Raw genomic sequence first — 59,591 nt, 5'->3', positions numbered from 1 at the left:
ACGGCAGTACTAAGCCTGCTGTCACACACTTCAAGTTTTTTTAAGATCAAAATGATACCTGCACTGTTACACAACACATGATAAAGTCAGATCTGACGCCAGCCGAGAGCAACACTATAGAAGTTCCAGCGGGCAGTCGAGTGCATCCGCAGCACTTCGCTTTCAAAAAGCAATAGCTTTCAAACCGCGCTGAGGACAGTAAATGTATTTATTGAGCGGTGTCATTAGCTCCATTCGCGGGTGTTACATGTGAGGGACCATTGTGAACCTTTCACCACCTGTGAGAGATGATCTCAAGCCATAACTCATATTCTCGAAGCCCATCATCTTCTAAAGCAGCAGAAAATCCAGCTCTGTCTCTTCTAACCCCAGCTTTATAAGCGCCTGTGCTTCGCTGTTGATCAAGCTCAGTAAGAATGCAGAGAATGCAGATACCATTTCACAGTCAGTGAGGGTCTCCATGTTACTGTATCCCCACATTATAAGAACAGAGCTTACCATGGTATCTTGGCACTTGGTCGAATTGAACTGAGAAGAAACAGCAGCTTGCCCATTTCACAAAAAAAAAAAAAAAACCTCACAAGGCGGCTGATAAGAGCCTTCAGACTCTTCAATAAAAAAGTAAAGTTTGAGTGAGTGAGGAAGCGAGGAGGAGTGATCTAGCGACAGATTCATGCAAAAAAGGGTGTGTTGTGTCGTTTTGCAGCTCTTCAGTTTCCTCTTCCGAACAGGAACAGCACAACACCCCCCCCCCCTCCCCCCCCGGAGAGGAATCCGGTTCCATTCATCGGCTCACGTTTCTATAATCAATGCAAAAACATCACGCAATCCCTATTGATCATCACAGGCCTATTGATGTGCAGCAATGGTGCCTCTAAGGTGGCATCACATCACACAGCATCTGCTCCCTTTTTTGTGACAAAACAAAATGACTAAATAAATAAAAATCCAATCAAGGTCGATGCCAAATCAAACACCTGTCAGTTTAATTTACCTAATTCAGGAATAAAATCAAAATTACAGTTCTTGGGCTTCAATACGAGCTGAATATTGAATAATAAGGAAGACAAGGCATGGGTATAGATTCAGCCAATTTCAGGTTGTTGGTTGTTGTTCAAGTTGTCTGGTAAATGATGTAAAATATTTTTAAATAGTGCAACAGCTACAAAAAAATTATTGTTTTGTGTTAAATGCGCTGAACAGGGCATACGTTACAGTAGCAGTGATGTTAGGAGATCATATTATCACCAAACAGTCTCATGACAGACTGGTTTCTAACTTTTTAACAGTGATAACTGCCGTCATTTGACGAATCACATTTCTGCATATTTCCTATAGGCCTCCCGGGACTTGACATCATACATACTTTTGTCATGCAGTGTGAGCCATGAAAGCCATGCTGCTGTTATCGCTGCTTCTTATCAGCTCTGTTATGAAAAAAAAAAAATCACAGCTTGTGGCAGCTGTTTGACAGAAAGGGATCTGATTCAAATAAATAATAGACCTGTTGTAGGCAAACACTCAATCACACTTGAACGGGGCTGAAGTTGAGAGACTAAAATTTTTCTTTTCCCTTTTTCGGGTTCTTTTTTGTTTTTTAAATTGAGATTCCTGTTTGCATTCTTCAAGCCTGCTCACCTCACACCTGCCTGTTTGTTGGTTCACATGTACTACATGTATGCAAGTAAAACAGTAATTAAGGTGTGTTGAAAGTCACTTCAGGTGAGAAAGGCAAAGAACCTCTACACAACCATTAAAGACTTGGTACTATTTGCATTGAAAGTCTCGACACTGACAAAATTACACCTGTTTGTGTCATAAAACGCCACACACAAACACACATACACTAATAGCACTGAAAGCAAATTACAAAGTTCTGACAACACTGAGGCAACCTGAAGAATCAGTGTGCTTCAACAAGTATGGCATTAACTCTCTAAATGTCAAGTTAATTTTATTATTAAAAAATAAATGATATTAAAGTCTGTTTATGTAAACAAGTGTGGGATAATGAGCAGAAAAGCTTTAAAACAACTTAATGTCCTTAAAAAGACTGCTATAAAGTCGTATTTTTTCCTTCCTCGGAAACTAAACCTGATAATAGGCCTCACTAGTTTTTACCCTATGGCAGGCATACAGAATTAATCACGTAAATATCGTAATTGATATGATTTATATGACCAGTGAAAAAGGTGGTGTTGCACGTGCACTGCGCATGCTTTAATAGTAAGAGCTAAACTGCCCGCACGCTGACGTTATTCAAGCTAAAAGATAAGTAAACTAGTATAAAAATTTTAAACCTATTAAATCAAACTCTTAAAATCACGTGTGTTGGATGTGTAATTGGAAGATAAATACGGTTGATGAACGTGCCGTGTACCTTACTCGGACAAGTCATGTCACATCCCCGGGCTGAGCACCGCGCACTGTAGAGGTGGTGTCTCCAGGTTGTAGTGGTGTTGGTGGTGGTAGTGTGGCTCTGTGTGTCTGAGCGCCGCGTTTAACTGTCACACAACGGCAGCCGCACTATCCACTCCTCCTCCGGCGCGCGCCCTGTGGCAAAACCAAACACCTCCACCGGCAGGCAGCAGGACCCGGCGAGCGGGGTCAAATGTGAATCAAACGCGGGGGGGAGGGAGTAGAGAGGGGGGGGGGGGGCTCTGCTGTGCTACGAAGAAAAACAAAACTTGCAGCTGATTCACCCACTTTTTCTTTTAGGTCTTGTATAAAAAAAATAACACATTTTATTCATACTGTTTTTTAATATATTTTTTATTTTAAGACTGTGAATTCCTATACCCCCCCCCCCCCCCAAAAAAAAAAAAGGTAAGACACCTCAGTGCTCAGTTTCGGAAACAGATGCTTCCTATGTACCTCTGTATGCTTGTACAGCTGTTTCGAGCTAACTAGGTTTTTAGAGGCTCTAATTTAAGTTAATTTTGCCTATCTGGTCAACCTTAGCCCTCCTTCGGAATTCGGTGGGTAGCCTAGCAGAAAAAACTCCAGGTGAAAAGGCTGCACGCCGTGGCAGTCGGTTGGTTTCCACTGGTAATGAATAAATAACGGGACAAAAGCAGCGTCGCGTCTGTCGCACATATCACAGCTGCTGTATCAGGTAACCCAGGCGTCCACAAATTACACAAACTTGATTTGGCTTTTCAGCAGAATTACACACTTATTAGTGTGAACGCGCTTATTGTAATTTGTTATGGAGCTTTGTGCAGGTGAATCAGCTGCACACCACAGCACTGAATGAACCCACGTGGACATATTTGGCCTTATTTTGACATTCACTGTAAGCCTTCTTCAAAAATTCGTTTTCCCTGGCGTTACACCTGACTTTTCACCCCTTCTGTCCTGACACGTGTGCTACATGTAATACAGAGATTTCCATTTCCCTTCTATATTTTCTGTCAATTGTTTTCCTCCTCTCATTTTGCATTCTCCATCGCTGACTGACTGCCTCAGCAGCAGACGAGAGGAGAAAGCTATCTGACAGCAGCAACCAACTCTATCATCTCCACTAGAGGGAGGGCTATCTCACAACAAGGCCACCAAGGAGCTGCATCTGAGGTACCCTTATTTATTTATTTATTTCTCCCAGGTTGATAGTGTAATTCATAAACTGAATGAATGACAGTCAGGACAGTGCCAGCAACTGGGAGCACAATGGAGACTCGAGTGCATTTGCCTCTGAGTACAAAAACCTATCCATTACAAACGTGTAATTATTGTCCCTAATAGATTAATTCATGCTGAAAGATAGAAATGGGTTCCAGGCTATTGATGTAATCATTTCACTGAGGAAATTAAGTGACATTAAAAGAATGATATTGTCACCGTGAAAGTATCATTGATTCTTTTCGAATGCAATTAACTGTATTTGAAAATGAGACCTGCACATTGAGCTGTGCAAGGAGCACTGAGGATCACTTCATTTGTGAGAGATATAAAGACCAAATTATCCCATCAAAGAGAAAATCTATAAATGTAATGGCACTGCGCTTCAGCACTAAGGAATGACAACAGCGGTCCTGTTCAGTTCCCAGTGTGTTAACTAGAGGTGAACGGCTCACAGATAGATTATCCACACTGTGCAGTAAAGGGAAATATCAGGCAACGGGTCACATGCAACTTAATATTATTATTTTTGTCCGACTAACATAAACAGTCGCTGGCTAACAGTTGGAGCTTCATCTTGTATCACAGGACGGTGGTTTTGTTAGATGAAACAACCATGAAAAATATAGTGAAAATTGCTATTTTAAATATCATGCGGGGAAAATAATTGGAGGATTAATCAGGAATGAAAAGCTGCAGCCAGAGTTCAAACGGACCCTGAAACCAGCGCTGGTGGTCTGTGCAGTGCTTTCTCTTGTATCCTCGCTCGCCTGTTTCTTTGATGGCTAAATGACCAGAGCACTGGAGTTGATCCACGGCACGGCTCGAGCTCAAACACTTTTTATATTTGAAAGAATGAAAGCTCACACGCATCTTTCCTCATTCCCGTTTTTGATGCCACAGGTTTGGAGTCAATGTCACCACTTATGACCTCATTCCCAGAAAAGTTTGAACTGTGAATAAAATGCAGAACAGAATAATATACAGACCTTACAGTTGATTGTAAGGTCTGTATACTACACTTGTAGTTTTTTAAAATAAAATATGGGGTTTTTTTTATCAGCAATCCATTTTAAAATAAATAAAAAATTGAGAGAGGGGCACGTCTGGCCCTGTGTTCCCCTGTTGTAACACCTATTTTGAATGTACACTGTAAGCACTGACATGTACCAAATGCTTTCAATGGCTGACACGTCTCCACTGAATGCCTCTGAATGCAGAAGAGAACCGTGCTGCTGTAATACATAACATTGAGATTATGGTTAGACATTATTTTGCTGAAATCAGCAAGAAAAAGATGCCGTCGGGATGGCAGCTGATAGCTCAGATTTAATGGTGCCCTCTCATATGTGCAACTTAGTCATGCAGTGTACACTTTGTTTGTTTTTTTTGGCTTTCATCAGACCACAAAGCTCTCCGCTACACCTCAGGCCCATCTGAAATGAGCCTGGTAGCATTTTAACTTGCATTTGTGTATGCAGTGATGGATTGGTTTTTGGAAGTGTTCCATTCAGTGATTTCCACTAAAGAGAGCACAGCCGCTGTGTATTCGTTTTGATTTCTTCTTCGGATTTCTTTAGATTCTGCGAATCTTTTATGATATTATGTGCAGAAGATAATGTAATCCTCAGAAATGTTAATCTTAAATTGTTGAACTATTTGACCACACAGTATTTCACAGTATTGTCCTATCTTTACTTCTGAAAGACTCAGAATTGCAAATCCGTGGGTTTTGTTTTTATTTATGTTTTACACAGTTGATCAGCTTTTCTTTTTCTTTTTTCCTTTTTTTTGAGGGGGGGGGGGGCAGTTATGCATACAGTTGGCTTTCAGTGTATGATTTTTGTGACACCAGTTTTGCGTGTGTTGTTTTCGTTGTGGAGGGAGTTTTGATGAATTCCAACAAAAGCATGTTTGTGCAGCGGTTGCTGGTCCACACAGCTCGCTAACTCAATTACACTGTTGGTAATCCAGTGAGAAGACAGAGAGGCAGACAGCAGAGAGAGAGAAAAACATGAACCGTATCAGACACAAGCACTGATATGATGTCCAAGCATCAGAGGAATCACGCATCAATCTCCAGTCCCGGTCAAAAATGCTGCATAATTCAAGTCCAAACATTTTTCTTTGCGAGATTCAAACCAAATCAGGGGGGTCCTGAGCTGCTCTCCCTCCACCTGCTGTCAGCCACCCTCCATCCTACCCTTCCCTAAATTTCATTTAGAAGACATCTTTCTCCCTTTCCCCCCTCGCTCTCATGCTCTACACATTGCTGCCTCTCCTCTCTCTTTGAATTCAGTGTGCTGTAGCCCTTAGACTTACTTGCTTAACAAATATGGACAGGGGACCTAAGTGGTTTTAGAAATCTTCGAATGGACTTTGGAGTGCCTGTGCTGTGTTGGGTGGCAACAGTTTCTCTCTCTCTCTGCCTCATCCATATGTGTGTGAGTGTGTGCAATTGTTTATCTGTCTGTGTGTTTATGTTTTTTCTGCGTGTGTGTGTGTGTGTATGCATGTATATAGCTTCCCCAAGCTCTCACTGACTCCCAGGCTGGGAGATGGTAGCGCTGGGTGGAGCGGCAGTCTGGAAATGAGATAAGGATGTCTGATTCATAGGATCTGACAGGAAATCTATATTCTGCAATGTTTATAATCCAGCCATTACTACACAGCCGAATGAAAGAACAATAATCCAATCATTTACTCCATATTTACCTGAGGCAGATTCTCGGCTTTAAAGGCAAAGTGCATCACGCGGTGGCGGAGGCTGTAAAACGACTGATATGGGTGATGTTGCGAGGAGAGCGTTTCTAGCTCGCAGAGAAGGACACCGAGGTAGGCGAGGATGGACCGTCCCCCGGGGAGATGTATGTCTACAGGAGACACGATGGCTCACCTGTGTGCACTCTGCAGGGTTAAAGGTCACCCATTACTCATCATTAAGACTCCATTGATTTATGAGTAAGTTACAGAAACGGGAGTAAGTACAGTTTATGAAACATGAGGTGAAGGGTTATAGAAATTTCCATAAATAAGACTGTGGAAAAACACAAGCGCTCGCTGGAAAACATCCTTCCACTATTCCAAAAGTTTGAAAGGGGAAGTATAATTTGGCTCCCTGACGGTGATCCTGTGGCAGGAAGGAGCCGGTATGGGTGAGAGAGGAATTTTCTGGTGGGGGTTTACTTATCATAGAGTCTTTCATGGACAGTATGAGCTGCTCTTCATTGTGTACAAGGGGGGAGGTTTATCTTATTTGGAAAAGTGAAGGGGGCCTGCCCTTATCTGTCAATAAACAGTAATTAGATTTTGTGGCCGATAGCGTCGATTGGTTTCTAATCTAGCTGTCGCCCTAGACGTGTGTAATTAAAATCCTGATTGATAAAGGGGCAGAAGCCCGCCCACGCCACCACTTTACCAGGCCCTACCCCCGACCCCTTCAAAACACAAACAAGAGAGATTTGAAAAAAAGGCCTGCGGAGAAAACTGCACTTCATATTGATCAGCTCTATCTGCCTTCCTATCAATGCCCTTTTCACACAATGGAGGAGCTAGTACAAAGGTTTCCCCCACGTAAAACTTAACAGCTAAGCTTCCTTCAGCAGATGTTATCGTCATACAATAATAAAAACAAAAACAACCGTCGAATTTGCTTAAAATTTGGCCACTTGTGATCATGCGTTTGTGCACAGACGCACACAAAAAAATGAGAAATTAATCAGGGAAATCAGGGAAAAGCTTCCTGTGACTGTAATGCAATCAAGGAAAAACACCCCTTAGGCAGTAGAGACATGAAAAGGGAGCAGTGCATTTTATCTATTTAGCAAATGGGACTGTGAACAGAATAAGAACCAGACAAACAGACAGGCGTGCACACAGGTGAATGTCAAATGTACGTCGTGCATTAGACAAATAAGGTAGTACCTTTAAGCCAGAGGACTCCCACAGAGCGGCTGGGGTAAAAGATGTTCAAAAACACTGCCTCCAGATTTCACTGTCATCGGGGTCCACGCAGACGAACGAGCTAGGAAGAAAGGCTACGTGCTGTTGAAATTCTAGAAAAAAGGGGGACAGCGAGGGAAGTGAAACAGTGAGAGAGAGACAGCAGGACAAGACAGAGAAAACGCATCAGCCAAAGAGGCATCCGGCCATAAAAGCTGGCATGTTTACCTGCACCAGCTAGTAAATATCTCATCCTGACCCAAACCTTAGAATGGTACCATGACAGCACGAGAGGAAGCTAATCTGTCTCACAGAGTCAGATTTTAACCTGCTTGTCTGCAGGATTTTTTTAAGCTCTATAAACTGCGAGAGACCGCACATTGCAGGCCTGTGACCTTCCCTGTCTTGACACTGGTCATCTGCTGATACGTGTGAGGGCTGACCCACAGCAGTGAATGATAGCTGCATACTCTGCTTCACCCCCCTCTGTGATTCAGGGACACACTGGCAAATCCACATGCATCCAAACATACATACTACAGTGGAAAGACTAAACCACTTCCTCTCACTCAACAACACACCAGTGCTTCTTCCATATTAAGTACACGTAAATTAGGAGTATGCGAGTCGGTGTGTTTTGAGGCGGTGGGCACTGGTCCGGTGCTTAATTTGATTCTTAATGGAAGGTAAAATTTCCAAAGGAAAACTTTCATTGGGCACAAAATGACCTTCCTCAGTTTTCACTTTCTTACGCTGGGAGAGAGATTGAGATTGATAAATGCTGGCAGTGCAGTGCCAGCCCATGCATGGTGTAGCTCATTTAACTGATTTGTGCAATTTCCTCACTAAACAGTGATTAATAATTGGCTACCTTAACAAAAGAAAAATAGACCACAGAATAAATATTGCTGAGCACGTTTTGATGAAATTCTTAACAGCATTTCAGAAAAATCGCTCGTCTTATAAACACGCCCTTGAAATCGGCACTGAATAGACTCATACTCTAACAGTGAGTGCATCAGACAAGAAAAAAAAACCTTTGGCCATGACTCGTTAGACATTTGTAAGATGCAGTATAATTATCTCATATACATTTCTGCAGTTTAACATGTGACATCATCATCTGCAGAGGCTGATCTGATTTGTGTGTTATTCACTCCATCACATTACAACCTAATAAGGGGTATGGTTCAGTTTAAAGGCATTCATTTGCCCTGGTCCAGGTGTCCCCTGAACGGTGAGATATAGGCTATGCACCTACCAAGCAAATGTTTTGTTGCTTGGTATCAGTCAGAGGTGTCACGTGTATAAATCACGCCACAATAGAAAAGCATTACAAAGTTAGCATAATGTAACAGGGTCCTTAGCCCACCACAGTTTCTATATCAAGGGCACATTTGTTACATTTATTTGGGGCTTAAAATAAACATATTTTTTTATGAATGAGTTTTTATTTAAACTGAACGTAAGCCTAAAGTGAGGCTGCTTTAATGGATTATGAGCTGTTATTTTCCTGCTATTGAATTCAAGCATAAACATAGGTATAGATTTATAAAACGCACATGGATCCGTGGTGATATCTTTATCACAGTGCCTTTAGTAATTTAACTAAACTCTTACCCTTGACAAAGTTAGAAGTAAAGCTCCTGGATATAGAAAACCTTGTGGTCTCATGTGGATAATATGTGATTGGAGATCAGATTCTCCTTTTGATTCTTCTTAAGATTGTCCTCTCTCCTGATAATAAGTCCAACTCTCCCTGTGGTGCCACAACAGTAGAGTGACCTTGTTACCAGGGTGCAGTGTGTCACAGTAGGGGAGCCCCAGAGGGAGAGGACGAGGTGAACAGATCATCTCCCTGCACGCTTGGTACCGGTGCCCTACCCTTAGTGCTCTCACCACAGGCCCAGCACCAGAGAGGCCAGTGTGGAGAAAGGAGCAGCTCCAAGCTCTAGAGAACATGACTCCAATTAAGCTGTAGAAGCCTCGCTCATGCTCCATTGCCTCTGCAGCCCAATTGTCCTAGGTGTGGAGACATAGTCAACCCAAGGAAATGAACTCTGTCAGCACAGTTGAGATAGGCACATTATGCTTTTCAAATAAATTTCATTGAATAAGCACTCGTGAGATTCATCTACTAAGTGTAGAATGAAACAGAGTATAAATGCATGATTGTTGCACAGCTCATAAATGCTCCGAGCATGTTTTCTTTTTCTGAGCAGCCCGGAGGAAAAAAAATGCTGCGAGTTAAGCACACAGTAATAGATGAGAGCGATTGAGAGGCCTCGTTTTCCCCTATGATTAAAAATGTATGTTGCCACATGCAGCCTTTGGTGTGGAACTCTCCTGGAAAAGGAGCTGGTTAATATTCAGGCCCATGTCTGGCTAATGTCTTAAAGTGATAAATAGGAGGGGGTTGCTGCCATTTGATTGTTCTTCACAGGCAGTCTGGGAGCAGCAGCACAGGGGGATTTAAGGTGGAGGAATCCTCTCAAAGCTCCTCATTCATTCACTCTCAGACGCCCCATCATTAATTGGGCCTGTCGACATGACTCCTCTGTACCGAGGGCCACTGGCAGCTACTATGGTGGATGAGCTTTTTAAGACAGTTCAAAAGAGTCCTTGCCTCATGAAAGGCATTCAAATGACATGAAATTGCATTCATGTCAAGCCTTGCAGGCATATTCATACAGTACACTGGCATAATGTCTTGTTTCATGCACTTCATATCAGTGTGACTATATAATCGTTCTCTTGGGAAAAAATTGCACAATGAAGACTGTGGTTTACTAACTATAATGTATACATTTTCAAATGACGACATGCATATGTATAGTAAAAGCAGCAATGTAGTATCAATGGAAGGACAAGTCACTTGCCTGTAATGTAAATATGGCAATTGTTTCAATTTATATTAGTTGCGTATTGAGCATAAAAGCAACTGATATTACTGAAGGAAAAAACATTTCCATTATAAATACGTTCAAAAATACAATGTCCTTCATTAAAACATAAACATGGACAGGGTGTGATTCGCATTATCAGTGCAAAGAAAGATTTCTGTTGTGTCTTGATCCATATATGTATTTATCCCAAGATAAGTAACTCTGTCACAATTTTGAGCTTAAATACATATTAGACGAAATAATAATGGGTAGCTGGACTGGTATGTAACAGCTATCCCTTTGGCACAGTTTCCACTTTCACTGCTATGTCCCTGCTCTGTGTAAGTATAGCTATGCAGGACAAGGTGAGTCCAGCCTTCAAAACTTTATGATTTCTACTGATATGGAGTTGGAAGGTGATAGCAGAAGGTGGCCAGATTTGGTTCACAATGTCAACCATGTGATACTTCAGTATTTATAACCATTAGAGGCGGTATATGTGTCATAAAGTAACCGTGGGTTCTTTTTCTGGGTGGCCATTGGCCTACTTCGCTTCCATCCTTGACATCCTTGATAAACCCTACTTCATGGGGACAGGTTAGATTGGCTGGCTTTAAGGAAAGCTGAGCTACTTCAAATTGGATTTGACATATATTTGGGGTTTAAAGGTAGTTTACGCGTGCACAATTAAGCCCTAGATGTAACACTTAAAGTGTGAAATGTAACTCAGTGGTTTGGTCACTGGTTTTGTGGCTCTCAAAGTAAACCTGTTAAAAGTTGAGCACATACTGGGCTGGGATTGAACGCCCCATACTGTATTTGCCTCCAAAGAGACCTCACACAGAGCTCTAAACTGAGGCCACTGGTGATTCCCGCTGCTTCTTTGTAGCCTACGTGCTAATGGTCCACGTCTTCCGTTGTCATTTTTAGGCGTTTCTTTACACTGGAGCTATTTGCAATCTCACTCTTTCTCACTCACTGGCTTTTTTTTTTTTTTTTTTTACATATTTCACTATCTTTTCCTGTTGTGCATATTTGGTATCTTCCCACTCCTTTCTCCCCTCCTCCTCTTCCCTGTCGTGGAAGTGGTTTCTGTTATGGCAGTGGGAAGGCTACCCGCAGCGGGAGAGATCCTAATTAACAGGCTATCCATTTGTGTGGAGCGGAGGGCTCCTGCTTTCTGAGCACTTGTTTTATGGTGGCGCTAGGGAGCCGTGTCCAGGGATTTGGAGGGGGATAATTGCCTTTGCCGCAGGCTGCAGTAATCTGGTCGGCTAATTCATTATTTTAATAAGTTAGCTTCTCCTCGGGGGTGTGCTAGCTGCGCTGCGCCTCAAACCTTGGTGGTGCACCTCGTTATTGTGGCGCTCTTTTACACCGCCGCCCGCACGGGGTTAATAACTGTTATTAGCCTCTCTCCTCAGCCTGCAATTTCTCGTTTAACTGGGGCGATTCAAACGAAACCTTTGCAAGCGTCTAATAATCAACCTCGCTGGAACCAGGGGTAATCCCTATGAAGGGGTCCATATAGTGGAGAGGGGTAATGGATGCAATCGCCTGAGTGCCTTTGCCTCCGCTCCTTTCATTATGGGTCCTGATGTTGTTTTTGTTGTTGATGCTGCTGTTGTTTTTACTCAGTTCCCCCAAAATCATTTGAGGGAAGAAATATTTGCCTTGAGCAAGGGAAATGGATCAGATTTATACATACAAATAAGATGATCATTAGGTTTGCGTAACTAATGGCTTCATTTAGCCCATAATCTTCCATCTCCCTAATAGGCTGTGCAGTCAGTAGGATGTATCTGCGTGGAGGCAGGCAGGTTTAATGGCTGCAGAGAATTCAGACATTTTGTGCATCGGCTGATTAAAAACCAGTCATTTCAACAGGAAGGAAATAAAGAGAGGGTTTCATAAAAGTATTTGAAAAATCCAATATTGTAGATGGTGACGGCTAGATTTTTGAAGGAGCCTGCTGTTAAAATCCCGTTATGAACGCAGAGCAAAGTGGTTAAGGGGTTTCGAATGTACCTATTATATACATTATTTCACTTTGTGATGAAAAGAGATATCCTAATTCACTTTTGAAAGAAAATACAATGTAGACAAGGCAATCCTATTATGTGTCCCTAGACATCCCTGCTTTGCATCTTCCAATGACAAATTCTATCACTGCAGCTGAAGAAGGCAAAACACAACCAGCAAACTGTCCTTATCAAAGGAGCGCGAAAGCTTTTGCTTGGATAAGGACACTTACACTTGAGACTTAAATGTCATTGCGATTAGCAGTCTTATGCGTATTTATTTTGACAGGCATACCAGAACACAACACAAACGCGTGCCTTCTCAGCTAATTGTATCTTTGTAACAATCCATCATGTAGTTGTTATCTTCTGTGCACTGCAGGACAGCGCAGGCCTCAGTCCGCATGCTCGGTGTGGCTTATCCTCTAGATTGGCTTGTTTAGCTGTCATCATGCTGTGACCTGCCAGCTACTGTGAAATGAGCTCCTGGATATTAAAGAGTCTATCTCTTCATCTATACTTAACCACAGGAGACTGACACATTCAATGACCCCGGGCCTTGTAAAGGAGAAGGACAATAACATCTTGGATGGAAAATGTTGAAATATTCCGCGGTCAGTCATATGACTGCAAGAAAAGCCTTTTCCACTAATATGCTTTCCCATCAAGCGAACAACAAGCTATTAAATCACCTGAAGAATTGCACAATGTTTATCCAAGAGTGTGACAGTCTCTAAATGGCTCATGTGATCATTTAGCACTTTTATCTCCATCTAAAAGTTAAACCTGTTCTTAGACCTGGCCCCTTCTGCACACGGGAGTGGCGGTTGTGGTCCATAAAGTATGCACATGATAGTAAATGGCCTGGTTCACTATTAACTATTATCCACTTAATGTCCTTCCTAGCTTGCCACGTGTGGAGCTTTGGCTGAGCACTGGCCTCTGGGGCTGCCTGCGGCTCGTTCAGGGCCATGGCTTTTCAAAGCCCGCACTACCATCTGCTAGTCCAGTGTCCCTGCTCTCCTTCTTGGGCTGACGTGGCTACAGCTGGGACAGCAAAGCCCTGTGACTGTCCCACACCCAGGTGTTACCACAGCTTCATGCATATGGATACAGAGTTTGTTGTAGATCTCTGTTAGCATATGTAGGGGGCTAACACACAAACAGTAAATCTATTTCTATATGGATACGGTTGCTACATGATTAGAGTTTGCTCTTAGGGGGGAGTTTGTGTATTGATGTTTTTTCCTCTCGTACATTTTTCTCATGTGACTCTGTACTGTGTGAGGCAGTATTGATCCATGATATTAGCTGATGTTTATTGAAGAACTGCTGGAGTGGCATAGCTCAGCCCAGCAGTGCTGCCCACCTTAAAGCCGCTCAGCTTAGCATGACTGGCTCCTAATGAGTGGTCCCTCCTCTCATCACCCAATCCCGAGTCCCTCCGTCCCGCATTCATCAATTCTCATTAGGGAAAATCATCATGTGGAATACCAACTTTTGGCCAATATTCATCACTGTCAGCCCTCATCCATAGCGGCGCAATGACAGAGGAGTGCCTAAGTAGCACTGACTTGGCTGTTTTATTCCCTAATCTCAGCCTCTGCGCTTGTGGAGCCCAAGTGACTCTGCAGTGCTCACTGCCTGACAGCAATTACTTTATGCAAAAAGAGTGGAGAAGTTCAGTGAATGGCGTGAGCAAGAATAAGCCTCTTCTGAACTCTGCTGGCCTGATGCAGCATTCCAATAGGATCCATCTCGCTTCCCTTGGACACTAGAGGATTGCGAGAAGGGACGGAGGACAGCATTACTGCACTCTGTGGCAGGGACCTTGTTGTAGTATTGCCATCTAGATGTTGCACATACAATTCTGCCATATTTGGTTCCATGATTACATTAATTCTTGTGCATTACCCTCATACTGAATTGTTAGCCCTTGAAAAGTAAGTAATAAGTAATAAGCATTGCTTGCAAATGGTTCCATGTAAAGGAAAGGCTGAATATTTTATCCTGTTTTGGTTCCCTGCCTAGGCTCAGATGAGATTTATACCACTCGGATAGGTGTGTGTAAGAAATGACACTATCGCCAGCAGCCAGATAGCTTAGCCTAACACAAAAACTGAGTACAGATAGCTAGCTTGGCTCTGTCCAAAAGTATTGAAGTTTATTTAACCACACCCCTCAAGCTCATTAATTAGAAACGATGTAAAAGGTTGCAACAAACTAATTCAATCTTTATTTCTAAAAAAAACCCACCCCTGCCTATTCCTTTAAATCGCACCTGAATTATTTCCCCACCCACTGGGTCCATCTAGTCTTTAGGAGCTTATCTACGTCACAGACAGATTACCTTCGCCAGCAGAGTGTTCTCCCTCCTGTAAAAATAGCTTGTGTATGTCATTCTCATAACAGCAGCAGGATCAATACATTCATTCCCATTTTAGCGGCTCTGCCCCTTTGCTCACCCATGCCTGCGAATAGGACAGCTTGCAAAAATCCAGCCGCCATGTCAGCTAATCACATCCCTATTGCTTCAGTCATTCGTGCCCCATCGTTGGCCAACCCCGACTGCCTGCCTGCCCAGCACAGCTAGAGACTCTACCCAGAGGTCAGTGGGCTGGCCAGCTTGTCTCAGTCCAAACTTCCCTCCTGCCAGGTGGATCAGAGGGAGGCTAGCAGTTTGCCTCTCTGCCGAGAAAATGAGATCACACCATCGCAACAGGGGAGCTGCCTTTGGAAGACCTTCATAGCAGGCTACAAGATTTGCATCAGCCAAGGGAATATTATAATAAATCAATCACTGTGATAAATTCTTTAAATGCCTGGCACTCAGGTATCAGCTGGCACACAATCATTGTCATTTAACAGTAGGCACAGAGATAAATAAGTCTTCTCTGTTTTATAAATGTAAGCTAGCTGTATTTGCAACTGAAAACTTATAACATACAATATAATGAAATGAAATTATATGAGCTTGGCAGATGTGTGGAATTATTAAAATCACCAAAATTAAAAATTACTGTGTTCAGGTTGCAGTCTCATCTGGAGGCGTGGGTTCGAATCCCACTTCTGGCAGTGCTTATATATGTATAAACAGTGTTTGGGGTTCATTCTCAAACATTATTTCTTATGACCAATGCATCAATAGCTACAAGGGCACTCAGAGTCCATCCTGCCTGTCCAACACCCTTACATGGATTGTTAGGGGGGGAAAAGTGACACACAGATGCAGATTGTACTGAGGAACCTTGGAGGGTAGCATATGATGGCCAGAGGCAGTGTCTCTGTGGTTGAGACATCAGTCACTTCCCTCAGGGCTGCCGGTGAAAACATAAATAAACAGCGTTCCTACCGTGCAGGTGGACATTCAAGAATTATTTTTTTTGTATAAAATGTTTGCAATAGTAATCAGCCTATACAGTGGGTGAGGAGAATTACCCTTACAACTGACAGGAAAGTTAAAATGATGCAAGTAATGAGAGAACAACAAACAAGAGTCCTCGTAGCATTGGTCTGATGCCATAGAAGCATTTAAACACAAGATTTAATATAATTTTAACAAAAAATGAACACATTTCATGTTCTTTGGTCATTTCTGCTTTTAATTTGTTTCCTCTTTACTTCCTGTTTGTCTCAGTCTTCCCATGATTGTCCTGATTGGCTTCACCTGTGTCTTGTTATCAGCCCTCTGTGTATAAATAGTCCTGTCGTCCCCTTTGTGTTTTTCACGTTGTGCTTCCTTTGTCTGTTATCTAGCTGCAGCCAGCTAATCTTTTGTTGTTTCAGTCTGCCTCCTACCTGCTGCATTGGGATCTTAGCCCTAAGACTCTGGATTTGTTGACAGTGACTAATGCAAAAGGACAGCAGTTTCATTAGAATATGTTACTTTGAAAAGCAAATGACGCTGGAAATTAAAGGAACAGTTCACCATACTAGGAAGTTCGTTGCCTTTGTTCCACAGTCATCACACAACTGATGATACTTATGCAGTGCATTTCTGCACGTACTAGTTCACTTTTTCTTTCCACACAGACTAAACAGAATTGATCCACAGAGTTTGGACTGCAAGCAGGCTAAATCAGATAGCTTTGGTAACAAAATTCTTGTCTCTTGCTCATAGATTAGACATGTTCATATACATATTGAGAAGCTGGCGTTTCCATCGGGAGATGCTCTGTTCAGTGAATCAGCCCACAAAGAAGACCTGGTTGGACCCCTTTTACCGCCAGAATTGCCTCATGTGTAGATATTTGTGTTAACAAGCAGTTGAACAGGGGTATCTAATGAAGTGCTCAGTGTGCACAGTATGTAGAATATATATGTAAAGATTATACATAGTTTTTTTATAATCTCATGCTATTCAGAGAAACTAGTGCACATGTGTAGGGGTACCTGCTGTATATACAGACACATATACACACCTGACTCAAGTCCTCCATCTGTCAGCGATATATAGAGCACCTGAACTTTTTCAGGGCGTGATAGATGGATGGCAGAGTATTCCTAAGGGACTGGTGATTAAACAGGAAGTATGGAGAGTCACTGAGCAGATCAGGAGCTGGCTGACCCTTCCTTCTCAGCCACTGACTGATCTGCTGCTACAGAGACAAGAAGAGAGGAGGGGAAAGCATGAAAGGGAGCCATAGATTATCAATAAAGTCAATACGGCATTGTGTTACATCTGCCCTCTGACCTAAGCAGGGTTCCTAGCTCTGATATCCTTATCGTGATATCGGCATTCAAGGATCTAACCGGACTATCGGAAGCTTTTGTGCATTCGTCGTGGCATGCGTTTTGTGTTATAAATTGAAATATACACACAGATTAGTTTTTATAACGCATTTCGCGCCTCGTCTCATTTGGATGAAATTCTCGTATTAGCGTGCAGATTGTTCACAAAATGATCTTGCATTCACTTTATCAAAGCATTATCTCGTCATACCTAATTCAAATTCTAATCACAGTCACTGAAAGCCTTGTTTCAACATATACCATATCACCACTGCTTCTATACAGTAATGCTGCAGAGCTGAAATCTTTCTTCTTAGACCTGCTACTTTAATTCATTGGTAGCATTCCATGTTTAATTTTTAGTCTTGACTGCCCACAGGGACTTTAACCCTTTCTGCTATCTCATTTTAATCGGATGCTTTTTTGTTAAATGTTTAACTTAAATTGGGAGCCTCATAAATATTCCAAATCACTCGTCCTGTGTTTGATGAGGAAATGAGCCCCGTACCCGCCGTGATTCCCCAGGCAGGCAGGGAGGGAGGTGAAAACCACCCCCACCCTACACCCTCCTACAACTTAACTCTCGGAACTAGACCTGTGCGGTGCTCTGACAGCCTACATTAGCAAGCAGCAAATTGTTTTAACAATGTGAGGGCCGCCTTTGTGTCGAGATAATGATGATATCTCTTTTCTGTGGCGCTACATGCTACTGAGGTAATCATAAAGGTCTCTACTGGCATCGCTGCCTGAGAGCACCTTTTATGGTCTAAAGGGACAACAGCTTGTGCTGCATACGAATCTCACCGCTTTATTATAGACTTCACATGGAGTGCGACGATCCCAGGTGTGGTTTTCATATCAGTTGAAGTGGATTACACAAAGAAATTACAATAATATTTATATTATTTTCAAAGACCAACGCTGGTGACAGAGCTCAGACAGTATAGTTAACATTGTAACTCCCCAGCAAAGGTCAAGTAGCTCTGACCTTTGAGTTAGTCAGATAGGCCAGCGTCTGTTTCAGAGTTACTCTTTTTCTGTCTGTCTTTCCTTCCCATGGCTCTGTGGTCATTAATCTTCCACACAGGTGCTAAGGACTCCTGACCCTCTGCTCCACTTCCTCTATTAGCACCATGACAGCTCCACTGTAAGGTTCATATACCCAACCATATTTCCATCCCTCTTCTCCCACACTGCTTCAACTGGTCTGGGAACTAAAACCCACTGTGTGCCCTTCCCTCCTCGAAAGTTCAATTACCTAGCTAGGAGATAGGTAAGTGTTTAAGTGGATCTTTATCATCCAGTAACAGCAGCAGTGATTCTGAAATTCATATTCAGAAGAGTGTTTTTAGACATCGCAGGCTCACACTGCAGTCTCAGGTTTTAGAATCTAGCAGTCGGATTGATACGAGGAACTGAACGTGGCACATGGAGAAAAAACAGAAAACAATGCAAACATACTGTGTCTGCCTAAATGTAAGTTATAAAGTTCTGTGTACTCAGACCTCACACAAAGTTTATTGATTCAACAACAGGCATTCAGAACTCATAGTAAGTGCCTACATCCTTACTAAAAACAACCTGTAAGTCTACAGGATCAAATAGTGGAGAAAATACTGGTGGAGGCCAAACATATGTAGGAGTTACCAGTGCAATAGTGTAAAACCTTGTTACACGTTTATGTGTTGACAGTACACATTTGTAAGAATCATAGTTTCCAAGTTATGAAGCCTTTTGTTCATTTTTACCTAATAAACCGTTAAGTTGACCTTGAAGACCTTGGTGGATGTCAAGCAAATTTTAATGGATTGTTGACATGACTCCATTCTACACTCCTACAAAGTTTTATCAGAATTCATTCAAAAAAATTTGAGCTATCATGTTTGCCAGTAGACACACTCACATGCACACAAACACTATTAGTATTTGAATTTGCTCTGCACTGGTGAGCACAGAGATTGACTGTTAATGTTTAAGCTCAGATCTTCAATGTAGCATTGTTGTGATTTTTCTTTCAGTTATATTTGAGGGTTTTCTGTAAGGTTTTAGCTAACAATAGGTCATCGAGACTGAGATATTTGAAACAATTCACCACTCCCAGCCACTGTTCATTGATTTAAACTGTGTTCCTGTTGCTGTCCAGTCTGTGAGGTGCAAGGATTGCAACTGTGACATGAGGCATGAGATGCGTCCCACCACATGTTTATATGTGTGACCGAGAGGTGAATGGGGTTACAAATCTTAACAAGCAGATCATTGCGAAACTCGAAAAGTTGATCAAGTACAATTTTGTTAAAGGTTTTCTCATTAATATTTAATTGTGCATCGGGTTGTATAAACGGCCAATTGCCAAATAAATCGACTAAATTGACACTTCTAAATTTGTATTCTTGACATTTTCTTTCCACTAGCCTTGAAAACGAGTCCTTGAAATAAAGTTTTGGCCTTCAGTGTCTTACCTTAAATTCCTAAAACATAAATTAAAAAACTAGGCGTTTGATGGTCACATTTACCTAGTGTCTGTAAATCCATCTTCTTAACAATTTATCCAGCTTGTGTCAATGAAGTGGGCGGAGCCTATCTCAGCTGAGTAGCAACAGGTGTGGTGCACTCTGGACATGTTGCAAGTCCATCGGGGAAATAACACAGAGAGATAAACACTCACATCAACACCTATGGCTAATTTAGAACCTCTAATTAACCTAACCTGTAAACGCCACACAGACAGGCCCCAGCCAACCAGGAGATTCAAACCCAGAACCTTCACCACCACTGATAACCATTTTGACGCCACCCTTCACTGATTCACATTTTAAGCCAATTTTAAGTGGGTAACTTTTATTAAAACAAATAATTTTGGCATCATGGTTTTGACAATGTGTTTGCATACTTTTTGAAGTAAAGCAATAGTGTAAAATGCAACACTGTAAAATGCAGAGTAATTGCACTTTCCATCACTGAGTGCATCCCTCCCAATCAAACAGCTTTGTCAGCGTCAAGGGCAATCAAATACAAACCCAAGTAACATTTTACTTATAGCTCTGATGCACAGCATGCTGCACTACAGTGGTGCAATGAGAATGTAATAAGACAGTAACAATATTTGTTAATTTGAGAATAATAAGTTAACTTTTTTCCCCCAGAAGTGTTTAGATACCTCCTGCCCTGCACAGAGGCATCTACAGCATATACATATATATAAAACAGCTGGACTGGCACACATTCTCACATCACACGCAGACATCACCCTGCATCAACACATGCAGGAAGTCGTTTAACATATGCAGCATCTCTGTGCATCCTCTCTCAAGCTGCCATACGCCCAGGCCCAAGGCTAAGGAAAACACAAATGTCAGTCAGGATGGGGAAAGGTTACAAGAAAGGCAAGAGCTCAGTGCTGTTAATTTGCTCCCTGGGGTTCAAGGAGTGGGTCGGGTAACTCAGGAGATATATCCAAAATACCAACTCCTCCGGCAGTCTGCAGTCATCTATCATAAAGAACTTTGACCAAGAGCTTCATGACACAGTGAGGCAGCGGAGGAAAATCAAATTACTTAAAACTTTTTTTTGTGATTGAAAAAATGATATAGTTTTGATTTCAGTGGATTTATTTGATTGATTTATTTATTTTTCTTTTTGCAAGAGTCTCACACACACACAAACACACACTAATGCTTGAGACATTTTGGTGTAAATATATAAGAATCTTTTTTTAAAAATTGTATATCCTCAATGCTCCTCACTCCAGCCCATCCTCGTGTTTACCATAGTTTACTATTCTTAACTTATTTCACTGCATCCTTTCATTATTCTTCAGTCTAATGCCATAAACTGCTTAAATATCCAGGCAACATGCCACAAAGTCATATGAATACTTCTCAAGCCAATGGCGAGTGCCCTTTTGGGGTTGGATATGGTACGAACATGGCGCGCAAGGTGTGTGGATATTCCTGGTGGTCCCATCCAGACGGTGTGTCTGACTTTCAACACGCCTCTCCTCCACATCTCACCGAGGTCACCCCGGTGGTATCGCAAGCGCAGCAGTCACATTGTGCTTCGGTGCAGACAGATTGCTTATAATAACCATTAGAGACCTTTCATTTTTCCCTGTCAGCAATTTGCAGGATAATTTTGGCACCCTTTAAGGATTCAGCTCCCCTAATAAGAGGATAAAAATAAACAAGCTAGTTGTTGAAGTACTATATTGGGATGGCGTAATCCCATTTACAAGTCTGTACGCACTCTGGCCAATAAAATCAAACTCCAGCAACATGGTTATATGTGGCAATTTTCACCATTTCTAAAACAAGAAATGACTGAGAGCCAGGCTTTTAGACTGCCAGGATTTACTAAATGGATGAAACGTCACTTTTCAAATTTCATTACTAAAGACCTACAGCGAAAAAATGCCTAGTCAATTCATGTACCATAAGAAAAATTAGGTACGTTTATTTTTGGTGCGGTTATTGGCCACTTTTTGCAGCAGATTACATTATGAGTCTATTTTAATTTACTATATAGCTGTTTAAAAACAAGTTTCAAATTCTGCAGAAGTGCAGCATATTGATTCCTGCAGTGAGCTGGAGGAGGGCGGGAGCTTTACTGTCAGCTGTATCCATCCATTGCGCCTTAGCTGATTTTGACCCAGCCTGACAACCATATCATATTTCTGTAGTGTCTGCTGGTACAATTCATCTGTTCTGTTCTTCTGATATTCATTTAAAGGTTTTTGCTGCAAAAAAAAGTAGACACTCAAAGACATTACACAGAGCGGAGAGATTAGGTAAATTAATCAAGTCATGAAAGTTTGAGAAGAGAATGGTACAGAAGAGGTGATGTATGAAAACAGAATGCAGAGTATTGCGGGGTGAGATAGGAAAGAGTCGAGTGAATTAATCAACAGAGGCTGAAGGACAGAGGTTGAAGGAGTAAACTAATGTCAGTTCTGCCTTGAGTGAGATGGACATTTAAAAAACATAGCCAGAGATCAATACACGCAAGGCTATCTCTGCTGATAAGATCTATCCATTACAGTCTTCTAAGTTGAACACGTTTAATTCTGCTTGCTTTGTGATTAGAATAACTCATCGCACAGCCAAGCATATCCTTAAAAATGCTGCAGAAAGGGAAAAAGCTGCCTTCTTTACCAGTGTGAATTACACAGTGTTACCAACACAATGTATGACCCACTGTAAGTGTTAATATATGCGAAGAGAGTACGTACAACGGTGACTGAAAAGCGGGTTCATCCCGGGGCACGGAGACTGGCGAAAGCGTGGCATTAATTCCAGACCTCTTTTTATCCTGTTTTTCTATACTCACTTTATGTATCTAATATTTCTAATTTACCACCGTCCAGGAAAAGTGACACAAGAAGCCATAAATTCCCTTCTAATTCCAAATAATTCCGATTACATGGACGAGTAGTTTTCAATCAGAAAGATAATCTGGATGATAGATGGCGGGATAATTGGCTGTCTCTGCCACGTAAATATTGTGTCGTTCTATTAATCTTGCCGAATGAAGTGTCAAGCTGTCACTCATTCGTCAAACTGAATTAGGAAATATAACGAATAAATAAATGCACGCGGGTGGCAGTGGAAATGTGCGCTTCTGTGTGCGTGTGAATGAGGGAACGAGGGATGAGATGAGAGCAGGCAGCTGCAGAGGTCCCGAGTCACAGGAGGAGGTATGGATGGAAGAGCGTGGTGGGAGATGAGTGTGGTGATATTCATGTGCTTTTAGCGTGTGTACTTTTAAAAAGTCAGTGAAAGGCAGAGAGCGAGAGGAGGCGGTAAAACACAGAAATATTATATGTGTGCTGAGAGAGTCGAGGAAGGACAGTACTCTTCTAGTCCTGCCTCCCTTCAGCAAGTATAAAAATCATCTGGAGGATTACACATCTTAAAGCCTTGCTGTGTAACAATACTCTGTGCTTAATCTTGCCAAAGGCATTTTTATCAGGACGTATACCCTCAGAATTACATTGTCTTTTCCGTCCGAGAGTCTGTATCTGTCACTTGTCAAAAAACAGATCCAGTAGCTGAATGTTTTTGGTGAAAAGCTGTAGAGGATAGCTGCAAATAAACTGGTGAGGATACGACAGATATTTATTTGATATTTAAAAGCTAATGTATGAGAGAGCAAGTCAACTGGGAGTTTGGTGTACAGTGTATAATTAATGTGTAAAAGAGCATATTTTCCCCATCATCCGAGAGGTGATAAATATCTTATCTACTCTTTAACCTGTAGGACAGGAAGATAAAAAAAAAATCAAGCAGTGACATCCTCTTAATTAAATTTATAAAGATCATAATTAATGACCTGCAGGCTGCAGGAGACCCCATTTCAGACTGGAGTCAGAAAGGACCTCAGCTGTAAGAATAAAAATGAAGTTTTCATTGAATTCGGAATTAAATCTCAAATATCAGTAATTTCACAGAAAAGGTCAGCTCTAATGGAGTTCCTCCCTGCTTTTTAATATCGCACATCTCTCGTCTACCTGGCGTGACGTGGGCCGGCTAATTGTGGCCAGTTAATTAATGAAACCATCAGGTGTTTGCAAAGGCAAACAAAGAGCCGAGCTCCCCTAAATCATCGGTGCCCTTCGACACGGTTATTATCTGGCGGCGGGTGAACCCCAGCCTTGACGCATGACAGATTAGATCTTCTCGGAGGATGGGCCGTCCATTTATCTGCCTGATAAACTCAGAGCCTCTCTCCATTTTCAATCATCAGAAAGGAAATGAGATTAACAATCTAATGATGCCGGCGCTCCACACACTCGCTCACACATGCACGCACACACAGGTAAAACAGCGCTCATAAGAGAATGTCCATTGATTGTAGTTTGATGACGAGTACTGGACGAGGCTTTTTCGTTAATTTGTGATCAAATTATTTAGGATAAATCACAAAGCAGAGAGGGTTTTTTTTTAAATTATTATTAAATTAAATTATTAAATGATTTATTTTATTGGATGCAGGAATCCCATTCTGTCCGCTCTGCTGTGTCCCTGTTAAATCACACAGTGCGGCGTGGGTCTGTTTCACGGAGGTCCTGGCCAGTCATTTCACAGCTTCCATTCCTCAGACCTAAATTTACAGCGCAGGTCTTGTGTATCCCACTATACTCCCCCTTGTGGGTCAGCCCCTCCCCTGCCGTCCCTGACATGCATAGCAGGCAACCTGGCCCTCGTAAAGCTGACATCTTCACTAAACTATGCTAACAAGGCCGTGGTGATTTGTATATGCACAGCTTGGTGGTATGTGGAATTGGGGGCTGGGGTGGCTCGGAAGATCGTAGGGGAGGGAGAATCTACTCATGTGGCAGGGGCAGCGAACTGCAGGACCCTCGCAGTAAAGGTTCTAGCTTCCACAGCCGACATATATGCATAAACAAAAACACATATCTGAGGGTTCACGTGGTGTAAGGTGACAGAAAAGGCAACCCTGGAGTCCAGTGAGCATTTCAGCGCCCTCATTCCTCCCTGCACTGGGATTTATAGACTTCAGGCTGAATGGCTGGTGCAGGTGCAGAGCAGAGACAACTGCTCTGCTCTGCTGATGCAATATATTACTGAGCAACAAACATCAGCCGGGGTGTCAACACAAACAACTCGTATTATTTAGGGCTGTGTCTTTTAAAGGCGATGAGCTCGAATGGCTAGAGTGGTGCAGAGAGGTTGGGGGGATATGAATGTTGTTCACATTAATTTACGGGAACCGAGCAGTTGATGAACTGAATGGATTTGTTTCATCCTCCTCATATTGAGTAAGATTAACATTGTTACACTATATCCATAAACATACTGTAAAAAAGGGAAGTTTATAGCTCTGGAAAGTGAATTGCATACAGGTGCCTGCATTAGGTGTTTTTTCATGCTTTGTGTCTATTAATACCTGTAGTTGTGGGCTGGGGGACAGCGACCTGTCCACTGGTCGCCTGCTGGTGATTGAAGGCTCTCTGTGGTCTTTTACAGCCTGACAGGTGAGGCTTATTTGAGGGCAGCAGCAGTCCAGTCGTGACCCGTCCACTGCTAATTTGAGAGACCCACAGTTAAAATTCTATTACACTTCATTAAAGCACACTGCTTTTTTATCTGTGTAGGAATGACATTCAGGAAGTGCTTGGGTAATAAGATCACTCTGATCCTCATCTTTGAAGTGGATGCTTAATTTGTGGCAAATCTCTGTGGAGCAAAGAGTTTGAGGGAATTGATGAATACAACAAGAATTTTCCTGATATATTTGCATCAGAGTCAGTGAGTTGCATTTTGGTTCATTTTCAAAATTTTAATTAATATTGAGAAAATCAAAAAACTGCTACTTCTCTGTACGCATCTCCATGATAGTTGTAGATTGGCCGATAAATGCTCTGTCAGACACTGGCCCTGAACACTGTCTTCTAAGACACTTTGTCACGAACCACATCACATCCAGACGGCCAAAACATGTGGCAGCAGCTCAATGCATTCAGGCGTGGAGACATGGTCAAGACGACCCGCTGAAGCTCAAACTGAGTATCAGAATGGGGAAAAGAGGTGGTTTGAGCAACGCTGCACATAGCGTGGCAGACTCGCTTGTCTGAATATTTAATCTACTAATATCGTCCCACCAGACCATCTCTACAAAGAATGGGTGAAAATGTTTTGTTGAACCCACAGACTACTTTAAGCTGATAGGAACGCAACAGCAGCTCAAACCACTGGTTATAACCGAGATAAGCAGAAGAGCATCTCTGAATACACAACAATGATAAAACATTGCAGAAATTGCTAATCTACTGGAACTATCCCACGTGACCATCTTTAGGGTTTACAGAGAATGACCTGAAAACAAGAAATTATCTAGTTCTTTGACTTAAAATGCTTTGTTGATAACAAATCGGAGGAGAATGGCCAGACTGCTTTAAGCTAATAGGAAGGCAACAGTAACTCAAATAACCACTTGTTAGGACCAAGGCATGCAGAAGAGCATCTCTGGATGACACTCCGCCTCAACTACTAGAAGAGCATAATGCTACTTACTACAGGGAGTGCAGAATTATTAGGCAAATGAGTATTTTGTCCACATCATCCTCTTCATGCATGTTGTCTTACTCCAAGCTGTATAGGCTTGAAAGCCTACTACCAATTAAGCATATTAGGTGATGTGCATCTCTGTAATGAGAAGGGGTGTGCTCTAATGACAAAATAACTGCCCATGAACTGAGAAAAGTCAAGCGTGCAGCTTGTCTGCATCCTTCAAGAAAAACATGATTTCCATGCAGGACAATGCTCCATCACACGCGTCCAAGTACTCCACAGTGTGGCTGCAAGAAAGGGTCTAAAAGAAGAAAAACGAATGACATGGCCACCTTGTTCACCTGATCTGAACCCCATTGAGAACCTGTGGTCCATCATCAAATGTGAGATTTACAAGGAGGGAAAACAGTACACCTCTCTGAACAGTGTCTGGGAGGCTGTGGTTGCTGCTGCACGCAATGTTGATGGTGAACAGATCAAAACACTGACAGAATCCATGGATGGCAGGCTTTTGAGTGTCCTTGCAAAGAAAGGTGGCTATATTGGTCGCTGATTTGTTTTTGTTTTGTTTTTGAATGTCAGAAACGTATATTTGTGAATGTGGAGATGTTATATTGGTTTCACTGGTAAAAATAAATAATTGAAATGGGTATATATTTGTTTTTTGTTAAGTTGCCTAATAATTATGCACAGTAATAGTCACCTGCACACACAGATATCCCCCTAAAATAGCTCAAACTACAAACAAACTAAAAACTACTTCCAAAAACATTCAGCTTTGATATTATTGAGTTTTTTGGGTTCATTGAGAACATGGTTGTTGTTCAATAATAACATTATTCCTCAAAAATACAACTTGCCTAATAATTCTGCACTCCCTGTATTGTTGATGCTACTTATTATATTGTTAGTGCTATTGGTGGTTTTTAAACCATAAAAATAGTGACAATATTATTAAAAATCAACTGCAGATTTTGGTGAAGAAGCTACATTAAAATATAAGTGGAGTGCGCTTGACTGTCAGTTAAAAGGAAAACCATACATGACTTAAAATAATCTGTGTAACCGTGTTCTTCACAGCGCAGCCTCTCTCTCTCCCCAGGGTCAGCATGTGGTGAGTCAGTAGAAGAGAGCCAGCGAGCGCCTGATCTCCTCCGAGCGAGGCTTGTCAGCGTGGTCCTGAGTGGGCTGTGTGGAGCTTCTGTCAGAGAGTGTCACATTTCCACGGCCCACACTGTGGCTCCTCTGTCCTACTCATGGCTGCAGCTCAATGGGTCCTTTGATGGGCCAACCTGAGGCCTTTCATCGTGCATCTCCCACGGGGGGGGTTGTGCCTCACAACACCTGGCAGGTATGCAAAACCACGTGCCCGAGACAAAACAAAAGCCACTCTGTCAAACGTTTATTGGAAATTAATTTCCTCTCCCTGATTCTTTTTTTTGTGCCTGTAAATTGAAGAACGGAAAAGAACACGATGATGTGGGGCAGCGCTCAGACATGGGGCAGTCACAAGACTGTGTAAGTACTTCATCAAGTTGATTATAAGAAACTGTGAATGTTATATTAAAGTATGATGCAACCTTCAGATCCCAATCCTGAAAAAATATACTAGTTTTTTTTCTTGTTTGTTTGATAAATGTTTTAAAAGGTTGAGTAAATTGCATTGTGCACAGGAGAACATGCAAACTTGATCTCCTGACTGAGGTGGCTCAAAAACATTCCCATCTGAGCCAAATAATACTAAAAGTGCAGTGTAAATTGGGCTGTCGCATCTGTCTTGGGTCTTATCGTACTTGGCCCTCTCCAGTTCCCATACACCTGCCCCACGCTTCCCTTTGGCTGCACCCTTCTTCTCTTTTTGCCCCTGCCCCATATACAGCAGGTCTGTCCCTGGGATCATCCTCTTCCTCCCCTTATCTGCAGTTCAAAGTCTGTTGACTGAATTATCTCCGGACGGTAAGAGAGAAAGGAAACAACTGTCGTCAGCTCTCAGTCAGCCGGGGAGAAACTCGTCCCCGACAGCCGGTTGGTTAACCGGTCTTTACTGCCTAATCCTGTGGTGGAGGCATGGGAGCAGGGAGAGACAGCACAGCGTGAGGACACATCAGCGTCTGCGCACAGACAAATGGCCTCAGTGTTTGCTTTCAGGGAGAGCGGTGTCACGAGATAGTGGATCTTCGTAGCGAGAGCGGAAGCTGAAGTCTCAGGTTTGAGTGGCCGCAGAGAGCACGCGACTGAGGTGTTGAGAGAAAAGGTGTGGTGGCCGGGCCCTGCGGGAAGACAGAGGGGAAGAAAGAACAAGTGCTGCACAGCGGGATGAGTGGAGGCTATTGAACTCAGAACACCTGTGTTCACTGATCAAAGGGATTATTGGTGTCTTGGGGCTTTGTTGCACCAGCCATATTGTTTCCATAATCACAGTTGCGCTCAGAGTGTCGAAGTTGAGCAAAGCAAATCAGTTTTTAAATCGACATCACCGGTCAGCATGAACGTTTTTCTACCATGTGATCTGGGCCTAAATACGGTACGGCCTGATAGATAAAGGTGGTTTAAAGGCGCCCAAGTCCTCCACATTCACATAGATGTCCCCTCTGGCCTCGTCGTCTGTCTTGGCTCTCTGGCACACAAGGTCATCCCCTAGCCAGTCACGACACTCCAATTAAGGCAACTGATGGACGCAGCTAATTGCTAGGATTTATAACCTCCTTTTATTATGCTTTATGAGGAAGGCAAGTGGAGAGCATTACCATTTATTGGCCCCAGGCTCTGTGCTGGATCACTGTCATCCGCTAGTGTCCAGCCTGACAACAGAACATCGAACAAGCGTGGGAAGCTGGAGCTGAGATGTGTAGGTGTCTATTCAGCACTTTCAGTTTGGGCTTTTAATGTGATGTTTTGGTAGAAACAAAAAGTACGTGAAAAGGCAGAAAGATTAAAATGTAGTTTGAAAAGGGGAGTTAAAGACTGGGTGAAACAGAGAGAGGCTCCATGGAGCAGGCAGGAGGAGAAGGCAGGCAAGGCTCCCATAATGAGTGTGTGGTTATTGATTGTATTGTAAGGGTGGCTGACCAGGGTCCCGTGTGCTATGGGGCCCAGTCCATCTGTGGACAATGCAGTCAGTTACACCTCACTGCTTCGTCTAATAAAGAACAGGCAGATTGATGTCACCAGTATGGTTGAACTCTACCTAACACTCACCAGCACCACACACACACACACATGCGAAGCAGTACTGCAGCATGGTCATGAAATAGGAAAATAATTTTTATTTAATTTTCTGGCACAGAAATTATATAAACTGTGATTTGAGTTGATACATATCCACATACATAACAGAGAGCTGCAACTAATGATTGTGGTCATTATGAGTTAATATGTCAGCTATCTGACAATTTCCTTATTCATTGTTTAGTCCAGGAGTGTCAAACATAAGGTCAGGGGCCAGAATTGGCCTGGCAAAGACTCCAGTCTGGTCCAGTGGACAGCTGATTGAGGTTATGAATGGATTTAGACTTGTAGCTGTAGCTTTGTAAGTTTTATAGATTTTTTTCTAATTGCAATTATTAATTTGCAGAAAGTTTATATTTCATAATTACAGGACATTTTGGGCAAGGGGGTGCTATAAGTTTAACACATTTATCCTGTAGTTTCACTGGCCTGGCACACTTAAGAACAAAGTGGGCTGTGTGGGGCCCATAATGTAAAATGAGTTTGACATCCCTGGCTTAGTCTTTAAAATCTCATAAAACATTGAAATGGTCTGACCGTGGTTGAAAATGACATCCAAAAATAATTTAAAGTTTTCAAACAGGTTACTTCACTTCCGCTTTTATGAAACAGGAGCTATGGAAAATCATACGATCAGTGTTTTTCATGTGAATTTCAACAAATATTCCCAGTAATTATTATACAGTATTTTTCTTAGTAAAAAGCAAAAAAAGAAGTATGCTCACCCAGTGTGGAAAAACTTAGCACACAGAATTCACTGCTTCCAGCATTTCCGTGCTGCTGGCATTCCCAGCTAATGGACTGGCAGCATATCAGGTCAGGACCCTTCTATAAATGCTAGAACAATTGCAGCCCTAATGAAGTCTGTGTTCTGCTGGTTAAAGTTGCCTCTTTTAGAGGAAGTCAGCGCTTCCACCTGAACATCTGGCTGCGCTCGAGCCCGCGTAGCCTCGGTGGCAGAAGCACGAGCGATTACCCCTGCGCAGCCAGCCAAAACACAAAAATCAATAAACAATCTCAACGTTTCTGAGGGCCTTTCGTCTGACTTAATAAATGTCTCAATCCACTCTTATGACTTCATTTTGCTTTAACGTCTTCTTCATGTGCATCTTTTGCTGATCAATTAGAGAATGGAGTGCCCCTTCTGTCTTGACACCTGCCACCTGCCCTCCATTCAATGCTCCACACACACACACACACACACACACACACACACACACACACACACACACACGTGTCACATGGCCACAAGGCACAAGGTGAACTGCTATTTTAATCCTTGAAATAAGATACCTTTTGAAAGCACTCTGTTAAATGGCTCATTAGAGGATAGGTCACGCACTTCTTCCAGGTTTTTCTATATACAGTATCATGTGTTCAGTAATTTTATCTTAACCTAAGAGTTTTTTCATCTATACATGCAGACTTTAGAAGCTCCAGCACATTTACTTCCCTTAAAGCATTGTGTTGCTTGAATCCGGCCCTTAATGAGACATATATGTAGTCCTAAGCGTGCGGGAGAGGCACCATTTCCAGGCTGTCAGGGACGATGATGACCGCAGCATCTTTCTCTCAGGATGCCTGTGCTGTCACAGGCCCTAATCCCGGAGCTGCAGGGATGACAGGTGACTGGTGCCAGAGCCCCCTGGTCTGTGACTAGAAACTCCTGGAGAATTTGACGCACACCCCCTTCTCTTGTCTCCCATTGATTCTGCCACTTCCCATTATTGTCAATCAGGGCAGCATCATCTCCATCGGGGGAGAGGTGCAAGTAGGCGATTGCCAGGGCAGTGGGGTGCGAAGAGGAGCGTGCAGCACGCCTGCAAGCTACTACGCCAGTGCAAGAGGGGTGGGGGATGCTTCTCAAGGGGCTGCCCGGGCAGTATGCCACGACTAAAACGGAGACCTTTTGCTCTACAGCACACAGTGCACACAATCGAGAAGCACAGAAGGGTGAAACCTCTGGAGCAGTTTAGCGTCGAGAAAAGGAGCAGCTGAGGCTCTGGCTGAAACGTTTCACAGGGCTGTCAGTGGGGAAAGCAATGCTTCTCTCTCAGATGTGACTGCCTTGTTAGAAAAATGACATAAAAACAATGACAGGAGTAATGGAAGAGAGGTGAAGCATTGTTTCCAGAGGGGTTCAAACGGGTTTTGGAAGGTAGCTGCTTTGTCAGTAAGCTTCCGGTGTGCCACCCCCACCCCCTCGTGGCTCCTGACCCTTAATAGGCCTCTATTGCCACGATGTGGAGGTGTTCTGGTCAGGTAAGGCAACCACGCCACCGCTATAACCCCTGAAGATTGATGGGAGTGGCGCCCTCCCTCCCTGCACTGTAAAAGATTATCCGCTCACCCGCTGGAAACAAAGCTGTGATGGAAATTCGTCTCGCATCATCAGCAACAAAATATCTACACGGCCAAGCGGGAGTCTCTCATTTTTCATGGGCTATATATTAAATAAAAAAGAGCATTAAAGAAAAAGGGAGGGAGGCGGTCTGAGTGATAGCACTAGTTAGTATTTTTTTTTTTCGGTGGGCCACTTGAATCAAGGAGATTATAAGGTTTTTATTGGCTGTCAGGAAACACAACTTTCTGCGTACTTCACCCGCTGAAGCTCATAACGCTCTGATTAGAATGCCAGCCGAAATGAAAAGGGATGGTGCCGGTGTAAAAAACGTCCGGGGAGCAGCAGGACAAGCGCAGATGCCTTGGAATCTGCTCTCCCTCAAATACACGAGGGAATACAAGAGGACCAACACATGCACCAATAAAGCAGCGAGCGAACAGGCAGCACACGAGCTTCAGACAGAATTTATACTCCCAGTCTCACGGTCAGATCTGGTGTCAGAGACTGAGCCGTGCCCATTCTGAAGCGGATACATGAGACACATCAGGCAGAGTGTTATCTCTCGCTAAGTGAATATTGCATTCAGCTGATATGTGATATTTGAATTTCCCATTAGAGGAAGGGGGATAAGTGTCGAAGTGAAAAAGCTCAGTGATGTTTGCTCATTTCACTGAATGCAGTGAATGAAACCTTGCTTCACAGTTGCAGTGTGTCACAGTGATAAGGATGAAGTGATGGAGGTGGTCGGCGGGGGGGACTAGCAGGAAAACTGACTGCTGTTACTCAAAGGGTCACCTACACAGAAGCCTTCGGTTGGAAGACTAACAATCATTTACTTAAAAACTCAACCAGCTCAACCTGATCACTGTAATCTTCTCTAGTGGTTCAGAAGTGTTTTTAAAAGGCGTAACCGATACTTCACGAGTAAGGCGGCAGATTGAAATCATTCATTATATCAACTTGAGAGACTCCAGGTGTGTCAGTTCGCTCAAACTGAGCTTTCAATTTCCTGTAGTCGGGAGAAAGTAAGAGAGGGTAACATCAAACTCCAAAACATGACAGAGCTGGCTCCTTCTGACGGGAGGGAAGCCATTGATTTTTCCTCCATTTCACCATCAATCTGCTGGAGAAGAGGTGGGTATGGGTGTTCAGACACTTGATGATGTGATTTGTAACTATGGACCACCAGTGAGCAGAGAGAGAATTGCTTCGACTCTCAACACGTGGCAAAGTGACTACCCCGGTCTTCAGCATTCAGCTGGAAGATTAACAGTGGGGGATCTACCGATAATCTCCAGCGGCTGAGGGAGTATTTTCTCTGTCAGCCACACTGAAGCTACACTAACATTTGTATTCAACAAAGCCAATAACAAATCTTGGAGGGACTGTCAATCTGCAATGACAAGTATTCCAGAGCAGCCATTGAATGTTACTTTCATAACCAACTAAGCAGTTCATTATTTGACTGTATCACTTTATAGTGTATAAACTGTGAGGTCCTAAATCTCACAGCAAAAATATGTCAAATTTTGAATCATACAGCAAAAGGAAAGGCTTCTTATCTCTTCAGAGGCTAGCGCTAGCCACGCTAGTCACATGATTCTGCACGCTGTTTATTTTAAAACCTCATCAAACTATTTAGCTTCAATTCTATTTTACTTATACAGCACCAAATCACAACAACAACAGTCGCCTTATATTGTAAGGTGGACCCTACAATAATACACACAGAGGCCTTTTGCTGGTTGTTTCCATCTTGCAGATTTTCTACATCAGTCGGTAAATATTTGCATATCAAGCAACCTTCATCTCAAATCTCAGGCCACAATTTTCACAAAAAAATCCCACAAAAAATGTTGATCACCAAGACGTATTTATTGCACACAAATTCAGTATTCAAAATGGATTTGATACTGACATGGAAGAATAAATATATCACATATATCACTTATGGCATAAAGGCAAGATGTCCTTAAAAATCCCACTATCACTTGAAAAATACACAAATTACATTAGTGGAATTACACCTTCCTAAAACATCCATCATCCTGATTAGTCTATGATGTTGTTACGCAAAGTTTCCTCCATTGCAGAGTGTTCCCAGCTGTTCCCAGAATGTACTTTAACACAAACACAGAGCTGCACTTCAGATTTGATTGAACTTTACTATTGTAATGTCTCTCTAAGATCTAGCGACATGGTGCAGGCTTTCTAAGGGTGGAGTAATCCTCTTCAGATCATTTGCAAAGCAATTAGGCATGCCCCCACTGCTATTAAACATAAAGATAACAGCCTATGAGATAAGATGCTATTTTCACTACGTATCAAATGTGGATAGCTGCCTTGGGCCCCTGATATCAGCTAGATATATTTAAATCCCTGTAAATGAAATTAAAAATGTGATAGTAAAAAAAAAAAAAAAAATTAGAGAGACATATCTAGTGTACTATCTATCGAGAAATTGCATTTATGAATTAAATGTTCTTGCACCTAAATCCTTAATTAATGGAGCTATAATTATCACATCATAAGTACTACACATTTTATGCAGAGCAAATTTAAACGCATGGCTTCATGGATAATATCAACTCTGACATTCTACTAAACAAGGTAAATATCTTAATACTTTTTAGCTGCCAAGGGAACATACTGTAATGGTCAAATACGTCGATCGTTGCCACTGTGATCATCGCAGGACCACGCAAGGCCGGATTACGTCGCTAAAAGGGCGACCGGATCCAAAAGGATCGCTTTTGAAATCCAGAGTGAGCTGAACTACGTTGATTCGCAACATGCATTTGTCAGCAGGAACCAGAGGGCCTCTTGCATGTCTTTCTATCATCGGTGCACACAGCAAGAAGTAATGCTACCGACAAGCAAGGTGCGGAGGGGGGGGGAGAGAAAAAAAAGCAAATTCCCTGTTGACCTGTGACCCTCGACTCAAAGGGGCTGCCATGCATGCATACAGAGGAGGTTCAAACAGAGTTTATGACTGCATTATCTCTCCTCTTCCTCATCACCTCTCCACCCATCAGTGGACACTAGAAGCCACCACGCCGAAGCAGACAGACCAGGCATCACTCATTCATTCGCCTCCTAGGTGCCTTTGTCAGGTGATTGCTGGCGGAAAAAGGAAAACAGATCAATACATCTCCCATGGGTCTGACAGGTAATCTTTACCTGGGATGAAATATGAGTGGTACTAGCCTGCTGGATTCCTTAACTGTAACAGGACAATTGACTGGCTGCACGGATGCCATTCCACCATTTCCTAGCCATTGGAAATTCATTTCGTGGCATAAGGTCTGGCTGAGATGTCATTATAGTGACTGTTAATTGCCGTGGTGGCATGTAAGGTGTTCCTCCCTCCTACTAATGGAACTGTATCGGACCTGATGCATCTTCCTCCCCTGTCAGAGCCCTGGCACCAAAACACATACTGTTGGATAAAACAACAGCGCAAAGCTCTCCTTAAAACACTGCACGGTCAATACCTGTCAACAAGCTGAGGGGAAGAACACATCACGTTATTGTTTTTTTGGTCTAATTATTCTTATTCCTATTAATCAGACGTATACCGTAAGCACTCCCACCTGGCCTGGTTACAACTGGCAGACTGAAGCTGCAGAAGGAAAAGCAGCAGCAGTAGACGGGGAAAGGGGTGGGCTGGTCTCTGCACTTTGACTGATTTCTGTGGCAGGATGTCTTGTGTGAGGCATCCATTTAGACTAGTGTGCACACACAGCATTTATAAATGTCATCCCCCTCCAACATGATCACATAAAGCCTTCTCAGATGGATTATTGCAGACATATAACTCATGTTAATTGGCAAATCTCATTCTATTAAATGCGATTCTTCCCTTAAATAAGGCTTTAAAGTGCCGGAAAAAGACACGTTATGAAGCTGATGATTATGCACTTCACTTTACTAAGAAGATATCTTGTAATCAGTAGAGAAAGTGCATACCTGGTAACTTCTTTAGATTCATTAAACTTTCCTTTAAAAAAACATTCAAAATAATATTTCAATTCAGGTGAGAATTTCCGTGTAAAATGCATTTTTAACACTATTAAATGGAGTCAGGCTGTATCTTTATGGTTTGTCATGTATCTCACAACATGCACAGTATTTTCTTTTTCTGAAAAATAAACTGGTTGTTTACCATCTTGGCTAGTATGAATATTTTTGATCTCTCTGTATGCTGCGATTGATCTTTTAATGCATCTGATGCTGCGAGAGGTGGGGGAATCCATATCCTAAGGGGAGGTGAAAATACAGCGCGCACGGATGTCCACTCCCGTCTCCTAGAGCTTCTCCACTTCTCTCCGTTCGCCTCTGCGCTCCTTCTAAACAGCTCCAAAAGCAGCCCATCCAGCACAGCTGAAAAACAGGCTGTTCAAACAGATCTGCAGCTGGCCTTGAACTTTAAATACATTTGGGCAAAATTTGAATATAGAAGGTAACCTGGAGAGAACAGAGGCGGCCCTCCGAGGACCGCTACTACACTCCCTCTGTGTTGTGCTAATGAGCACCTTTGTACCAACTGTAGCTTTTCAAATCCATGCTAATAGGAGGCCTGTACTTTGTGCGGCTCGCTACCGGTGGTCGCCTCTGTGAACCCTGTAGCAGCATGTGGTAGCTAAACATTGTGATGCTCGTCTGTCTCAGACAGCCACACTAGAATAGAGCAGACTGCCCCCCTCCCTTAGCCCACCCATCCTCACCTGACCATCCTTCCCAGGGTTCCTGCTGACAAATGCCGTGCAACTAGAGTGGACATAATTGTTGGATTGTGCGGTAGCAGGTGGCCTGGAAACTCTGTTTGGAAACAGGAGGAGCTGCCGAGTCTAGAATGAAACGAGGAGCCTCTTGAAGCTGCCTTCTTCCTTGAAGAGATGGCAGAGGGCTTAACAAGGCTTGATTGCATTAACATTTGTCATGCTTAATATACTACCTGGAAGGACTGGATCTAGCAGTAACATGCTGATTTGAAGACTAATGATTTGCTTTGTATTTTTTTACTTCTTTGTTATAAAGTTTGTGCAGCAATAGGAGTTCAAGCCTTTTTCATTCCTTGGCACAATAGCTTCTTTTTGTCACTTTCCTCCAGACTTCAGATGGTACTTCTCGAGTCCCATTCAGTCCTACTGGAGCAAAGATAAACTCTCAGGCTGAGCACAAGTGGAGGATTGTGAAGCAGGTACGCTTGGTCCCACAGCTTCGAGGGCTGAGGTGTTACCGGGCCCTTGTGCCTCTTCTCTCTGGTGATCCAGGTAAAAAGGGTTGTAAGCTGCAGAGGAGGAGAGAGAAAAAAAAAGAAAAGCACATATCATATTCTGGACATGTAACCAAACACTGAGAGCAAACAAAAAGATAAATAAATCACATTGCCCTTCACTGTTTCAAGCCTCTCAAAAATGATTAAATTTAGTACATGACTCACAGATCGCTCCCTGGTTTAGGTAGATGGAAATAAAACTTTGAAGCAATCCTCTTCTAATAGGTTAAATATTAATTTTGGGTCACGTGAGGCAAACCCGCTTCACCCCCATATGACTGTAGACGTTATTAAAAAACGAAACCTATCTGTGCTTCTCTTATGGTGGTTTGATTGTGTTTCTGAACTCTTAATTCATCACACTTCACATCTCGCTGATGACCTTCCTTTTTAAAGGATCCCATTTTCTCTTGATCTCGTGCACCTTAAAAGCTTTTTTCTCGCCGCGAGTGAAGAGAAATATCAGAAAGAGAGCCGGGACCAATTTTCGTGGAAAACAGAGGAACTCTAAAACAATTGCACTCGCTAACATGCCTTCCTGCTTTTCCTACTTCACTTTGATAAATAAATCTCTCCTGATCTCCGCCCACCCTCCCCACCAAAAAAAAAAAAGTTAGCGGCGGTCACACAAGACATTTGCCAGGCAGTCCCATAACATAGGACAAGGGAACTAGAAGTGACATTGTGGCTCGGGGCTGTCTCAAAGGATTAGGCATTACAGCATTCACTGGTATGTGCTTTTGCTCGTTCTCCTTATATCTGCTTGTGGCTCTTTCCAGATGACTTCTTCTCCAAACTGATCCAGCAGCCAAGATAATTGATTAATATTTCTTGAGGGAATGATGACTAACTGTTGCTGAGGTTCAACACAAACATTCGGGTTAAACATAGTCAGAGGACTTGATCAAAATTCAGGGGATTTCTTACTGGACAAATAGGAAAAAACAGCAGGAAACACTTAAGTCTGAGTATGTTAAAATGCACAAGACACACCAGATACTAACTCAAAGTCAAGGTCATGTTTAGGTTAAGGTAAATGATTAATATTTCCTGAGGGAATGATGACTGATTGCTGCTGAGGAGTATGCACATTTGTATTTCCAATCAAATCAGCAAACATTTAAATAAATAAATATTTTTAAAACTACCATTTCATACGTTAATACTACTATTTTAAAACGCTTTAAAGTTGGAACATTCCTGCTGGTGGAATAATCAGTCTTCATGTTTCTCATATTCAGCCAATTACATTGAATGCAGTGGTGGAGGAAGTGCTCTGATCTTTAATATATGTGTGTTTTTATGTGGAAATCCTGAAATGTAAGTCCTGAATTCAAAGTTTTACTTCAGATTAAATGAGCTAGTCCATTAGATGGCATAAAAACTACAATATTTTTCTTCATATCAACTGATAAATTATCTTGCTTCCTTTTATAAATCACTGCTTTGGTAGGTTATAGATATAGTTTTAGATATAGAACAAAAATAAATACTGGGTAAAATTTAAAAACAAAATAGAATAAAGTGTTTTGCCAATTATTTAGTCTTTAACTGAAAATGCTACAAAAACAACATAATAAATGCTTACGCTGAAAAACTTTAGGTTCGTCTTCAGTTCAAACTCACAGTATGATTGTGTATAAATATTGATATGACAGCGTCACACAGCTGCTGCAGATTTGTCGACTGCACATCCATGATGCAAATCTCCCACTCCATCACATCCCAGAGGTGCACTCGATTGAGATCTGGTGACTGTTGAGGCCATTTGAGGACATGTTCAAGAAACCAGTTTGAGTTGATTTGAGGTTTTGTGACATTGTGCGTTACCCTGCAGGAAGCAAACATCAGACAATGGGTACACTGGGGTCAAGAAGGGATAGGCATGGTGAGCAGCAATACTCAGGTGGCCTGTGGCATTTAAACAATGCTCAACTGTTAATACAGGGCAGGATTGCGCCATGCTTTCATGTTGTTGTTTACACTAAATTCTGACCCTATCAGCTGAATGCTGCAGGAGAAATGGAGACTCATCAGATCAGGAAATGTTTTTCCAATCTCCTATTGTCCACTTTTGGTGAGCCTGTGCAAACTATTGCCTCAGTTTCCTGTTTTTAGCTGACAGGAGTAGCGCCCAGTGTAGCTTCAAGGTCCAGCGTTGTGCATTCAGAGATGCTTTTCTGCTACCTTGGTTGAACCAAGTGATTATTTGAGTTACTGGCACCTTCCTATTAGCTCAAAACAGTCTGCCATCGAGGAGGCATTTTCCCCCCACTGACCTGGATATTTTCTCGTTTTTAACAATTCTCTGTGAACCATAGAGATGGATATGTGGGAACAAATATTTCTGAAATAGTCAAACCAGCCTGACTCATGTCAAAAACCATACCACATTCAAAATCACTGAAATCACCTTTTTTCCCTATTCTGATGCTCGGTTTAAAGTTAACCAGGTCATCTCGATCACATTTTAATACCTAAACGCATTGAGTTGCAGCCATGTGATTGGCTGATTTGCATTTAAAATCATATTAACAACTATACCTATTAAAGTACTCAGTGAGAATACACAGGTTTAACACTATCTAAATCAACATGTTTACTAAGCCCTGCTTATTTCTACCAAAAAAATGCCAAATCCCATTTTGAATGTATTAACTCAACAGTAAAGAGCGCATGGTAAACTTTGCAACCCAGAGCTGTCACCACTGACAACATTTAGTGCATTTAGTGCACGATGGAGGTCCAAAACATGCTGACAACATGTCGTCTTTGTAGCAACTATACTTTTCATATAATAATATAAAAATAGCATCCAAAGTGTACCATGTGAAGAGATACAGGTTTAGCATCTTAGTGTATTAATGTGATTACAAGGTAATCTAAAAATGATGAATAAAAGATTACCACCTGCACTCAACTGGTTTTACATCAAGGTCAATAAAGACATTACAATGCAAAGGTTTTCAGTCAATGGGAGAATTACAGTACATACATTTATTGTGGACGATAATGGGAAGTTGAATGGAACCATCTTACCATCTTAATAAGCTCTCATGTGATGCTCTCTAAAAACAATCATTGCAGGCCTTCCTGGAGCACTCCCCTTCCCCCCTTTATTAATCAGCTAATTACACATTGACAGTAATGGGCCTGCTGATTCCCACACTTAAATGAACAGGGCTGAATAGCTCTTTAATGATTAGCCTTTGTGTTTCTCTCTCTCTTCCGTGTACTAACACACACACACACACACTCTGCTCTTTTTGCAAAAGAAAAGAAAAAATAAAAGGGACGTTCAAATCAGACCTCCTGGTGAGAAGGGTTGCACACAAACAAGAAGCACCTGACAGTCTAGCCGGGTAAATCTACCTCCAGAAGAATGAAAGAATACAAAAAAAGAAAAACAATCAGAGAGGTTACAGCCGCAGCAGGTTTGTGGTTATAGCACATCAACTCATGTGGGTTTCAGTGTTAAGCTGGGCCTCCAGCAACAGTTGAAAAAAAGAAAAAAGCACGCCATGAAAGTTTGGTAGAGCCGTGCAGGCAGGTGCAGGTGGAGACGGAGGGGGGGTTGAAGGACAAGAGCAGGGTGTGGAGTGGAGCCGGAGAGGGCGAAATAGTGCGGTGGGCTGCATTTCTGTCAGCAGAAGTGATGGCTGAGTGGTAGCGTTATTTGTCTTGTGCTGCCATACGGCCCTCGCACCAGCCTGGGCATTAATGAGAGGGGGCCGGACCGGGCAGGAACACGGCGGGCCTCCAATGCAGGTGATCTGTCACGCAGCCGTCTCGCTCAGGCAAGGAGACACATGAAGACAGAGGGGGAGAGGAGAGGCAGCAAAGCTGACCGTGGGGCAGGCCTCCACATGGACACCCACATGTGGTACTTACCAACATATAAAGATAACAAGCGGTCTGACAAGGTTAAGCGCAAACTGACTTCAACCGCACTTATTTAGACAAAATCTTCCTGACGTCTAACACACTACAGAAATTAAGGCTTTTTTTTAAACTAGCATCGACTTTATAGAGATAAAGATGAAGGGCATTGTGCGAGACAGCAGGGGAGGAGTAAAATTGCAATAATTAATTAGTCTGTGTGTCAGGCCAGCCAAGGATATTAAATTCCATCAAGATCTTTACACTTCTTGATTCATCTCTTGACTCACAAATAATCCCCCAATTGTGTAGCGTGTACATGCTCTTCATACTAATTCACCATCAATGAGCGCCATGTGCTAAAATGCACAATTCGCTAATAAAAGCCAATGCAATTATTAATACATTTATAATTGCAAACTTTGATTTTGCATTTTTGTAATCACTTTTTTAAAAATACTTTTCAAATCCTATAGAGCAGAAAGAAGGTTTTCTTTATTCCAAATCTAGTAGGGGCTCGGTTGGATTTCTGGGTGGATGGAGGTGGTGAGAAAAGTAGAAAATGGTCAATTTAAGGCTGAGAAATCGAGTGGTCATCTAATCCAAACAGATACCTGGCTTGATAAGTTGTTGTCTTTTTTTTTTTCCACAACAGGCTTCAAGCACTGCCGTGAAGGTGCTAAAAGGTTAAAGAAAGAAGACAAAGCAACAGCTGGGTACCACCTCAGTGATTCCCTATAGAGTCCTGGAGGATACCTTCAGTCGCAGACTATTTTCACTCCTGATTACAGAGTTTCAAATCAGCCACTAACACATACAGCAATCCACTTCCTCTGGCTAACTCGAAGACTCAGCTGTCGTGTTCACTAAACGCAACACGGTGAGCCGTGCTGCGCTTTTTACTGAATGCAGTAAACAATCTTTCCATGCAAACAAGATGTTTACCAGACAGCGCTTCTGCTCGATAAATCACCGAATCTATACGCGCTCGTGTCACAACGGCAGCAAACCAAAAATTTTTACACAGAGCGTGTGAAAGCTTGTCAGGGTGAATGTGCATCTCCTGGTGGGAGGTGAGATTACTGAGGAGAGACATGGTGCAGCAGGCTGCCAAAGTAAAGATTTATACAGAGCAGTTGCAGCTGCAGAAACTGACATTGGACGACATGGGATGCATGATAAATCATGGTGGACAGGGGGCACTAGACTCAAGAAGCAGGAAAACACTCTGAACAGGGCTGAGGGGGATGTGCATATCAGGGACTCTACTTCTGTCTTTTACATATAAGATGATAAATATATTTATTTAAGATGATAAATATATTTATTTTTTTTAAAAAAGCTTTATGATCATTTTTACACAAAGATTACATTACAATAACATATGAAGAATGACTACAGTAGACCGTGGGCCTGTTAACCTTTGACAAACAAGGTATGCTCCTCGTTCCGCATGCTGAGTATCAGAGGGCCTTAGGGGCCAGGGGTCCGTCCTTTTTTTTTTTTTTTTACTTTTATGTGAAGCAGTTTAGCACTTGGGAGGTGAAGGACGGAGTCGCTGGCCCCTCCATCACTCGTTGCAATAAATGGATGCAATCTGTATCCATGTAAAGCAGTGGCTGTTTTTAAATTCCACCTCTTTTATCCAAATGAATGATGGACCCTGGTACAGTGCACTGTGGAGCAATATTAATATACATCAGAGGCCTGCACCCCTCACTAAATCAGAGAACCACCAGCATTTGTTATTTAAATGACAAACAGCAGCTGCAGGAGTGGAGCACACAGAGGGGACGCGAGAAGAAAAGGTGGACAAACCAATTCAGATTTCAATCCAGCAAAGACAAAAGGCCCCGAGCCATCAGTCTAATGAAAAAAGGCAGCTCCACTGGTCTAAGCACACACGCAACGCTGGCTGCTCGGAGTGTAAGGCAACTGTGACCATGGAAAACACAGCTCATGAGTACATAAGTAAATGCAGTCAAATATAAAAGGGGGTATAGATGTAGAGATGAGGAGAAAATTATTAGCCCCCCGCCACATTGAAATGAAAAGTTTGTCAAATGCTTTTCCTACAAGTGAGGGATTTTGGGGCAATTCTAAACATACTTTCCTTTAGAAACCATAAATAACACACAATAACAGAATTACTTCAGAAATAAAAGAACCAGGCTCAGTATTATTATCCCCCTGAAAATCTGACTCCTATGCAATGATGCACTTTTTAATGCTCTCACCTTGTAAAGTCACGTTAAAGCTGAAGCATTCAGAGGTTCTCTGCAAGCTCTACAAACTAACATGACTTTAAATTTTAAAGGACTGTTTTTAATGCATGGCTGAAAAGCTGCAGCAGACACTAACTGCCTGAAGTGTAGAAACCATAGACAGCACCAAATGCTGTTTCCTCCAATGAGATGTTCTGCTTTGCTTCTTGTTTGTGGGTCTCTCTGCATTCACGTCTGTTTTTAAATCTCTGAGTTCTCACCTCTTACATGGAATCTTGTCACCGCACTTTCCTTGTAGTACCAAAAGTAATTTTGGCTGGTGCAACATGTTAGTAAATCTGACCCTTGGAATAAACCTCAGATCTTTTATCTACTTAAGATGTCATAAAAAAACAGAAGGGAACATGCCTCGTTTGGCCATGAAACAACTTGGTAATTGTACAAATAGTCTGAAAGCCTCTGAAAATGAGGGACTATGCATGAAAATAGATACCCATGGCATCAATTTCAAAATCCAGCATCATCTTGTTCTCAAGTGATCATATTCAGAAGATTTTTAGAAAATGTTACTGTGACCTTGAAGATTCAAAATCATCCAGAGTATTTAGTAAATGCACTTGTGGTATCAACTTGAAAATTCCAGAAATCTTGACCTCCAACCTTAAACTTGAGGCCAAGGTCACTGAGATTCAAACTGAGGTCTGACATTTTTAGGAGCTACGTCTATTGTATTTGGAGCTCCTATGTCACCTCATTCTCGAGGTATCGCATTTACAAACTTAGGTGTCCACACCCCCGACTCGCCCGCCCAGCAGCATGATGGCTATACCCCATCAGCCTTTTACAGCTGAGGGGTAAAAATGGCTCTAATTCCTATTAAAACGGACTTCAACCATATATGTTACATACTGACTGTATAAAAGAAAATCTACCATGGTTTTATACAGAGGCAAAACTTACAAACTAAAGGTGTTATAGAAAGGAAAATAGTTAAAAAATCACCTATCACCATTTTGAATGCTACATTTAACTCCTGAATCATTCACTAAATTTAAACAAATCTTTTTGGAACTGGAGGAAAAGTGAGGGCATCAATTAAGTAATTAGAGTTCATTATTGAGGTGCAGTGACATCGAAGTAGCTTTACTCGCAGCATGGCTAAAAAACAAACAAAACGCAAAGGTATAAAGTTTTTGCAATTCAAACATGATACTTTTACCTCATTCTCTGAGCTGTGTCACGTGCTAAACTGGGGTGGAGAGTGTTACCTGATGAAGTGATGGACACAGCTTCGGTTTCCCTCCGCTTCCTCACGTCTCCTGTGAACAGCAGTCCTGGAGTGAAACTAGTCTGTCTGAGTGAGACACAGAGAGGGAAAAAAACAACACATTACTCACAATATTATGATGCAGCTCCGACCTAGAATAAACACATAAACATGAAGAAATTTAATAGTTTCGCAAAAGTCGATAAATGCAACCGCTGCACATTTGCAAACGCTGCAGCTTCGCGTTTCACCTCAATACAACTTTGCCGTGTGTTAATTTTTCTTCATTAATGTATATTTTCACAAGAATAATGTGAGATGCTGGGGTGCGAGCGCCCGAGTCATCGCAGAGTTCACATAAACAAATTACACCTGCTCTGTGCCTCCTGTGTGTCATATGTCAGGGGCCCTGAAATAGGAAAAGCTCCCCCATGAGCTTAATAGCCCTGACTTCTGAGATGTAAAGTTAAGGTCAAGGTCTGTTCCATCACAAGGGGGTTGGCAGCAGCTGATGTGATCAGGGCAGTGCGAGTGTTTGTGTAGAGCAGAGAGAGGATGAGTGAACCCTGATAAGAGACGCTGACAGACTTAAATATTTGAGCTAATTTAGCACCATAAAGAATGATAAGCATCCTTTATGAAAATATGGATAAAAATGTAAAAATGAATTCATGGCAGCTCAACAACAAGGATGCATAAAAGATCTCTCTCTCTTTTTTAGCTGGTACAAACCAAGACTGTGGCTACCTAAAGCTCAACCCTAACAGGCACATGCTACAATGAGGCCCCGTCAGACCAGCCTTTTAACTGCGGCCTGTTCCATGACCTCAGCACCCATAAATCACATGACGGGTGTGCAGGCGCTGGGCGTTGAGAGCTGTGCGGAGCATGCTTTGAGCGAAGTCTCTATGTTGTATAATCAATAGATATAAAAATAAATGGCCTGACCGTTATTCTCTCCCTGCTACCCCTCTCTAATAAAATCCCAGTAATGCATATTTCATTTACTTTTATACTTATTGATTACCTGTACTCCAGTTAGTAAATCACGCGCCTATCGATCCCTCAATCGTACCTCTGTCGGACAGCACATAACCAGCCATTTGCGCCCCTGATAAAGAGCTCAGGCATTGAACTCCTCACAGTAAATCTTTGCAAACTAACTTTTTAATTCTAAAATCGATCCACATTTAAACGTCGCATTATTTCACAAGGCACGCCCGCGGTATTAAAAGTAATACCCTGATGCATTTGGTCTTAATGTGTGGTGGTCCATCCCTCCATCTCTTTTCTCCTCGCGCTGAGGCCGAGACATGTTGGCCCCCTCCTCAAGCGCCCGCCCGCCCACCCCGGCGTTACAGAGAGCTAAGATGCAGAGTCACTTCTAGTCCGCCAGGGGCCCAGTGAGCCACTCAGCACAATACTAATCAAACATGAGAATACCATCAGCTGCCTCATTAACCAAGGAAAAACACTACCATTCATCTCAGAGCAGAAACCAAAGGCTTTGTATAAGCCTTTTACATGGCTCACTGCAAAACTGAGAGAAATGCTTAAAAAAAGCACAACAGTGTTATTATTTAACATCTGTTTCTTCATCAGCTTTAACAGCTTGACAGATGACGGCCTACATTTACTGAAACTGTAATGAGAAAGCAAAGATTGACTCAGAGGTAATGAGCAAAGAGAAAACAAGTACAAAGTAACAGAGATGGTCGGCAACTACTAAATTCTACCACAAGGACACTGAGGGGGAAAAAGTGTCCAAAATAGATTTTTTTCAGGTCACATGAGACACTTTTAAATGCAGTGCAGTCTCTAAGAGAGCGGGGTAAAACAGCACTGACACAGGGTCAATTGTAATTTTGGCGCCCACATCCAAAAGCAAATATATCAATTAAAAATAATAAATCAAAAGAGGAGTGAAAGGCCGCTGTTACAAAATGGCCATCTATTTTCATTAGGTTACATGGCGCTTCAGGTGTGAGCAGGATCTCAAGATTAATAGAGGCATTCAAATGAATCAGAAAGGATTAGGGTCTCCAGGGAACATAATCAATAGCTCCAAATCAATAATCAATAGGCCACTCACACCAATATACTAACTGCTGACACTGTGATCTCACAATTAAAAAGAAAACTGGGATAGGGATGGCATAAGACTATGATTTATCTCACAGCACAAGTGTCATTTAGGAATAAATAAGTCAATAGATAAAAGCTGCTGCCGCCTGGCTCAGGTGGGAGATGGTTGTGCATTTTAACGCGGCTCAGAGCATTACAGCCAAAATCCCACAAAGCATTGCGCCCATTCACGCGCAGATGCGAGGATAAATGGCATGCAACCTTACGCAGCCTTTATCACTTAATATCAAATGTGTGATTGCTGCTGTCGGCTTGCGTACAACAAAAATCACAATATCATCCCAACAATACAGCACAAGATTAAATGCTCAAACTCTGGCCACGGAGAATTCACTTTCTCTCAAGGGTGTCTAAACAAAGAAAAGTCACGCGTGCGGTATGGGGGCTGAGCGCTGGAAACTTATAACACAGGTGAGAGTTACAAAACAAATTATGCGAATCACAAACTGACGGTTTGTCTAAAGTTTGTCGAGAACGGCCACGAGCGACGGCTCTCGTTGTCATGCCGAACAACATTTCTAACTGTTTGTATGCAAGAGCATTGTGGAGAAAGTCTAAAGTACCCAAATGGGTGCAATGTGTGCAAAGCTGGGTCATCGGGACAAAGCTGCCATCTCGCTGGAGAGCGGAATTGAGCAGCTTGGGGAGATGGATTCAGCTCGTGCCGTCCAATGGGACACATCAGAAGCCCCTCTCGTCAATCCCCCTCTCCCTCATTCATTTGGGAGTATGATTTATACTTTTTGAAGTGAAGGGTCTTGAATCCCACTATAAAGGAATTAAGAGGTCTCCCCTGAGTCTGTCATTCAAATGAGAGCATGGCAGGGATATGAGGGCTTTTTAATAGAGAGAAATTAGTATTCACAATGCCTTAAACTAGAATCTGAAGGAACCTTTCAGGTGGAGAAGAAAGGGCCAGTTTAGAAAGAAAGCCTTAAGAAGTCGGGGGCTTTTCATAGCAGCCGTGTTTCTGCCCCTCATCAAGGAGCCACGGAGCGCTCTGTGAAATAACCCAAGAGAGCGGGAGGAAAGGAGTGCGTGTGAAACAAAATTAAGAATGCGCCATAAATAGGCAGAGTGAAAACAATACAATGAGGAGTCCCACAGTCTCGAAGCCAAGAGGGCTGCTCGGCTTCTCAGTAGTCCCCCATGCAGATCCAACAGTTTCTGGGATGACTGGGAGCGATGTGATGCTTTGACAAACATCTCCTGGATAAACCTTTTTAAATGTTTCCGTGCAGTCCCAGAAATGCCAGCATATTAATCTGCATTACAACTATGTCAACACGTAGCATTTCTCCATTTGCAAACGCTGACCTTGAAAACGATTTAAAGTGACGCAGAGCACCACCTGCATGTTATTGTAAGTTTAGCTCAGACTTTAGGCCAAAACAGGCAATGTTTTGTTTGGGATTAAACTTTAACATTATTTTCTCACCTTAATAGTTCATTACTTTTCCCTAATTTTATGAAAATCTTTTTTTTTTTTTTGGGTTGGGGGGCAGATTCCACATTTCTGAAGTTTACTGCATAGAACTGCACACCCCATCTGTTTGGGGTTTACACAGTACAACTCCTCCAAATACATTTCTCATACTTACGTCGGGTTTTTTATTTATATAAATCATCATCATCAAAATAGTATTAGTTACCAGAATTTCATTTCATTTGCCAAAAAGTTATCTGTTGCAAAGCGTAAAAGGAAAAAAGGCCCAGCTATATAGTAAGCAGGATTTCTCCAGGATTTCTGCTTTTTCACTCATTTTCAGTCCAGTCCTTGTACCCAACCATTTCCAAAGGAATGTTTTTTGCTAGTTAGGCCAAATAATACTGTCCTATGAATCATTCAAGCATAAAAATGCACCTATTTGAAAAGATGAACCAGTTTTTTGTCTACGCATAACAGACAACTTAGCAAAGAAACCATTTTAAATTGCTTCTTTAGGCACTTTGTTACAAGCAGCCTGTTGTAAAAACACAATTTTTCCTATTTCTGTAGCCAATTCTATGGAAATTGCCAAAGATAACACGGTTTGAAAGATATAAATTGTATTTTTGCACAAGATTCTTTCAGCCAAAACAAAACAGCATGATGTGCAGTGGGTCCTCCTTTTTTTGAGCCACCACACAGTGCCATCTGGAAAAGCATTTGATTGGCAACAGCTTAATTTTTCAGCTTGACAATGATTCCAAACACACTTAAATCCAGTTAAAGAATACCTGGATAGAAAAACTATCAGTCATGGATTGGCCTCCCCAGAGCCCAGACCTCAACATTATTGAGGTAGTGTGAGAACAAAAGGCAGCCAACATCCAAAGAAGAGCTTTGAATTTCCTTCAGGAAGCCTGGAGAACTACTCCTGAAGACTACTTAAAGTAGTCTTCAGAAAGCTGCCTAATAGAGTTCAGGCTGTGTTGAACACACACACATCAAAAATTGACTTTGAAGCGTGTTCGAATTGTACAGACTGTTTTTACCTTATATACTGTATTTTCATAATGTTTCAATAAATCTCTACACACATTTCCCATTTTCTAGAAAAATATAACAGAATGAGGAATGGCTCAAATGCATTACGTAGTAATATATTTGAAGAATATATGTAAACACAGTAGTTACAGTATGTGTACCTCTGAGTCCTACACGTCACTGCCAATAGTTTACATGAAGCATCGAATGACGATTAAATTTCCTTCTAGAGTAGTTACAATGTGAATATTGCAGCTTTGAAGCATGAAATGAATTCAGTGAATTGTCAGGCACAAGAGGGAAAACAGTTGTTTCCTGACACACACACACACACACACACACGCACACACACACGCACGCACGCGCACGCACGCACGCACACACACACACACACACACACACACGGTCATTTTAATAAGGAAGGAGAAGGTTAACACACAGAGTCTCATCTGAACAGAAATCACTCCAATTAACGCTCTGTAACTGATTCACTTAAGTGAGCTGGTCATTGACTCCCCCATCAATATATTGAGCTCTGATTAAAAGGACTGAATGGTGCAGGCGTGTGAACAGCATCAACTACCGGTTTCTGAAGACCGAGGAGGAACATCTGAGATGGGGGCTCTCTGGCACCATGTCAATAGGACACACTGGTAATGGGCACAAAGGGTTCATCTGTAAAAATGAAAGAATCAATAATATTTAGAATATGCAGTTTATTTAAAAAAAACAAACATAATAAAGCTAAAAAAAATGTGTTATTCTTGCACACCTGGCTTCGGTCTCGTTTTCCAACAGAAGGCAACCAAAAGCTAGAGGAGATAAAGAAAAAACGATCATGGAAACAAATACAGTTGATGTCTAAGAGTTATGTTTCTAAGATAGTTTTAAAAACTTTCGTACTCTCTTTGGTAAGGATCCTGGGAAAAGTGTCTCAGTCGCTCTACAAACACTGGCATGCTGCTGGCCTATGAAAAACGAATCAAAGATGTACAATAAGAAACAAAACACGAAAACTGTGCAACGGTAATTATTGAAGAGGGAAATTCAAGCTTTCTTTAACCTTGCTGGGAGGCCGCCTCCTATCCCTCCTGACGCAGCATGCAGCAGAGCCAGCCAGTCGTTTAAGACGTGAATGATACCCTGCAATGGCACAAAAAAAACAACACTTTATGGTTTAGCAAAAACATGAATAAAGGAAAAACTGAATTGGTTACACTAACAATATAATCAAAAATTCTGATTTTATAGCATTCTTCTTTTTTTAAACAAGCAAAAGAATTTATAGGACAACTCAAGTGTCTCCTGTAAGCCAAGGTAGTGATTTGCGGACCAACGCTACATACTGACGTGGTACCAGTCAAATATTCAACAGCGCTTTATTGCAGTGATAAAGATGCAGACTCGAGCGTTTCAAAATCTAATACTATATCTAGAAGACAGAATTGCTCTTTGCAACCTCGGTCAGAGAGTCGTGCAGGTTGCAGAAAGGCGGCTGAGGAATGGTTGTCCTCAAGGGGAAGCTGGCTGTCAGAGTCCCAGCTGGGCAGCAGGCCAGCCACACCCGTCCCAACTCCACAATCCCCCTCGAAGAACCAGTCACTCTGTTCGTCATCACCTGCACAGAGGGGAAGGGAAGATCTTCCATCAGTTAGCAAATCACTCTGACAATAATGAAGATTGTCAAGCAGTTTGTTGAAAACATTAAGTAAATATTAGACATAAGCTACAATAACTCTCATTTAACGCTGTGTTGATGTCTGAGAGAAGCTAAGTCACTGCACATTTTTAGCATCCTACAAGCTGCGGGGTGAACTACTCCTTTAACTACGCATTACCAGACAGCACCGGGCTTTTCCCCAGACGGCGAGCTCTTCTCAGACCTGTCACTCAGCAAAGCGTACACAGGAACCATGCCTCTCACAGTCAAGGTGTAGTGACAACTGTTAAATCAGAGGCCGCCTGGCCCCACCACGGCTAATGAGATTAGCAAAGGCTTCGGCGCTCATTAACACGACATGACAACGTCTTATTAGAGTCGCCTGGGTGCCCAGCAACCGGCCCATTGTATCTAAACCGCCTTCTCTAGCCCCAGCATTCCCTCATAGCCGAGCAGGGTATTGTCCAAATATGACAGCTCGTCATCGTTCTAGTTTGAATCCATGTTAATAATACATATTTGTCTCTTAATACCTTGTCCTCCTTCATCATTGGTGAACAGACCAGGGTCGCTGCTGCATGTGCTGCTGGTTTCCCTGCAAAGAGAAAAAACATCACATGTGAATGATTCCCATTGAAACTCCTTCTTTAACGTCAATATCAATAAAAATCTGAGGATCGGGAACTCCACTTTGATTTGTCACCTCGTAGATTCTTTAGGTCAGGCAATGCTATAGCATCTGAAAAGTGAACAATGAAAATCCAAAAATGGCTATCTCCTGTAATGTCAGTATCTAACATGCAACATTCAATAATAGAAATAATGAAGAAGTCTGGATCTAGAGGTCGATATAAATGGAAATGACACAAAGAGACAGAGCGTGCTGTGATCTCCCTTGTTGTGATAGCAAACACAAAGGCATCAGGAGAGACTCTGATCGAAGCCACTGAGTGACATGAACAATCTAATTGAATATCCTCCGCTGTCAGCTCCAATCTAATCTGGCCTGCGTTGTGGAGGATGACAGGAGAGCGAAACGCATTCCCCTGTCCGCCCCTCCCTCTGGGTGTGCCCCACACGCGGATCGACCCACAGACGTGCCGCCTCGACAACTGGCCGACATCTGCTGCGTGGGCTGCCTCTGCACAGACCGCTCCGTTGCCGGTCCTCCCCACGTCCTCGGGGCAACCCCCGTTACGCTCCCTCCACACCCTCTGTGCCCCCTGCCCCTCACCCAAATAACTGTGGCTTTTCTTTCTTTTTCACATTTCATCCTCCTCAAACTGGGACTTCCAGACAGTTCAAGGTCAGAGGATGAGGAAGGAGCAGTAAGAGATGAAGAAAGAGGCCATTTTTTCTGCCGTTGTTTTTAAATACATGTAGCACATGGGTTTATTGATTAACTACACGCTGCATGTACTGTTCTGAATACCAGTAAGCCTGGGTGACTGGTTTCTAACACACACACACCAGTTTCCAACAGCCACAGTACTAATTGTTTTAATTAGCTTCTGTTTGACCACTTTTTTTAAAGGAAATATATATTTTGGCATATATTTGATATATCATCATCAGCTTGAGCGCCACACACTGGTTTATCCATTTAATTAGTCAAATTGGTATTCATGCAACTTTTTGAAAGAAAAGGCGCTTAATTCTCTTGACCAGCTTGCATTTTGCTTCCTGTTTATCAACGCTGACCTTGCTTGTAGGAGAGAGCTGGAGGGTCGGATATGCGCTGATATGGTGCTTTGCCATATTGCAGAAGCCTGTCAGTGATGACAGGATCAGGAAAATGCCCATCCAGCCTGTCTGCCTGCCTGCCTCCCTAGCCAGATGGTCCTGCAGCTTCTTCCCTAACATCCACAGGAAGCAGATGTGAGAGGGAACAGGCCTCTCCAGAGAATCTGGAAGATGTCTGCCCTAACCCAGCAGTCCTAAACCGTCCCTCCCCTTCAACCTTCTCTCCTCACCGATTCCCCCGGCCTCTCCTCAGCTGTACCCCACCTCTGGACATATCAGCTGGCATCTGGAGCACACAACATCAGAGGAGGACACTGCCTAAAGCTCTACAACAGCCAACACCTGCATTCCCCCCCCACCCCCCTTTTATGCTCTGGTCTATTACCTTTCACAGGAATTTCTCAGGATGTTCTTTCCCATTTTCAAATAAGAAATCTGTTTTGCTTCATATTGTGGGATTTTGTGCAAAGTTTGAAAAAGAATCACAAGTATAAACAATTAATTAGAGACTCCCATTAAGTATTTATCCGTATTAAAGGTGTAATGTGATGTCGCTTGAAGCAGCATAGGGCCGATGTGAGACCGTTTCCATTAAGTACTCTAATTAATGTTATAAATAATTGAGGTCCCCATTTTTCTTGGGACCAAAAGAAACACCTCTTCTTTCTTCTTTGACCTTTGTTGAGAAAAGTTGACAAACGTTTTGAGCAAACTTGGTTTTGTCTCGCTGCATGCAGCAAGAAAATCCTTCCATGAAACTGCAGCTTATCTGATCAAATGTAACAATACTTTTCTGTAATAAATACCATAATTAGAATAAATATGCCCAGAAAAAACAAAGACAAGGGCAAAACGAAATTAAAAAACTGCATTCCAGCACTTAGAAATGGACTTAGCTTCCCTCACAGCTGTATTGTCTTATTACAATCCAAAGAGTTGAAGCAAAACACAGTATCCAGATGAGCACTAATCATTAGGCTATAATCCTCAGCTCCTGGGAGAGGCAGACCAGTTTGCACAGAGATTACAGGCAAGCCGCCATTTATTGAGCCTGGGCTCATTCTGCAGAGGAATAAAGAAGAGGCAGAGTCGGAGGGGGGCAAAGTGCTGATAACAATGGATCTGTGGGCTCTTCAAACAAGCCGCCCCAACCCAAATCCATGCCCTCTTCCATGGGTGTCTGATTATAAGGTTATCCCACCCTCCCTGAGCTGCAGTAATTGGATTAGTCTCAGAGATTTATGAAAATTAACTTCTGCAGATGCCGTGCTGCCCCCCCCCCCCAAAAAAAAGCCCTCCTCACTGAGTTTTTAAAATGTAAATGATATCAGTAAGAGAGAAGTGCCCACAGTAGATTTTGTTTGCTTTTGATGCCAGGGATGAAATCAACAACACCAGAAGCAGCACACAGCTGGAGACCAAGGCCGAGCCCGGGACAGCAACTACCCACAGGTGAGGCCTGCTTGCTGGGACAGCCTGGGTGCCAGGTGGCCTCACTGCCAGCAGGCTGAGCCACGTCTAATCAAGGATGTGGAGCCCAACTGGAGCTACCAACATCTGCTCTCCTTGCACTTGGGTGGCTGAAGGCAAAGCCCTGCTCGGTGTGCACACAAGCCGAGTGACCTTGAGATGAGGGAGATCTTAGAAGACCAGAGGCTCCAAATGAAAAAGGTTAAAGGAATGAATCAAAACTGAAAGAAGAAAAAAGTCCAAGTGACTCAAAAGACATTACAAGAATGTCATGAGTGTCTGACATCAAATGGACCGTACACTCTCAGAGCATAAATATAGCCGCTGTACCACTGTCAACCCCTCATCACCGCTGCCATTTGTTCATATCCTTTTGCCTCTGCCAGGACTTAACCATTAGATTGTTCAGCCCTCAGTACAGTGTGGCAGTCTACTGAGCAGCAATCAACAGTGGTGGCGTTGTGCAAGTGAGAAATGATTGACAGCGTGCCATGGTGCTCCCATTTATTTCTTCTCCGGAGCTGTTTTCTGTCAGAACGGCTATTGATTTTTCCATAAAGTAAGAAAACAAGTACCGTTTAGGGGCTAGGGAGGTCAGCACAAATTAAACCTGAAGATGTAAAGCCTTCTCTCCGTCCCATTATGGGTTCCCTCAAATGTCTTCTTCACACATGTTTTATGTGATCAACAGACAATGAGATCAGCAAAGGAAATATGTTATGAAAGTCCACTGGATGGCATTAGAAATGGTAAACAGGATGTACGACGCTTCAAAAAACCGACTCTGTTCCTGTGTATCTGACCAGCACTGAGAACCATTTGTGTATTATAACTGTAACTGTATTGTAGATTATATCCCTGACAACCCAATGACTATAATGTACAGAAATGGGATAGGGTGTGTGTATATCAGCTACTGCCTCCTGAGTCAAGGTCCGTGTCTGAATCTGCTTCCTGAATACTCTCTACTCTCTGCTATTGTATTCAAATGTTAAAATTCAGAAGTCCGAGCACGACATGGTGTACTCAAAAAACACTTCTATTATGACAAATAAATGCCACCGACATGCACCACTGCCTAGATACTGAAGACGTGCATCTATTAGAGTAAAAATCAGTCATTAAACAAACTAGGCTTTCATAGCCTTGTACCATTTTGTTTAGGGGTACTAAGAGACTATCTCATTTTAGCTATAATCACAAGCAGTTTTTCAGGTGTCACCTTGTTTAGTTTGTGCAACTATGATCTTCAAAGTAAAAAAAAAAGCAACCTTGGGGCCTGAAAAGTGAAGCCACTTTGTAAGGACCTAAAACTGCAGTCCCCCTAGTGGCCACTAGAGGCTCAGTCCAAAAGCAAATCAATCCTTGCAGACTCGCATGTTAAAACCCAGTAAAAACAAACATGTTACACACTGGGCTTTTATAGCAGGGCATCTGCATGGGGATGCTTTCAGTTCTTAATGACCTACTCAGTTACATCTTATAAAGGCTTAGAGTTTGGATCATAAGTGGCACGACCTCTCTGAAAACGAACATGTTATATATGATATATGGATGTATAGTACCTACTACTGCAAGATAAATAACCATAATGTAATATGGAATTAAGTTGAAGCATATATAAAAATCTAATGCAAAGAAATTTACAGATGCATAGGTGCATTTATAGATACAAAAACTACCTCTGTACATGTTAACGCCTCTTAAATGTACAAAACAAGGAGAAATAATCTAATTGTTTTATTTACTTCTCAACACACAGTACTATTAAATGTGTATATTTAACAGAGAGCGGTGAATGAAACTTAAATTGAGGTCATTGGTAGTTTTTGGGCTTAAGCTAAAGCAACATATGGTAATGTTTTCTTTACTGTAGTAATATAATGTCCCTCTCTGCTGCCAGTTACAGCCACATTTAGTTTTGCTAAATAAAATGCGCACAAGACGGTGCACTCTGGGACTGTGGGACAGGCACAGCTTTAATTACCCAGCCCAAGACAGGAATTCATTTCAAAACAAATCAATACCACGCCAAGTCACTCATTTATTTGTGACAATATTTCTTGAAAGAAAATAATGAGCTGGCAGATGCCCGGAGGCATAACTATCAAAGATCCCTCCCTGATGATCATTTCAGCTATACGAGATGAGGATGAAGAGACTCTATCATTCATTTTTAATGTCAACTCAATACTTTAAAGCGGAGTGGCATGATTGTGATACATTTTTTTCGGTTTAGTTGAGGACATGCTGAATATTGACAACTGGCTAGATGGAGACAGGCATTATAGATCATCCTAAATGTCGCCTTGTTTAATTGCTTCTGTCTGATAGTAGTTATGCCCATGACTTTTATGTTATGGGTTTAACTGCCTTGGTAACTTTCAGTTTAAAGGGTAAAAGGGGCTTTTAGAGTTTTGAGCTTCTTTTTCAGCATGATTTAAATTGAGACTCTTTAAACAAGGGCAGGGTTAACATTTTGCTCGCTGCACAACTGTAAATTAAATGTTGGGTTCGAAAAGCTGAAAATGTTATTTTTCACAATTAATGAGTCCAAAGTGCTTAATACGACTCTTAATGTTGGGTTGAGGAGGCCAAAAGTTGGGTTTACCTCAAAGAAAGAAGAAAATGTAAAAAATTACCCATCAGACATGTTCTCGTCTGCAGCATCTCTGTGCTCTTTCTTTCTCTCCCAGCACTCCTTTCCCATCAGTCTGGCTCTTTCAGTCTTTCTGTCTGCTCCCATCCAACCACCAGACCGCTTCTTTGATCCTGACAGATGCCGCACCTTAGAAGGCCTATTCCTCTGTTTCCTGTCCAAGCCAGAACCTTTTAAAGTGGACTGCAGTCTGACGGTTACATTTGAGGTCATGCGTTTAACTTTCCTCCGCCTCCTGAGTGGACGTCCGGGGTTATTCTCAGTGAAGGAGTCGGACTCTGGCCAGGAGGACTGCCTCGCCCTGACTGAGCCTCTCATGAGGGACGGCCATCGGGTGGATGCGGTCATATCGTCAGAGTCACTGCAATTGGCCACAGAAGTAGTGATGTTCTCCCTGTATTCTTTAGCCTCGTCCAAGCTGGACTCGGATGCCTCGATCCAGCATCGCCTGTGCTCTATCGGGTAGAGGGTGGACTCGCGAAAACGCTTACGGCCTCTGCGACGGCGGATCTGACGGCGTTGCTGCAGAGGACTCAGTACCATTTCCTCCCACAGCTCTCCTAGCTTATTCTGTTCTGAGGTCTGCTCCAGTGCAGATACCAGGTCCTGCACCAGCTCATCCATCATGGTGCTGGAAAAGAATGGAAATGTTAGTGACCAGTTAAACTCTTTGGATGACTTGTCATGTTAAATTGCAGGTTTAAAGCGCAGGCTAGAGGTTTATATGAAACAACAGAAACGTCCGATGTACTTTTCTAATTGATTATCAGCATCTTCACTCGCTGGCCAGCAGGCACACATGCCAAACCTCTTGTTAATGCAAATATCTAATCAGCCAATCACACAGTACATTTAGGCATGTAGATGTATTCCTGTTGAAGTTTTAACTGAGCATCAGAAAGGGTAAGAAATGTGACTTCAGTGACTTTAAATGCAGTCACATCGACTGGTCCCAGTATTTCAGAAAGTGCTGATCTACTGGGATTTTCTCACAACCATCTCTAAGGAATGGGTTATGATGCCAGAGGAGAATGGGTAGACTGACTTTGAGCTGATAAAAAAGCAACAGAAACTTTAAATAACTACTCATTACAACCAAGATGTGTAGAAGAGCATCTCTGAATGAATCTGCAGAAACCACACTGGATGACACTGCTGTTAGCTAAGAACAGGATACTAAGACTACAGTTCATACAAGGTCACCAAAACTGAAAAGTAGAAAACTGGAAAAATGTTGTCTGGTCTCATGATTGCCCATTTTTCCTGCAACATTTGAAATCAAATCAAACACTTAGACCACTGCTGGTGGTGTAAAGGTGTGGAGGATTTTCTTGGCACACTTTGGGCCCCTCAGTAGCTTTTATTGTTTAAACACCACAGCACACCTGGGTGAACCTGTGCCATGAAAAATGAAGGCAGTTTTGAAAACAAAAGGGTGTCCAATCCAGGACTACCAAGATGTTCCTAATAAAGTGCCCGTGAGTGTAAATATTCAAGGTGTAAAGAAAACAACAAGTCAAACCATTCATTGGGAAAGTCTAATGGAAATAGTGTATTTGCAGGTTGTTACTTTGCTGGACTTGCCACTAAACGACACGCCATTGTTCCCTTTTTATTTCATATATTTCTACTCTTATAATTATGTAATCATTAGTGCAGCAGTGGGCATTCTGCTAGGACAGCTGGGGTCCACCTGTCCCTGCAAATCAATACAAAATTGCTTTCTTTCTTTATGGGCGGGTTCTCTTATGGTTTGAGGAAGACATAAATGATGTGCCAAACCCTGCAGTCACGAGAGCACCATTAAATTGCCAAATATGGAAGTATCTATTGAAAGAATGGTTTGTGGCTTCATTTGGAGAATGAGTTGCAAAGTGAAACCGCTCCGGAGGGACTTAATAATGCAGTTATATGTGTTTCTAGTAATTTGTTACCTGTTTGTGTATCAGCAGCATTATGAACTATACCTCCCCAACCATCTCAGGCATGATGACTGAGGTCCATTTCAGTAGACCCAAGTAGCAGTCATAACCACATTTTTAAAGACATGGGACAAAAAACACAAACAAAGAAAGGAACCCACCACCTCCTCGCAACAATCACAAAGTAAATCCACAATAGCTTTAGCGCTATAAAACATCACTGGGTTGATTTTCCCCCCCTTTAAGTCTAGCAGCATAAATTCGTGGTGGGCTCATCATCACCGGAATTGCTCCGTGTTTGATTGCAGCGGTGTAGAAAGCGCTGCATTTACGAGCATTTGCAGGTCATCATCGGCTTATTAGCAGTAAAGAAAAGCGACTGTGTAGCTGTGCAACATCAGTGCAGCACAACAACAGCTCAGGCTGGCTGTAGTATCCGCACGCTCGGCTCAGCCTGTGTTACATAACAACAGCTCACACGTGAGCTCAGCGCAAGGACAGCCACACATCTCTGTGTCCACTGCTGACAACAAAACAAGCGGTTTACACGCGCTGAACACAACGGCCGCCTCACGGACACGGTGTCCGCGGATCTATTCGGATGCTATTTAACGCCAGGGAGAAGACACCCCTCTGCGTTTCGAGCACTCACCAGTCGCAGCTTGTCTTGTTTTGTTTTCAGCACAGCTGGGACACCAGACGCACTTCCGCCCTGCAGTCCAGCCAATCGGGTGGCTCCGCCTCGCTGTGACTCCGCCAAACAAAAAAAAACAGTGCGCCACTGCACAGTGCTGCCGAAATACAGCCTGCAAGGCAGATAACACCAGCGTCTGGTCACTATGGCATCACTTCAGGAAACCGACGGAGTGCTGGTGTGGAAGATAATGTGCAATAATAAAATAATAATAAAATGTGCAAGTTTTCTTCCATCAGCGTTTACAAAAAGTTGTGGGGGTAGGAAAGGAGGTCTGTAGGGGAACTGCATGCTGACGGTCATAAGGGGCAATTAGAACGAGCTTATGCTTATTTAGTTAGTGAAGTACCTGAGAAAGTCCCATTCAGTTTAGATCAT

General features: G+C 42.5%; 1 protein-coding gene across 1 annotated transcript; it reads right to left on the bottom strand.

Moving 5' to 3' along the window:
- Positions 1-36,536: 36,536 nt before the first annotated feature.
- LOC146612569 (G patch domain-containing protein 2-like) lies at positions 36,537-59,216 on the bottom strand. Its single transcript, XM_085342672.1, has 10 exons — positions 59,172-59,216; positions 56,581-57,228; positions 51,259-51,320; positions 50,525-50,683; positions 50,129-50,208; positions 49,969-50,033; positions 49,838-49,877; positions 49,649-49,740; positions 44,452-44,537; positions 36,537-37,091 (listed from the first exon to the last, which is right to left on the bottom strand). Exons 2-10 carry the CDS (start codon positions 57,222-57,224, stop codon positions 36,946-36,948), a joined length of 1,374 nt encoding a protein of 457 aa, XP_085198798.1. The 5' UTR covers positions 57,225-57,228; positions 59,172-59,216; the 3' UTR covers positions 36,537-36,945.
- Between the last annotated feature and the right edge of the window lie 375 nt (positions 59,217-59,591).

The sequence above is a fragment of the Diplotaxodon limnothrissa genome, linkage group LG19 (genome assembly GCF_057381915.1).
Source record: "Diplotaxodon limnothrissa isolate DT_005_m linkage group LG19, D_limnothrissa_male_GT1.1, whole genome shotgun sequence".
NCBI classification, from domain to species: Eukaryota; Metazoa; Chordata; class Actinopteri; order Cichliformes; family Cichlidae; genus Diplotaxodon; species Diplotaxodon limnothrissa.
The sequence above is the reverse complement of the archived record's forward strand: the minus strand, read 5'-3'. Positions and strand labels throughout refer to the sequence as shown.

Bases quoted from the DNA above. Each gene is read 5' to 3' on its own strand.
- LOC146612569 (XM_085342672.1), bottom strand. From the start codon at position 57,224: ATGATGGATGAGCTGGTGCAGGACCTGGTATCTGCACTGGAGCAGACC. The intron at 50,034-50,128 runs GTTAAAGAAAGC...CGTTTTTCATAG, and splicing joins GGAGGCGGCCTCCCAGCAAG to GCCAGCAGCATGCCAGTGTT. The intron at 44,538-49,648 runs GTAGTTGATGCT...TGTCTCACTCAG, and splicing joins TCCTCGGTCTTCAGAAACCG to ACAGACTAGTTTCACTCCAG.